Source organism: Antechinus flavipes, chromosome 2 (genome assembly GCF_016432865.1).
Source record: "Antechinus flavipes isolate AdamAnt ecotype Samford, QLD, Australia chromosome 2, AdamAnt_v2, whole genome shotgun sequence".
In the NCBI taxonomy this organism is placed as follows: domain Eukaryota; kingdom Metazoa; phylum Chordata; class Mammalia; order Dasyuromorphia; family Dasyuridae; genus Antechinus; species Antechinus flavipes.
The window spans coordinates 650,086,284-650,158,372 of record NC_067399.1 but is presented as its reverse complement, the minus strand read 5'-3'; the positions used below and the strand labels follow the sequence as shown (position 1 = coordinate 650,158,372).

The 72,089-nt window shown below is 41.5% G+C and overlaps 1 protein-coding gene and 1 long non-coding RNA gene across 2 annotated transcripts; both read right to left on the bottom strand.

The window, feature by feature from the left end:
* Positions 1-15,250: 15,250 nt before the first annotated feature.
* LOC127552028 (uncharacterized) lies at positions 15,251-23,017 on the bottom strand. Its single transcript, XR_007951226.1, has 2 exons — positions 22,980-23,017; positions 15,251-16,656 (listed from the first exon to the last, which is right to left on the bottom strand). It is a non-coding gene; the product is annotated as an uncharacterized LOC127552028 (long non-coding RNA).
* Positions 23,018-24,251: 1,234 nt separating this feature from the next.
* Positions 24,252-50,464, bottom strand: OPN4 (opsin 4). The gene is made up of 9 exons (XM_051973858.1): positions 50,321-50,464; positions 44,013-44,158; positions 33,702-33,835; positions 33,201-33,404; positions 32,632-32,803; positions 31,771-31,932; positions 29,302-29,409; positions 27,861-28,041; positions 24,252-24,503 (listed from the first exon to the last, which is right to left on the bottom strand). The coding sequence occupies exons 1-9, from the start codon at positions 50,462-50,464 to the stop codon at positions 24,252-24,254; spliced, it is 1,503 nt and encodes a 500-aa protein (XP_051829818.1).
* Between the last annotated feature and the right edge of the window lie 21,625 nt (positions 50,465-72,089).

Genomic DNA, 72,089 nt, shown 5'->3' with positions numbered 1-72,089 from the left:
GAGCTTTCAGTCCTTGGGGGAGAACAACATATACCTTGATAAGAGCATACAGAATAGATCCCCAAACCCAAAGTAATTGGGGCTGGAGAAAACATCAGGGGAGGGGCCAGGTTGAGAAGGTCTTAATGTAGAGGGGATGCTTGGGCTGAGCCTACGTGCAAATGAGCAGTAGGACCATGACTAGACCCTGAGCAGAGACCCTGTAGGTAGGTAACTAGGTAACATTCTCTACCTAGAACCTCAGTTCTAATGGTCTGTCACAAGAGCTAATCTACCAGCCTCTCCTGATTGCCTGCACCTTGAGCCCTGGGCCATTCCCCTTTAACTGCCCCCTCCCCCTTGCCCTATATCTGTACAGCCTTTCCTTGGTCACCTGCCTCAGCAGTTGGATGCTGACCTCCATCCCCTGGCCTCCTGAGCTTTCCCAAGAGAAAAGGCCTCTGACAAGGGCGACTCCCGTCACTGGAACCTGCCACAGTCAAGACCCCCCGCCCCAGAAATAGTTCCAAGGGGAGGATAAGAGCTGATCCCTGCATCTCCTTGTTGCGTTCTTAAAGATGATTAGGGAGATATAAGTCCCCTGTGAAAGGGAGGAGATGATTCCAGGAGGTAGAAAAGGGAGTAGATGGAGAGACTCATGTGGATGAGAAGATCTGAGAGGATGCGTGTGGAGGGGGAACAAGGGCACAAAATAATGCCAAAGCACGGCATGGTCTGGCCAGAACTGGGCCAATGTTTGGAGCCTTGAAACAGCCTCTTCCCAATTCTGTCAGCAGAGAGTATGTGGCTGAGAGGGATGTGGTAAGAGGAGGCAAGAAGAGAGAGGAGGAGGAAGGCAGGAGGAAGGCAGGAAGGAAGGAGGTAGAAGGAGAGAAGAGAGGAGAGAGATAGGGGAAGAAAAGGGAGGAAAAAAACAAGAGGAAGCAGGAGGGAGGAGGCAGGAGGAAACAGGAAGGAAGGAGCAGACAGGAAGAGAGAAGAGAAGGGCTAGAGGAGAGAGAAGGAAGGAAGAGGAGAAGGCAGGAGAAAACAAGAAGAGGGAGGAGGAATTAGGAAGGGGAAAAAAGAGGAGAGGAAAGAGGAGAGACAGAGGAGGCAAAAAGAGAAAGGAGGAGGCAGGAGGCAGGAGGAAAACCAAACTCACTGGTTTATGGTTTGTAGATTCTTTTCTCGCGTCTCTCACTTTTTCTCTCTGTTTCTTTCCCCTTTTTCTTTTCTCCTTTCTTTTCCTCTTTTCCTCTCTTTTCTTTCTCTCTCCAAAATATTAGGCACTCATCTTCCTCCAATACTGGAGCCACCTCTCCAACTCTCCATAATCTTCATTTTCCATTGCATCACTGACAGTGGGAAAACAAATTGTTAATCTCCAAACCAGACTACATTTATCAAGCACCTACTATATGCTAAACATTGTACTAAGAGCTGGCTTCAAGGAGTTTTCATTCCAGTGGAGTGGGGAGATGATAGAGAAGAGGGGAGAAAAGAGAAAGAGGAAAGGGGAAGGAGAGACAGAGAGAGAAAAAGAGAGAGAGAGAGAGACGAGAGAAGAATCTGCAAGCCATAAACCAGTGAGTTTGATTTTCTCCCTGCTTCCTGCCTCCTCCTCTCTCCTCCTTGCTCTTCCCTCCTCCGCCTTCCTTTTCTCTCCTCCTTTCCTTCTCCTTCCTCCTCCTTTCTCTTCCCCTTCCTATTTCCTCCTTCCCCTCCTGTTTCCTCCTGCCTCTTCCCCCTTTCTACCTTCTCTTGCCCCCTCCTGCCTCCTCCCTCCTCTTCCCTCCTTCTCTCTCTTCCTGCCTTCTTTTTCTTGCTTCCTCCTGCCCCCTCCTGCCTTCCTTCCTCCTCCCTCCTCCTTCCTCCTTTTGTCTCCTCTGCCTCCTCCTCAGTTCAAGGAACTAACTACTAGTGCCAGCATTTGGGAGCTTCCCACAGTAGAAAGAATACCTCAAATCCCTTCTCTACCATACATCACTTGGGTGGCCTTGGGCAAGTGATTTCATGTCTCTGGGTCTCAGTCTATGCATCTGTAAAATAATTGGGCAAAATATCTTTAAGGTCCTTTCCAACTCAAAATCCTGTGATCCTAAGAGATTGTGGTATCCTGTTCAAGGTCTTCCAAGATGTAAAACTGGAAGAATGATCTGCAGGAAACAGAGATATTCCTGGTCATTTTTGGCCCCTTCTTTTCACAGACTTGGGGGGGAAGGCAGCTTCACCAGTCTGTCACAACCCCCAAAAGATACTCCCAGGAAGAAAAGGGACCAGATCTAAGCCGGACATTGAGCCTCCCCTCGAGGGACTCTCTGAGAGCTGGAAGCAGCACTGGGTGGTACGCAGCTGGCCCTCTGAAAGGGGAGGGGACCATTTGATCCGAGAGCCATCACTGGCTGGTACCCAACCATACCCTACTTTACCCTCCCCTCGGGCCAGACAAGAAAAACAAGTGATAATCGGAAAGCTTTAGACTCATTCAGGGAAAAAAGAACCTTCAAAAGGAGGTGGAAGATGTGGAGCCCCACGATGTCTATCAAAAACCCAGCCCAGGGCATGTGTACCTGAACTCTCCGGGCGCTCTTCTCCGGTGCTCCCAGGATGAGGCTATAAAGCGCCAGTGATTCTATGTGATCGCCAGTCCTGGCAATGTCACTCCCTGGACAATGGGCATGACTGGATGACGGTTCTTAAGGTGGTCCTTTTTATTTTATTTTTTATTTTTTTTATTTTTCCACAGTTTTTTTTAAATAAAGCTTTTTATTTTCAAAACATATGCATGGATAATTTGGCAATATTGCCCTTGCATAGCCTTGTGTTTCAGATTTTTCTCCTCCTTTTCCCCACTCCCTCCCTCCCCTAGATGGCAAGCAATTCAATATATAAATATGTTAAAATACATATTAAATCCAATATGTATAAGCATATTTATACAATTCTCTTGCTGCACAGGAAACATCAGATCAAAAAAAAGAAAATAAATGAGTAAGAAAATAAAATGCAAGCGAACAACAACAAAAAGTGAAAATGTTATGTTGCGATGTTGGTCCTTTTTAAAGACAGAGGACGAATTATTCTTTTAAATTTTCTTTTTTTGATTAACTAACAATTATTTTCTTTGCCTCTCCCTCCACCCACCATATACTAGGAGCGGGGAGAGAGGGAAAAAACCCTATTAATATATATATGTTTAGTCAAACAAAAACTAACCCCAGCATTGGCCATATCCAAACATTTCTAACTGCACTCAGGTTCAGCTTCTCTGTCTCCTGGTAGCTCCAGAGCCATAGGCTGAAGGGAGCTGCCAGATCAATCAGAAGCTTTCAGGGGTCGAAGATCAGGGTGGATAAAGAAAGGACTTCCTTCCATTTGAGTGCTCCACCAATATCATTCAATCAACCAACCAAATATTTATTAATGACCTTCTATATGCTAGGCATTGAGGATGTAAATAAAAAGAATAAAATAATCCCTACCCCCAAGGAGTGTTTAATGTAATAACTCAAAATCTTTGGTGGGGTCTTCGGGGGTGGGGGGGTGGGGGTTGCTTTTGAGAGTTTGTTCATATTTGCATTTTTGTTTTTCTTCCCGGGTTATTTTTACCTTCTGAAGCCAATTCTCCCTGTGCAACAAGAGAACTGTTCGGTTCTGCAAACATATATTGTATCTAGGATATACTGCAACATATCTAACATATATAGGACTGCTTGCCATCTAGGGGAGGGGGTGAAGGGAGGGAGGGGAAAAATCGGAACAGAAGTGAATGCAAGGGATAATGTTGTAAAAAATTACCCTGGCATGGATTCTGTCAATATATAGTATTATAAAATAAAATAAAATATTTTTTAAAAGAGAGAGAGAGTTTGTTCAGTTGGGCTGAAACGTGTCCCTCACTAATTCTTTTTCTCTTTTTAGATGGATGGAGAGACAAAGGGGAAAGGGGAGGAGGAGATAGGAGAGGAAGGGAGAGGAAGGGAGATGACTGGAGGAGAGGGAGGGAAGAGAGGGGAGGGGGAATGTGGATAGGGGAGGGAAAAAGAAAGGAGAGAAAAAGAGAAGAGGAGGAGAGGGGAGAAGAGAAGAGGCTGGGCTCCACTGTGGTTGGGACTTCCTTGAAAGTTGGTCCTTTAAGATCTGAGGAAATATGCAATGTGGTTGAAAGAATCCCGGATGAGTTTGAGACTTGCCTATCTGTGTGGTAGTCATATAACCTCTCTGTTAAAAGAAGAATAGGGTGATCTCCTAAATGTCTTCTGGCTCGGATATTCTGTGACTTGAAGATGGAAGGCTCTTCTTTAGAGTCTCCCTGCTTTCCCTTAAAAATATTCATGATTTTTTATTGCTGTGCAAGACCAAGTCCAAAGTCTCTGACGTTTGAGCCCATCTGCAGCCTTTTGCTCCCCTCTCAATCTCATCTCGAATTACTCCCTCTGCTCTTTGCCCCTCCTGTGCTCCCTGAGCACCCCATCTCTGCGCTCATACTGTTCCCTATGCCCGGAATGTTCTCTCTCTCCCCTTCACCTGCTGGGTTCCCACCCAAGTCAGACATCACCTGCTCCTTCAGGCCTTCCTGTTCTGCCAGTGATCAGGGACTCAGGATGAACTGTATTCTGCATTTAATCAGTGTGGGGATCAACATTTGTGTCTCCTGAACTCGGCATCAGGAGATGGAACCCCCCTCTGGCTAGCTGTGTGATCCTGAGGAAATCACTAAATTTCCCTGAGCCCCCTCAAAGTTACCTTGGATTTATCTTGGCTCTTGTTTGTAACTATATAATACAGTACAAGGTATCTCCACTGATTGACTGTAAGCTCCACTAAGGCAAAGGATGTTTCACTGGATGTCAGGACAATGTAGCTCTTAAGATGGCCACAAAACTGTAGTCTTTGCATCCCCATTACTCAGCACAGTTCTGCTATATAGCAGATGTCTAGTAAATTCTTGTCAATTGACTGAGCCCAAGTTTCCTCATTTTAAAAATGGGGATGATAATAGTTGCAGTAATTCTCCTCTTTCCTCTCCTCTCTTTTCTCCCTTCCCTTCCTCTCCTCTTCTTTCCTCTCTTCTCCTGTCCTTTCCTTTCCTCTCATCTCCTCTTCTCTCCTTTCTTTTCCTTTCCCTTCCCCTCCTCTCCCTTCTCCTTTTTCCTCCTTCTCCTCTCCTTTTCTCTTCTCTCCTGTCCTCTCTTTTCCTCTTGTTTCTTCTCTTCTTCCCTTCCCTCTCCTTTCCCCCTCTCACTTCCCCTCCTTAACCTCTATTTTTGCTTCCCTTACTTTCCATCCCTCTTTATCTCTCACTATAAATGAAAAAAATTTTTCATTTTAATATTCTTATTTCTTGCTATGTGGAAAGTTGCACAATCTTTATTCTTGTCCCTTTAATATGTCTATTCAGAATGTCAATTAGAAAATACTTGTCATCTAAGTGACAATTTGAAAAAACAACCTACGTGACTTCTCTAGCACTTGAAGAATTTAAAATAATGGAAGGAAATTATCTCACAGGAGCAGGTATTGTTTAGAAGCAGGGTTCTAAATAGCAACTCTCAGAGCAAATAGAGATCCATTTAGGGGATCCATCCAGAGATCCACACCTTTCATCAGGGTTCCAATTACAAGTGAAAAGAGAGAATGACTACCCTCAAAAAACTTCCATTCTAATGAAGACACAAAAAGGGTAACTGGAAGGGATTGGGGTGGGACAGGGAACCTGGTGGAGGAAAGCTGTTGGAGTCTAGAAAGTTAGAAGCACAGTCAGGAGGGAACAGTAGGCTGGTCTGGGCCCCTTCTCAAAATGGAGACCCTGGGAGGGATCCACCAATGGAAAGACAGACATTTCTAAAGCTCCTACTTGTTCGGGGTGCTGCACTGACCCTGGAGATACACACACAAAGAAGGAATATGGCTCCTGCTCTCAGGGACTTCCCATTCTACTGGGAGCCAAGTAAAAACAAGCTTGCTTGATAAGGATGGAGAAATAACAAGTAGAGAGCTGGGAAAAACTTTCTGTAAAAAGCGGCCAGAAACTATCTTTCTCCCAAAATTTTATCTCCCTAGATCTGTCACTGGACTTTGAGCAGAATAGGTACTCAGTTAGCACTTATTACATTTCTTGAATGAATTAATGAATCCCAAGTCAGATTCTATGTCCCATAGGGATCAACACCCAGAATCCATTTTATTTAGGCATCTAGATGGTATTATAAATTGAGCACTGGGTCTGAAGTCAGAATTCATATTCAGCCTCCCTAGCTCTGTGACCATGGGCAAACTGTTTAGTTTCCCATCTGTAAAATGGGCATGATAAAAGCACCTACTCCCAGGGCTACTGTGAGGATCAAAAAAAAAAAAAAAAAAGACAATAAATGTAATTATGGTGCCTGCCACATAGTAGATGCTATATAAATGTTAGTTATTACTAGTCCTCTTTGAGTTAAACTGGGGAGTCATCTCCACTTCTTCCTATCTGAGAAGGGAAGAAATTGAGACCCAGAGATGTTATTCAGGGTCATAGAATTGGAATCAGAACTCAGTAGCTACATCTGGGACTTAAGCCTAGCTCTCCCAATCCCTTAAATAGGTTGGACACCCTCCCACCTCCCCCATCTGAATCGCTGCTGAAATCTTTTCTGTGGGCTGTCTTCTCTGTTAGAAAGAGGGCTCCTTGAGGGCAGGGACCATCCTACTTTTCTGTGTGTATCCCCAGCTCTTGGCATATAATACTTGAGAAATGATCTTTTCATCCATTCTTTCATTCGTTCATTTAGAAGACATAGGCGGCTCTCAAGAGTCACTCATTAAGATGAGGAAGATTCCCGACAGACTTGGGAAAGAGAGAGGGACACAGTCAGCAGTAAACAAATAGACTAATAGTTTTAATACAAAGGGACTAGTTCTATGGTCCAGAAAACTTTATCTAGGAGAAATAGTTTGAACATTCAAGATAATGAAATTCAGCATGGGTTAAAGGGAAGAGTAGAAAGCTAGAACAAGGCAAGAGTGACTTTACCTGTGGGAGGCATCCAGCATTGAATGGGTTAAGTCAGCTGTATCCTTTGGGGCAGTCTCATTGGCTCCATCAGCACCAGGGACAGGCTCCAGCCCTCTAAGGCCTTCTAAGGTCTTCTGCTTTAGGGTTTGATGGGACAGCTGCCCAAGCAGCTCTAAGAGGGGAGGGGAGGGCAGGGGGTGGAGTGGACATTAGGGGCAGGGGCCTCTGTACAACTGAGCTAAAACAAGGTCACAGAATGTCAGAGGGGAGTTGAGTGGGATGATGTCAGTCTGGCACTATTCTCCTAGCAGGAGCCAAGGGGCTCGGGCCCCACTGAGAGAAAGCAGGGGACACTACCCAAACTCATGGGTCTTATTTATTTCTTAAGACCATTAATGTCTAGTCACTCAAATGGGATCTGTGTGTTCAGATTCAGCTTTAATGTGAGAAGGTAATAATAATCACAATAATTCCTATGTAAATGTTGACATCTATGTATGAATATACAAATGTATGTATGTGTGTGTATATAATATATTGGAGAAATGGAAGAGAAAAAGAGAGAGGGAGAGGGAAAGAAAGAAATAAGGAGGAAGGGAGAGAGAGAGGAGGGAGGAGAAAGACAGAAAAATGGAGGGGGGGGGAAGAGAGAGACAGAGAGATAGAGAAAGACAGAGACAGAAACAGAGACAGAGAGAATTTCATATGTATTAAGTATTTTCCTAAAAAGAACTTTACCAAGATTAGGAATCTCAATGTGGTAAATCACTTAACTATGCCTATTTCTCCTGGGGATGGCATGGGAAGGAGATTCTCTGTCCTTTTATCCCTTAAAACCAAATGTAAGTGCACCTGAAGGGTGGAAGCCTTTTGAGATTTTTATTTAAAAAAACAAAACAAAACAAACCAGTTACTCAGGAAACCAATAAGGTCTGACCATCTGAAATTTATGAGACTAAATTCTGGGCAATGTTTTGATCCACTTGGCTGTGAAAATGTACTTTCTTTCAAATGTTAAGGATCTGTGATTCATCTGCACGGGAAACTCCGCGTTCTCCTTCTACCAAGACAGATTCCTACCTGGTTAAATACTTGGCAATTGCACGAGGCACACAGAGATTAAATGGCTTGTTCAAGGTCACATAGAGTATAAGTGGCAGTGGCAGGCCTTAAACCCAAGATTTCCTGACCTCAAAGCCAGGACCCTATTCACTATGCTAAGCTGCCTCTAAAAGGAGAGCCCCAGAGGAGTTAATTCATTCAATTTGGGAACTCCATCCTGGGACTGAGCTGTACTGATTGATGAGTAAATGAGTGTAGGCTACCTAACCCACCTATCAGGCCATCTCCAGACCATGCTGCCCATTTGATCCAGCCCTCCACCTGGATCTCTTGCCCCCTGCCCTTCCGTCCCCACATGGAGCAGTCCTCTCCCGACCCTTACCGCTTCCAACCTTAAGCTCTGGGAACAATCATTAAATCAGCACTATAGTGCTCTTGGGATGAACACATTAGACTCCTGCCCTGTGGCTCTACCCGTGACTCCCCCAAACCCCAGACTCCCTTCTTTGGCCATGACCCCTCTTGTGTGTTGTATAGTTTCTTTAGAATGGAATAGGAAAGAGGGACTGTTTCAAATGTTAATAATTGAGGGGAGGAGTTGTTCAAATGAGAGAACTGTGTGCCTGGCACACAGTAGGTACTTGTTGGAATCTTTACAAACTGCTAACTAATTAGAGTTGATCTAATCTTACAAGAAGATGTTTTGGGCCAGTTTGTAAAGATTCCAACAGGTACTTTATAAATACTAGCTGCTATTGCTACTGCTGCTCCTACTACTACCACCATGACAATCACCATCACTACTACTACTATTACTCCCACTACCGCCACCAATACTCCTACTCATACCTCTACTCCTACTCTATCTCAAAGCCTAATACACTAGTCTGACCCTTCTTTTGCATTCATTCATTCTTTCATTCATTCAATTCCCTTTCATCTTATTTTCTTCCCTGATTTAGTAGAAAAGGCACTGAACATGAAATGAGATGATCAGGGACCCTGCCTTATGTACCTGTGTAACCTCGAGAAAAATCACTTAACCTCCTGGACTCAGTTTCCCCATCTAGAAAAGTACCGAATGAGACTTAGATGGGTCTTGGGGCCCCCTCCAGCCCTAGGTCTAAAATCCTATGAATTGTTAAATAGAAATTGGGGGGCCACCATCTGGGATCTAAGCCTGGAGTGTACCACATTGAGATGTGCCGTGAATGGATGCACTTCCATGATCTAGGAATTAGTTCCTTGCATTGAATGCCAGGATTCTCATTGCTTTAATCTACATTGATTCATGATTGGCTGTAGGCCTAAAAATGCATCCTTTTTTAAGCAATGAAGTTAGGCTGTATTTTTTGACAAATCTTGTGTTACTTCTTAAAATTCATGCTTTTGAAGAGCTAGCAGACTGTACTTTATAATTGCGAAAATTCATGCATAAGACACAGCTTTCTGTTCATGTGGCCCATAATTGAAAAGACTCAGATGGCCTTGACTTAGATATTATGAAGTAAATTCTGTATGGCATTCAAGGCCTCATCCTTCCTCTCCAACTTCTGTCATTCCCTTTATACACATTATATTTATTTCCATCTGTATTTCTTCACTCCAGCTACTCCTCTAGTTTTAAATGCTCTCTTAAAAAAAAAAAAACCTCTTATTCTGAATATAAAACATTATCATTCTCACATACAAAGAATAAAAAAGATTATATGTGAAGCCATAACTCTCCAATATCTACAGCTTAGTTTTTTTTTTAATTACATAAGAAATTCAGCACATTCATTCCAAAACCTTCCTGCTTATCTGTATTTCCTGCTGAACCACCTTCTGTTCTATGCATTTTAAGAAGTGTTTCACTGAATCTTTACTTTCTTTTATATTCTTTTTTGCCATTTCTATTGTTAGTCTTTTCCAATCTTCCCTTGTAACAAATAGGCAAAATCAAGTGCTCACACACACACACACACACACACACACGGTCTAATTCTGCACCTCTAGTCTATAACTTCCAACCCACAAAGTGGGATAATTCCCTATCACTCTGCTGATGTTATACTTTGTTTTGATTAGAATTCCTAAGTTTTCAGAATTGTTTTTCTTTATAACATTGTAATCACTATCTACATTGTTCTCTTGGTTCTGCTCACTTTCCCCTTCATCAGTTAATACAAGTTATTGAAGTTTTTTTTTTGAATCTGTCCTTTTCATCTATTTCTTGTAGTGAAATAAAATTCCATTACATATACTATGATTTATTCAGTCATTCCCAAATTGATGGACACCCTCTGGTTTCCTAAAATTACTTTCTGTGTTATAACAAAAAGTACTACTAGAAATGTTTTGATGGCCTTTCCTGCTTTGATTTCTTTGGGGGTTTGCATGGGAGTGATATTATGGAGTCAAAAGATGTGCATAGTTTAATAATTTTTTTGGGTATAGTTCTGAATTGTTCTCCAGAACAATCAGACCAATTCACCACTTTTCTAGTATGTCTAGTGCATTAATGTATCTCCTGTCATATTCCCCTTTAATTGTCTTTTTTTATAGTCATCTCTATGAATATGGTGAGTGTAAGATGGAACCTCAGAGTTATTTTAATTTATGATTCTTTCTATATCAGTGATTTTTATCATCTTTTTTTATGGTTGGTCATAGCTTCTTCCTTTGAGAACCTCCTGTTCATATCATTTGACCATTTATCCCTTGGGGAATAATTCTTGTTCTTATATATTTGAGTCAGTTCCCTCTATATCTTGTATATCAGAATTGTATCAGAGAAACCTGACAGAAAACATTTTTAAACCAGTTAACTGTTTCTCTTGTCATTTTAATTATATTGATTTTGTTTGAACAAAAGCTTTTCAATTTTATATGATCAAAGTTGTTACTCTTCTATGAGTTTCTTGATCTTTTGTTTGGTCCTTATCCATAGTTGCAAAAACCATTTCTTTCCTTGCTCCTCTGATTTGCTTATGATATTACCATTTATATCTAAGTCATGTATCTATTTGGAGCTTCTTGTAGTCTATAGTACGAGATTTTGGTACAAATCTGTTTTCTGCCAGACTACTTTTAAGCTTTCATAGTAATTTTTCCTGGGTGAGAGAGTTGAAGGAGAAATCAAGCAATCAATATTTATTAAGTATCTTCTATGTGTAAGATACAGGGAGATACAGATATAGGATTTTAAAAGACTTTGAGCTGAAGGAGCTTACATTCACAGGGAGGAAGATTCAGTATATACATATATATATTTACATGCAAAATAGATGTAAAAGAAAAGTAAAGTAATTAGTAGCATGGATGGAACTAATAGCTGAGGTAGAATGAAAAAAGACTTTCTTTAGAAGATGGCGTTTGAAGTGAACTTGAAAAGAAACTAGAGATTCAAAGAGATGGAGGTAAGGAGGGAGTACATTCCAGGCAGAGGGGACTGCCAGTCCAAAGATCAGAGATAGAGTGTTGTGGGTGAGAATTTTGTCTAGAGATCATAGAGATCATGGAGATAAGTAATGTACAATAATCTTGGAAAGTTGGGCCGGGACCAGGTTGGGAAAGATTTACATATTGAGCACAAGAATTTGTATCTGATCCTAGAAGTAATAGGGAGTTATTGGTACATATCAAGTCAGGGAGTGACTTGATCAGACTTGCACTTTCTTAAAAGTATTGGCAAATGGGTGGAGGTTATATTGGAATGAGGAGAAATTTGAAGCCGAGAAGCCAATTGGGAGTTATTGCAATAGTCCAGGTGAGAGAGAGGTCATGGGAACCTGAACTCAGGTAGCAGTTGAGAAGGGGGTGGATTTGAGAAATGTCGAGCAGGTAGAAGCAGCAAGGTTTGGCAATCGATTGGGGCAAAGATGGTGGGATCCTCAACAGAAATAAGGAAAGTCAGTAAAGAAGTAATTAGGAGGGGTAGCTAATGAGTTATGTTTTACATATGTTTGAGATATGAAATGGGACAGGATACTCAGGAGAGTCTGGGGTTGAGTATGGAGATCTGGGAAGCATATGCTAAATTGTTTGATCCAGGATGCAGGGGAGAGATCACAATTAGACAATGTCTGATACTTCTTGTGTGTTTTGAACAGTCGCAGGAACTCACTGGTGCTGAGGTTACTGTAGCCTTTGTAGAATGCTATAAGCATATATCTGGAAGGCAGATCCCCCAAAAGGCAGCCAACTGGGGGCACTCATCAAAGCTCAAGCAGTTCCAAGTCAGGCACTCGTTTCTGTCTCCCATGAGCTGCTCATCCCATGGACAGCTGAGTCTTCCTGTCATCTCCTGATCTACTAAAGATGTGAATGTCCTATCATCTGGAAGAGATGCAGGAACTACACAGACAAGGGATGTGCAGGGGTGGAAGAAAAGGGAAATAGACATTTATAGAGCACCTGCAAAATGCAAGCACAAATACGATCTTATTTGATCCTCACAACAAGCCTGAGAAGTAACTCCTATTATTATCCCTATTTTATAGTCGAGGAAACTGAGACAGACTTAAGAAGCTTTCTCACAGTCATACTTAGAGTAAGAGGCAGAGGTAAGAGTAAATCCCAGCTTTGGACGACATTATACCGGCTATGCTCAGAGTCTATCACTGAGGAGGTATAAGATCCATCTTCAGAGATACCAGTTATTAATGATCATGGAGTCTCTGATTTGCAAACTCCCCAATAATTACTATTCATATTTACATAGAACCTTCAGAGTTACATGCCACTTCCCCCATAATGCCTTAGTGTGGTGCAAGAGTGATTTTATCCTTTTTACATTTGAAGAAACTGAGGCTCAAAGAGATAAGTAATTTGTCCTTGATCACAGAGCTGGACTTTTCCATAGACCTCCTGCCTTTTCTCTCTACTCACTTCTATCATGTAGAATGCTGGGCTTCCTGTATGTCACTTTTTCCAGGAGATCTTTCCTAATGTCACCTACTAGTACCATCTTTGTCACTAACCTCTCCCGGTGATTGTAAGGACTGAATGAAATAATATTTGTAAAGGGCTTAGCACAATGTCTGGTATACAGGAGGTGCTTGATAAATACCTATATCTTCCTTCCTTCCTTCCTTCTTTTCTTCCCTTTTCCTGCCCCTCAATTTCCAGTCTAGTTGATTTCCATCATCCATCTCTACTTCTACAGGGAAGTCTTGTTTGACTGGATCCATCCCAAGTATGCCCAGAGCTAACTGAGTGATGGACCCACCATCCTCTGTTCTAGCCAGATCCCATCAGGATTGCTGTGGTCTGGTAACAACAAGACTATGATCAGTTCTGATGGACGTGGCTCTCTTCAACAATGAGGTGATTCAAACCAGTTCCAATTGTTCAGTGATGAAGAGAACCATGTACACCCAGAGAGGGGACGTTGGGAGCTGAATGTGGACCATAATATTGCATTTTCACTCTTTGTTGTTTGCTTGCATTTTGTTTTCTTTCTCAATTTTTTAAACTTTTTGACCTGAGTTTTCTTGTGCAGCAAGATAATTGTATAAATGTGTATACATATATTGGATTTACATATACTCTTAACCATATTTAACACACATTGGATTACATGCCATTTAGGGAAGAAGGTGGGGAGAATGGGGGGAACTGGAACACAAGGTTTTTCAAGGGTCAATGTTGAAAAATTATCCTTGCATATGTTTTGAAAATAAAAAATAAAAAAGTTCAATAAAAATAAAATAAAATTTGTTAAAAAAAAAAAAAGAAAAAGAAAAAGAAAAAGAAAAAGAAAAAGAAAAAAAGGATTACTACGGTCAGGAGAGGACATTGATATGTTAAGAGAGTTATCATGCAATAGTGGTCTGGAAGGCAAGAAGCCTTAAGCTAAAGTCTAGCCTCTGAGTGACCTTGGGCAAGCCATTTGCCAGCCCAGTACCCAGGTAATTTTCCAGGACTGTGGGTTGTAGAGAAGATGCTTATCTGCATTGGTAGGGGGAATTTCCTCACCTGAGAGTTGATAGTACCAGTCTAACCCCTATTCCCTATCAATAAATCAATAAATCCCAAGAGGAGACTTGAACGCAGAGGGATAGGAAATAATGCCTTAGGAGAAAGGTTGGAGGCTCAGGCAGTATTCGAAGGCTAGGAGTCAGAATCAAGAACAATGTGTAGAAATGGCCAGGATTGACTTGACACAGGCAAAAATCCTTAACAATTAGGACTCTCCTGAAGTGGAACAGGCTTCCTCCCAAGGGAGGGAGGCTCCTTCACTGGGAGCAAAGGCTTCATTTCAAAAGCTGAGTTTTGGGATGTCTTGTAGGTGAGCTTGGTGGTTCCTTTCCAATGTGAGCCTGAGCACCTTTTGACTCTCATCTCCCATCTAGGCTTCCTTGGCAATCCTCCCCCCAACAGAAGAAAAAGCATTGGCTGTACAGGGAGAGGACCTAGGTCCAAAACTAAGCTCTGATGACCATTGTGATCTGTGTGACCTTGGGTGACTGACTGCAGCACCCTTAGCTTCAGTGTCTTTATGTCTGCAAGTTACATATAATTATTATCTATTAACTATATATCTGTATCTATAAATTGGGATTAGACAGACTTTGAGATCCTTTTCTGGCTTTAGAGCTGTAATTCTATCAGTCCTGGGGCCACTGCCAGTAGGTATGACTAGACCCTCTCCAACAAACCACAGGATTTCTTCTGGTTTGAGGACATCCAAGTGTCTTGTTCTTTCTGTACCGGAAAGTGTTGGACAATAGAATACCTTTAATGCCATATGTGTCAGGGAGAGGGAATAAAATGGGCTTGAATTTGACCCGGTGTCAGGTCTCTGTGGTCCAAAGAAGCAGGGAAGTTCCAAAGGGAGCTAGCATCATCTTGTGGGATTTGCATCTGTCTATGAACAAGCATTTATTAAGCACCTGCTGTGTTCTGGCACCATGCTAACAAGAAAGGTAAAAACAGTTACTGCCCTTGGTCGAATGGGAGAGAAAACAGGCAAAATGGCAGCAGTCTCAGAGGGCAGGCACTCCCATTAATGAGGAGAAACACTGTCTCACACTTTCTTCTTGTTCTCAATGTACCTGTCAGTGTAATCAAGGAAAGGATTTTCCTCTCACTAAAATCAATTCAGCTGAACTCAGAATCCCCTGATAGAATAAATGACTCCAAATGCCCACTCAGGCAGGAATCGAAACGGGCAAGACAAAGGAAAACATTGGGCCGAGAGTAAAGATAGCGCTTGATACTCAGTTATGTGGGGGGTTAAGTTTTATTGATGTTTTTGATTCTCTATATTAGTTATTTCCTGATATTCCCTCCCACCCCTCCATTTAACCCTCCCTTATAACATAAATAACATACACACACGCAGAATTAAACAAAATCAATTGACAAAAAAAAGACCACATCTGACAATGAATGTCATATTCTGCTTTTGTAGTTCCCCACCTCTCAGAAAGAACAAAGAAGCAGGAATGAATTCTATTGTTTATTTTCCCAAATCAAGATTGAGGATTACAATGACTCTGACTTTGGCTATCTTCCTATTATTTCTACATTTTCCTCCCGGCAATGAGAGACAGCATGACTTAGAGACTAGGGAGCTGGCCTGGGGAGCCTGACTTGAAATCCTATAGAAACATCTTTGCAAGCTGCATACTGACTTTGAAATTCTCTTATTCACATTATCTACATTCTTTTGTATTTTTGTTGTTTTTTTTTAGATTGCCCAATTATATTTTAATTTGGTTCTGATTTCACTTGGGAGTTTTGCAAGCTGTGTGGGACACCTCTGTTCTAGCAAACTCTAAGACTATAGGTCCCACAGGAGATGCCACGTGCTTTGGGAGAAGAAATTTCCTCACCTGGGAGTTCTCTATGACAATGAAATCCCACTCCTCCATCCAATACCATCCCACAGGCGACAGAATAATGGAGAACGATTGCATTTTACTTTGGGGGACTTTTTTCCACGAAACTTGCATTAGAACCAGAGAGACCTCAGGTAAACTTAAAGAGATTAGAATGAAAGCCAACTATAAGCACATAGGATTTGTGCAAGCATGTTATACATTTTTTAAAATGAGGTTAACCCTGTCATCTGTGAGCCCTGTTTAGTCATGGAGGGAGAAATGGAGAGAAAACAAGATTACAGTATTTCAAATAATCTTGTGTGACTCAAATACCCCAGGCCAAATCTCTATGCTTTTATTGCTAGGCAGTCACCAATTTTTTTAACAGCTTATTTTCAAAAGAATACAAAACAACAGCAAACTACCAATGAGTAGTAAAACAAAGAAACTGCCCTTGGGAGCCACGGGCCAAATCATGTCCCAGGTTTTCTGTCACAGAGAGGGACTATTGCTTGGGAGAGAAGGGTTTGAGAATCACGTTCTAGTGAGGAAAGGAGGGGTCCCTGTCCCGGCTGGTAGAGGGCTCATAATCACAACAGGGCACCAGACACGTGGCAACATTAAAAGTGTTTTGATTTCCGTTTTCATGGTATCAGTGCATAAGTGTGCAATATATCCACAGATTGGTAGTTTTCCAGAGGAAGTCGTCACGTGGCTAAAAACACGGAGTAATGAGCAGCCTCTGGGCAGAGGGAAGAATTGAATTTATATTTGAAGATCCAGGCTGGAGAGCAGGGTCCCTGCCTGTGAAAATAAACAACACAGACATATCAGGAAGGGAGAACCACATGAAGGCTGGCTCCTTGCCTTAACGGGAAGCACCCGGGGTCTTCTCAGGCAGATCTGCAAGGACTCTGTGGGTGAAGGGTAAAGTTAAAAAAGCCTGGCTCCTTTAACCACCTCTGACACCAAGCTGGCCTTAGTTGGGTAACCTCTCTTGATCTCCTTTCCTTTATCTGAGAAATGGGAATAATAATCCATGTAATACCTACCTTGCAAGGTCATAAGTGTAAGGAATCTTCCAATCTAAAAAGTGATGGCTATTATTTAGATGATCGAGTGATGAGTGTATGCTGTCTGCCAAAAAGCTGATCGGAACTTTGGATTGCATCTGCAAAAATATAAAGTCTACAACTTCTAAGCATTCTTAACCCGAGCTCTGGTTTTTTGGTTTTAAAAAGTATTTATCATAATAACGATAGTTCAACATAACTGACTTCCTTTGTAATCCCACAGTTTATTTTGTGCATTCAAAAATAGCATTTCGAGAAAGGATCTATAGACCTTATCACTCTGCCACTGGATTCTATGACACAGAGAAGGTTTGGCTCTGGAAAAAGGAGGCAGTGGCCCCCCTCTCCTGGAATCCTGTGCAAGGTCCTGAGCACCCCATTTTAGGAAGGATATGGACAAACAGGAATGTGTCCCGAGGAGGATGGCCAGGATTCTAAGGGGCCTAAAAACCAAGCCAAGGACAGGATCAGTTGAAAAAGCCGGGCTTCTTTAGCTTGAATTAAAGAAGTCCTCGAGGGAACATGATGGCTGCCTTCAAATATGAGAAGGGCCGTCATGGAAAAGGGGATTAGGATCTGTTTTGCTTGGCCTCTGAGGGCAGGACAAGGACCACTTGGGGATAAGTTACAGAGAGGCTGATTTTGGCTCAAATGGAAGGAAACCTTCCTAATCACTGATGCCGTCCAGGGGAGGATGGGTGGGCTTGGAAAATACTGGAGCAGTGGGGGGAGGCGGAGGAAATTATCCTTGTTCCAAGTCAGGATGCCCATCAGATGGATGACCCTTTAACACTTGGGAGCTTTACTTTTACCTTTACACTCCTCCTCTTTCACCTGAATCACAGAGGTAGAAGCGACTGATGGGGAGAAAAACAGGCATGTGTCCTGGAAAGGGATCATGGTCCACAGACATATCTGGAAGCACCAAAGGGGAAACTTATTCCCACCCTCTTGTTTAACAAATGAGGCAACTGAGGTCCAGAGTGGTCAAGGATCTTCCTTAGGAACTAGATGGCAAGAAGGATAGGGCACTGGACTCAGAATCAGGAGTCTGAATCCGCCCTCAGACACTTACCAGCTATAAACAACATCTACCAACAGACTGTGCAACCCAAGCAATCTCAGTTTCCCTTAATTTCCTTATCTCTAAAATGGGGATAACAACAACAGTACTGATGAACAGGTCAAATGAGCTAGCATATGAAGTGCTTGACAAACTTTAATATTAGCAATTAGCTGCTGTTATTATTATTATTATTATTGCCCAAGCCCACACGGACAGCAAGTAGTAAAGTCAGAATTGGAACCCGTGGCCTTTGGAATCATTCCCAGGGGACTTACTAGGGAGAGTCCTTCAGATCACTGAGCCTTAGCCCAAAGGTGATCAGAAGGGGAGGAGGGGCATATACCTCTAAGGAATGGCGCCTAATGTCAGAAGATCTGTGTACAAGACCTTTCAAGAGGCCCAGAATATATTCTTCTCTAGCTCTGATCTATGTTCCATTCTCTCACTGGGCAGATGAAGGTTGACAGCTGCCGTTCTTTTTATAGGGGCCAAGTATTTTCTGTGACATGCTGAACACCAGGCGAGTGAGATTCACACATGCAGGCGCCCAATCAGTCTACAATCTTCCACAGTGAGGACATTGGCAAAGACCCCTCCCCCAGTCTAACTAACACACACCCTTAGAGATGGTCACCTCATGTGTGCTGCATCCGTACTCAGAGAAACCCGGGCACTGAGCATTTGTAGCTGCAGAGTGCTGTAAAGGGCACCTCATGGAACCCCCGGCTCGTCAAAGCTGGACTTCTTAAACTTTTTCTATCCTTTTCACCCAAGAAACTTTTATGCCACTTTGGGCATACATGTAAATATATATATATAATAGGTATACAATAAAACAGATATAAAATATATATTGTATAAAATAAATATGCAAATCAAACACTTGTTGATAAGAAATCATAATCTTATGACCCCCACATTCAGTTATGAGACTGTCGCCCACAGTTTTAAGAAGCTTTGCTGTGAAATATACAATTTATACTTATTTTTTTCTTTATTGCCCTTACCTCCAAAATATATTTGTATACCTGAGCTGGTCTGACCCTCACAAACTGGTAAGGTAGGAGGTTTAGGTATTATTAACCCCATTTTACACTTGAGGAAACTGAGTCACAAAGGAATTAAAGAGACTTGCTGAAAAAGTACATAGCAAATATCAGTGTTAACTTGTGCTTTGAAATAGGTCTTCCCTGTGCTTGAAGAGTTTTTTGTGGTTATTGTTTGTATGTTTGTTTTTGACTTTATAAGACAATGAGATACACACCCAACCTAAATCCACTTACATTTATGTTCAGACAGACTTCACACAGCAATATAACCTGTGTGCTCACTGTCTGTCTGTACAGACAAGCCGGGAAATGGCTTGATGGAGACCCCAGTCCAGCTAAGAAGCTGGGCTCCCCTAAGACACAAGGCAGAATAACAACAGAAAAGAACTGGAGAACTGGAGAGAGAAGGAGTGGGGCTGGCCCTTCCCCCTTGGCCAGGCTGACCTAGCTAGTGATAGGGGAACTGAGAAGGTCTCCCTGCTCACAACGGCCCCCTGCCTGCCTGCCCGCCACCTGTTGTGGGGCTGGAAATCCCACTCTTGGAGTCCCTCTTGGAGTGTCTCCAGCCCCAGCCTTTCTCCCTTTTATGCCTATTAAAATGTAAATAGGTTGGCCTACTACCCAGTGAACCAAAGGTGCTTTTTAAATTTTGTTTTGTTTTTTATTTTTGTTTTTAAACTCTGAGATGGAGACTAAGAAGGTTTGGTGGGGAAAAGGTATTAAGAGAGACAGGGAGTCTTTCCTGTCCAGGGAGTGAATAAAACTGGGCAATAGGAGGGCATTTGGACCCCTGAAAGGGAGGAGATGGGGTAAAACTAAGTATTAGGAAGATATTGTTCTGCTGGGGAAGGAAAGTCCAGAAAGGAAAGAAATGAAAATCCACTTGGGTAATTTATATGGAAAGGAATACCTGCTTTTAATTTGGGGTGACCTGTAGAGGGAAAAATTATTCTGTTTTGGAAATGACCTGGAAAGTTGTATGGAATTGTTCATTCCCCTTTTAGGACAGAGGAAGGAGATATCTACTTAACTAAGTGATTAGCTACCAGGAATATGGCAGAACACTCACCACCTACATCCAATTAATAAGCTTCCTGAGCCTGGGAGAGATGTTGGCCTATGGGTTCTGCCCAGAGAATACAAATGGGTGAATCCCCAAACTGGGAGGCTATAGTAGAAAGCACTATGCTCAGATGGCATCAGGAGGGCACCAGCCATTGGGGTTCCAGGACTGATAAGGATTGTGAGCCTCACTGAGCTTAGGTAACTATAGGCAAGGATTAAATTAGCAAGTATAGGTGCCACTCGGTCTGGAACGGGGCAGTTCCCTTTCATGCCCCTTTCTGATGATCTTAGCCTGGTATTGTATTTCTGAATTTGTATATTCTCTTTTTTCTTGTAAATAAACCCAAGAGAATGTACTCTTGTGGTCTAGAGGGGGGTGAAGGCAGGTGATAGAATGAGGAAAAAGGACAGTGAATGTTCCTAGCCAAAAACGTGGCTGGGGTGGAGAATGGGGAGTGGATACCTGGGAAATGGGTATGGTGGATCTCTGACCCTGCCCCAAGCTGGGCTGGCTCAGGGCTCTAGGTTGGGGATTAGTGAGTACGGGAATTCACAAAGTAGCAAAATGGGAAAAAACCAACTTTGGATCAGAAAGCAAAAGCCCCCTAAAGCAGGGCTTCTTCAGCTTTTCCCACTTGCCACTCCTTTTCACTCCAGAAATTTTTTGTGGCCCCACGTATTACAGGTTTACAAAATAGACATATGAATCAAAATTTTACTCATAATAAATAATAATTTCACGAGTCTCACATTCAGTTACAAGGGGTCACGAACCACAGTTTAAGAAACTAGGTCCTACATGTATACATAGATTGTATTTAACTTATACTCTAACATATTTAACTTGTATTAGTCAACCTGCCATCTGGGGGAGGGGTGGGGGGAAGGAGGGGAAAAATTGGAACAAAAGGTTTGGTAATTGTCAATGCTGAAAAATTACCCATGCATATAACTTGTAAATAAAAGGCTATAATAAAAAACAAAGAAATAAAATAAAATGTTAAGCAACTTAAAAAAAGAAAGAAAGAAAGAAAAAGAAGGAAACTAGGTCCTATATTCATTCCAGGAGCACAAACAGGGACCCCAAGATACCAGTTTATTTTAGCAGAACATACTGGCTCTGGAGTCCAAAGGTCCTGGGTTCTAATCCTGCCTCTGGTGCTTATCACCTATGTAGCCTTGGGTCTCTCTGAGCCTCGATTTCCTTACCCTTAAAATGAGGGGAATTAAGAGTAGAGCACTTCTAAGTTTCCTTCTGCCTGAAGAGTGAGAGCTCTCTATGTCCTAGACGCCCCCCACCCTGAGCAAGTTGGTGAAGTCTAGGAACCCCTCTGCAGAATCAGGATTTGAAATGAATCAAATAAAATACATAAGATTAGAAAAGAAACCAATTCTATTGAAATATTGTTTTAAAATACTTTTTAAAACCTGGTTAAGAACCTCTACTCTTAATCAGACCTAAAGCCCAGGGTTGGACCCATGGTATTCTAGGCTGATGGGGGTGAGGGAAAAAGCTTCTATCTTTAAATAAACCCTCCAGACTCCTCAGGGGCAGTCACCCTCCAGAGAGCTTCTCGACCCAGACCTTTCATGGCCATGAGGCCTTCAGCTGCACTGTTGGGCGCAAGCCAGCTGGGCAGTTAGGGCCTTCTCCACAATCCCAGCCCTTTCCTGGGGCCATACTGCTATGGTGACTATTTACCCCCTCAGTCTTTTCCCTATTGAAAATGTGACCAAGAGCATGAAGCCTGCCTGGCATTCCTTCCTAAACTCGGGACTGGATGTTCCAGTTCCTCTGCGCTGTTACAGGAACATTTTTCTGGTTGTCCTGTGCAAATTCATGCAGATTAACAGTCGTGTCTGTCTAAATCCATAGCTTCGTGGGTGCCCGAGTCAGAGGCGGGTATAGGAAGTTCTCTGGCTCCCCTTTTATTGACATGTCAGAACAAGATAAGGCTTAAGGGAGGCAGACAAGTCTTACTGTCCCATAAATGATCGTTTCATCCCCATCCACAGGAGCCCCCTCATGCTTCCAAGTGGCTCTCCTTGGCTTGAAACCTGTATTTCAGCCCGGGTTTCAGCCTTGCCCCTGGCACCTGAGCCTTCTGGAGAAAAATCTGGATTCTAGCTTGACTTGCTTCTGCTTGGCCCTTTTGCCTGGATCTCAATATTGTCCCTTTCCCCTCAGGAAGGAAGGAATTCCTCAGGCTCCGGGTTCCCGGGGTCATTTATGTAAAACAAGACAGGAGAATCCCCTGAACTCAGTAAGAGGAGAGATGATGTTGGTAAAGGGAAGATTTCTGGGTCGGCAATGAGGGGCTACTAGTCGGATCACTCCCCCTTCTCGTAGCACTACTCCACCTACACAACAGTCTAGACTCCCTTCACATACTAACCGTATCACTAGTCTCACCAACCCTGGACATAGCAACTTCTCTCCTCTGATACGCCAGCATAACAGCATTCATAGTCAAAATACCACTATACGGCCTTCACCTCTGACTGCCAAAGGCACACGTGGAGGCCCCTATTGCGGGGGCCATAGTGTTAGCCGCCATTCTACTAAAACTAGGAGGGTACGGCATCATGTGAATCGCAGCTTTTACTGAACCAGTAACAATAACCCTATGCTACCCAGCTCAGACTGGCCAAGGGACCAGGAGGTTTCCTGGTTGGAGGTTTGTCGGCCAATTTATCCCCAAGAGACGGAATTTGAGCCACTGCAGCTTAGCCTAGAATGGGTCAGGAAGGGGGAAGTAGCCCCAATGACTTCAAGTTTCTTGTCCCTGAACTAGAGGGCCAACCTTGGTGCTGGATGGAGTTTGGGCAGAGTGGGCCATATTTCAGGCTCAGGGTTTGGGCCCCCATACTCACCTCCAGGAGGGAGAAGTCATCCATCTCTTCCAATGTCTAAAGGCAAAAAAGCAAAAGTCACAAGCCCTAGTAGCTGACATGCTTCCGGAGTCACTCTAGGGATGTTGCCTAGAAAAAGGACAGGACCATCTGGATCCATGGGGACAGGGTGGAGCTGTGAACTCAGGGCCCATTGCTTGGAAACTGCCAATTGAGCATCAGAAAAGGCACTTGGTCCCTAAGCTTCCTCCACAGTGACTGACACATAGTAAACATTGAATAAATGTTTGTTGACTGATTGACTGATTAGAGTTAAAAGAGCAAAAAGTCCCAGTTCTATAATTTCCTTCTCTATAAAATTAGAAATTAATAGCAATGGGGCAGCTAGATGGTACAGTGAATAGAGCATCAGCCCTGAAGTCAGGAAGCCCTGAGTTCAAATCTAGGCTTAGACACTTAACACTCCCTAGCTTTGTGTGCCCTTGCACAAGTCACTTAACTCCAATTGCCTCAGCAAGAAAGAAAGAAGGAAGGAAGGAAAGAAGGAAGGAAGGAAGGAAGGAAGGAAGGAAGGAAGGAAGGAAGGAAGGAAGGAAGGAAGGAAGGAAGGAAGGAAGGAAGGAAAGAAGAGCAATAAGGCATTCTCTATCAATTTCAGGGAATCATAAAGAACAGTAAGATATTATAGGAGAATTGTTTGTAAAAAGTTAACATTTGATTTAAAGTCAGCTATTTTTATTATGATGATTAATGGACTTGGTGGGAATTCACAGTTATACTGAGGAGAACTTGAGCATCTATTCTTTCATAGCCCTCCTAATTAGCCTTTACTTTAGCCTAAGACATCTTGACTTTTAGACAGGATCTTGACCTTGGCGCCTGCCTAGGGTACCACCTGAAAGCAACTTGGACCTTCTTCTCCTCCATAAATAACGCTCCCATCTCTCATCTTCCCTTCCTCTCCTGCTGCTGCCCCACTTAACTTTCTCTGCCTTCATATCTAATAGGGTCAAGCCCATAGGTTCTGAGGGGTAGTTGGTAACTGGAATTAGGGAATTCAATGGAGTCAGCCCCCTCGCCAGCCTATGGACCACCCAGCAGCATCCTGGCCCTGCTCAGCTCAACATCTTCCCTTTCCCCTTCTTCTGGCCCTGTACAGACCATTGTAGGTCTTAGATTGAGATCTGGAAGGGTCCTTCAAAGCCATTCAGCCCAATTCCCTTGTTTTTTATAAAAGAAAAATGAGGTTTAGAGAGACTGAGAGGTCATTCACAGTCATACAGCTAATAAATGTCAGAGGGGGGATTTCCACCCAGCTCTGGCACCCTTGCTGTCACTCACACTGTCTCTACCCTTCAGTTTGGGGATGACCTCAGGGCCACCATCCTGCCCAGTCACCTTCGCCAGAGTCTCCCAGCTCTGACCCTTGGCCTTGGCGCTGGCCGACGGCTCTCGTGTTTCCATGGTCTCTTCGTCCATCCCGCAGGATCCCTCTAGGCTCCTCAAGGTCAGGCCTTCGATACCTGCCTCAATGTTGTTCCAGCCCTGCAAGGAACCCGTGAGGAGAAAACTCATCATTCTGGGCTCTCTGCCACCTTATTTCTTTCACGGAGGAGGGAATTGTGCACCCTTGAAGAGCCAAAAGGACACCTTTCCCTCTCTCTGAGCCCAGCCCTTCTTGGCTCCCGTATCTTCTGGTGTGATTCTCCACACCCAAGACTGCTCTCCCCTCCACTTTGCTTTCTGAATTACTCACCAGGTTTTCCTGGAAAGATTTTGGAATCCAAGCCTTATAACTTCAGAATCAATTAGATAAGATATGTTTGTGTGTGTTTATATGTGTGTAAAACTGTGTGTCTATCAATTTATTAAGTATATATATTCTGATTTATTGAGTTTATGTAAGGCTAAGTCTGTGTGTGTGCTTGTATCTGTAAAATTGTTGTATGGATGTTGCATGGAGCCCATCCTGGAGGATCTGGGACAGGAGGCAGCAGAGGGAGTTTGCTGTCTCACGGGGGCTAACATCTGCAGATCCCCTGCCTTGGACCATGATTAAAGCTGATAGGGACTATCACCTTACCTAGTTCACGTGCCTAGGACCTTGGTCCAGTGGACAGACTGGAGGCCAGTGCTAGTATCCCTCAGATACAGGGGGTACCAATGGCTTGCTGCCTACTGACTTTTGGTGAGTCCCCATAATGTTTGAGGGTGCCTGGGGGTGATATACATACTGCAGGAGGCACAGTCCCTTACCTTGAGGAAGCTCACGCTCCAATGGGGGAGAATGAAAGGATAAATCCACATGAAAGAAACTGACAGTGCAATTTAGCAACAAATGGAAGCCAAGAAGAGACTGGATTCCAAGAAGGAAGGAAGACTGAAGGCAGCTGGGTGGGTAAGGGAGCCGAATGCAGGCAATTCTTAGCTGGATCTTGTTCCCTCCTTTTAAAAGGCAGTTATGGGTCAGTATCTGTCCCTGCATACCACTTGTTTTTGAACCCCAAAGCTCCAAGTTCATCTGCTTACTGATCCTGTGCCAGCTGAGTGCTTATTCTGCCGTCAGTGAGCTGTGACCATGGCCAAATCACCCTCCTCTGGGACTTGGTTTCCTTTTCTCTAAAATGATGGGACTGGACTACACGATCTCTCCCATTCTGTGATGCAAGGAGCTATTTCAGAGGCCAGGTGGTCCAGTGAGAAGAACACTAGCCCAGGCAACAGAGGGCCCGGGATCTGATTCTGACTTTGCTGTGTAACTTTGGAAGGTCAGCTCACTCCTCTGAGCTTTTTCCCTTCCTTTGTCAGAGGAGGAGATAATATCTGGCTAGGCCTGGAGAAGAAATTTTGGGAGAGTTTCTGCAATTTGAAGTGATTTGGAGAAAATAAGCTAGTAATATGAATGCAAAGTGACATTTCTCCTATTGTAGTCATGCAACAACATACCACTCACATGCCCCAAAATGGCCCTGAAGGCCGGAGCCTCACCTGTACCTGAGCAGGTATCTTCTGAACAGCATCTCCAACAAGTGAGCGCCTAGTCTTCGTATGAGGATCTCTAGTGATGGGAACTCACTACCTACTTTTTGAATAGTTTTCATTAAGAATTTTTCCTTCATGTGTACATATATTGTATGTGACTTATACTTTAACATGTATTGATCAACCTGCCATCTGGGGGAGGGGTGGGGGGAAGGAGGGGAAAAGTTGGAACAAAAGGTTTTGCAACAGTCAATGCTGAAAAATTACCCATGCATATATCTTGTAAATTAAAAGCTATATAATAAAAAAAAATTTTTAAAGAATTTTTCCTTATACTGAGCCTCAACCAACCTCCCTGTTAATTTTAGTAGTTACTATTAGTTCCTTGGTCCTAGAAGACAAAAATCCAAGCCCTATTTTCTGGGATAGCCCTTCAAATATCTGACAGTGGTCATATCCACTCTGCCTTTTGCTTTCTAAGTTAAACATCCCTTATTCCTGAACTCAATTCTCAGATGGTGAAGTCTCAAGATATCTCACTCTTCTTTGGATGCTCTTATTATGAATGTCCCTAATAATAAAAGGGGGCACCTAGAACTAGATACAAGACTCCAGGTATTTTCTGATCAGAGAGGAACATAATAGGTCATTCTGGTCCCTATGTATCCTAAAATCACTTTTTAAAATGTCAAACATAGTCTCAAAGCTGACATGGGTAAATATTTAAATACTTATCTAGGTTTCTATTTTCCAGCTCCTGAGGCTGCTTCTGTTTGGACCATTTCTTTTTTTAAAAAGAAGATATTTCCATATTAGTCATATTGTAAAGAAAAATTAAAACAAAAGAGGAAAACCATGAGATAAAAAAAACAAACAATCAAAAAGATGTAAAATTAGTATGCTTTGAATCCGATGGAGATTCAGTCTCCATAGTTCTCTCTCTGGATATAAATGGCATTTCTCTCCCAAGTCTATCGGAATTGTTTTGAATCACTATTGTGATTCATTGTTGGGAAGAGCTAAATATATCATAGCCGATCATTGTACAGCATTACCGTTACAATGTTCTCTTGGCTCTGCTCACTTCACTCAGTATTAGTTCCTGTAAGTCTCTCCAGGCTTCTCTAAAACCAGCCTGCTCATCATTTCTTATGGAACAATAATATTCCATTACATTCATATACTTGTTCAACCACTCCCCAGCTGATAGATATCCAATTCCTTGGCCCATTTCTAAGTGTGGGCCTGGAACGGGGTGGCAAGGAGAGAAAGACTACTGTCCAAGGGGCTCAGCCTTATATACATTCCTACTTCTTCAGTCTGGGGGAACAAAATTTCCTTATTCTAAAATTTAATGTGTAAGGCCTTCCATATTCCAGCCCTGACCTAACTCTCCCACCTTAACTTTTGCTTCTTCCTTATTTCTATTCTAAGAAGCCAAACCATCTCTCACGACTGTCTCAAATACCCCCATGTTTATTTCCATCCCCTGCCCTTTGCTGCTCCCCTCTACCTATCCGAATTCTAAATACCCTTCAAGGCCAGTTGAGATTTAGGACCATGAGCCTCCTCCTCCTAAGAGTATGTGAGAATACTTAATACCAGAATCAAACAATCTAATCTTTAATAATCTGACTTGTACTATTGCTGGTTCATTGTTTTATGGGTGAGACTCATCTCCCCTACTGTATATGAGCTTCTAGGTCTCTCTTTATCCCATCTGTCCCACATCTAGCACACCTGGGAGGGCTAAAGCCATTGAGTGACTCAGACCATCTGCTGGGCAGACTTAGGGTCCCAAGTCACCCTGCTGCCAGAGGTAGAAGGTGAAGACCTCTGCATGGAGCCCTCCTGGAGACCTTGGAGAGAGCAGGCCCAGGGCCCGCATAGGGAGCTTCAGGGAGCATGAGAAATACTTACGGCTTCACTATCAGAACCCAAGGACAGCTGACGTCTCCCTCGAGACTGCCAGCTGATATCGGACTCTTGGCTGGCTGTAGTGGAGCGGTGGGTGAAGCGGTAACTGCTGAAAGATTGAGTGCGCGGGTGCCTTATACCAAGCACGGCCCTAAGGCATGGGAAGTTCTGAGCGATGGCCATTCTGGGGATGAAGAAACCCAATTGGTTATGCCCTACATCTTCCTGTCACCAAAGACACTGAAGGGGTGAATCTTTCCTCCCAACCCTCTGTAAGACTGTGAAGGGATCATGGTATACATAGGGTAGGAAAAGAAAAAAAGAGCCATGGCTCTGGGTTCAAATCCTGCCACCAATGTGATTACACTGTCCAGATCTTATCTATAAAAGAAGGACCTAGACTAGGTGATCTCTAAGGTCTCTTATGGCTCTAAATCCCATAATAGCTATGATCCTGAAAGCCCCCTCAGCATCCAGACCTCCTCTATAACATCCCATCCCATCCAGGATAAAAGCAGGGATCCCAGTAAGTGTCAGACACTGTTTGAGCTGAAAGGGACCTCGGAGATCTCTTTGACCAGCCCCTTGTTTACTAATCACAGAATCATACAGAGAGTAAGTGTCTGGTCTCAAACCCAGATTGAGTGCTTTTTCCTCAGTGTTGTAGGAGCATCCCTAGAAGAAAAGAATGGGCCAAAGTCTGTATAAAAAACCAAATAACCTATGTCTCTGGGATGGGGCCGTCATCTCCTAGACCTGGAAGACTCATGTTTCCAAGTTGGCCTTGTAATGACTGGAAATAATTGTGGTTCTGGGAGCATCATGTTGGGACTGAGTCTAACATGGAAAGAAGCAATTCTAATGCAGCAGTGGGGATGGGGAGAACATAATAAGTAGATGGATTTTTGGTTGCCTCAGCAAACCTTGACCTTGACATTGACAAATGGGTCCACACTCCAGGGACATAGTTATAAAGGTGATTTTAAAAATAACATGGATGCAGAAAAGATGGTTCCTCCTTATCAATATCCCAGGCTACCCCTGTCCCTCATCTATTAGGAGCATTCTCTCTGCAGATGTTTATCCAGAGTGTCAGGGTCCGAGACCTCCTGTCTACAAGAGTTCCACATCCTCTTCCATAAGCATCCGGGAGAGCAGAGGAGGGTTCCAGGAGATGCTCCTAAGGATGGAGCTATGGCTGAGCCTGTGGTAAAGACTCCCTTTGGGAGAAGGACCTCTAAAAGCCTACACTATGGCCTGATGCCTAAGATTCTCTGAAGGACACAGAAGGCAAGATAGACATGTACAAGGAAAGCTGCCATGTGGACAAACTTCCCAGGGGTTTGAATGGGAGGAAACTGCACAGGGTCCGACATGGGGGACTCTGGGACTCTGAAAGGAAGGCATGAAAAATGGGACATATGTGAGGCCGGTGGGGGCTTACCTGTACTTGGGGTGGCTGATGGCATAAATGATTGGATTGTGGATGGCAGAGGCTTTGGCAATGATGGCCGGCACCGAGTTCATATAGGGAGTCAGGACATGGGAATACCTAGAGGGGGGAGGGAACCAGAACTAAGACTGATGCTATTGGCAGAAAAATATCTGCTCCAACTCTCTCCTCCAGGCTCTGAGGCATGACCCTAGCAAAGGCCTGGACAGAACTATTTGTTCAGATGTAGCCATCTACACCCCCTTGAAACTCAACTTTCTGGTTTGTCTTATTGAAAATGCAGGAGAGCTGGAGGTCCGAACAAGAGGAAGCGTATCTGGATTGGGAAAGTGAAGGAGGAGGTCATCAATAAGCAAGGCAGGAGGAATGCCAGCAGAAAATAGGCCCCTTTTCTTCTGGACACCATTAGTAGCTTCTAATGCACACTCATCTGAAACCTGGTTTTGTGCTAGAGTCTTAGAAGGTCAAGCAGTTCACACTCATGCATTTAGGGAGGATTATACTCATCATCACCAGGCAGAGGAGACTATCCTCTTCATAAAACATTCTGGACAGAGAAGTTCTTTCTTTGTCTTTGGTGACCCATTTCATTGATTAATAACCCTTATTATGTGAATAGTGTATTGCTGGGTGGTGCAATGGATAGAGCTCTGGGCTTGGAATCAGGAAGATTCATCTTACTGAATTCAAATCCAGTCTCGGACAATTACTATGTGACTCTGGGAAAATCACTTCACTCTGCCTCAGTTTCCTCATCTATAAAATGAGCTGAAGAAGGAAATGGCAAACTATTCAAGTAGCTTTACTAAGAAAACCCCAAATAGGGTCACAGAGAATTGGATATGACTAAAAAAATGACTGAACAACAAAAAAAGTGAATAGTATTTGCCCTTTGCAATTGCTTTCTTGCTATGCATTCTTATTTTACTCTGACCATCCTCAGACAAGAGAAACAGCAGCAAGAATCTAAGTAATAACAGTGATAACACTTTCTAACATTTGTCTAAGAATTTGTTGAACAAAATAACTATATGGATATGTATACTTACATTGCATTTAACATATACTTTAACATATTTAACATGTATTGGTCAACCTGCCATCTGGGGGAGGAGTGAGGGAAAGGAGGGGAAAATTGGGACAAAAGGTTTTGCAAGGGTCAGTGCTGAAAAATTACCCATGTATGTATCTTGTAAATAAAAAGCTATAATAAAAAAAAAGAAAAGAAAAGAAAATGAATTTGCTGGAGCGGGCACTCCTACTGCCCCATTGTTCCATACCTAAATGCCCGGTCTTCATGAATTGCTGGTAGCCAGAAAAACCCATCACCTGATGGCAATGAGTCTCTCAGGGCTCAGCAACCCTGGTCCTCAAGCAAGAAAGTCAATCTGTTATTAGGTCTATAAGCAAAACTTTTTCAGATTGGTTGGAGCTGCTAGTGATAGCTTGGTATAACCTTTGAAACTCAGGACTCCTCCATGCTAGGAAAAGCATTGGGAAAGGATTTTAGTGGAGGAATAATGATAATTGGGATGATGGGGATGGTGGCAGTCTTCTTAGGGAATGTGTTGGCCTCCAGCTGGGCTAATAATTGCTAATGGCTACTTGTCATATAATATTTATATATTTATTTTTGTATTAAATCATATTTATACAGTACATTAAAGTTGAGAAGCACTCTATAAATATAATCTCAGTTTATCTTTGCAGCAACCCTGGAAGTAGATGTTATTATTATCCCTATTTTCTGGGAAACTGAGGCAAGCTGAATGGTAAAAGTGACTTGCCTAGGAATATATAACTAGTAGCTATCAGAGGTTTGATTTGAATTCAAGTCTTTATTACTCATACTCAGTGCTCTATCCATCTAGCTTTTGCTAATCCAGTTGTTCCACTGAGTTCTCTGCTCATTGCAATAGGCCCAAATGTCCTGCTGCCTACTGGTTCCTGAAAAGGGCTTGGGGAAAGAGACACAGCCCCATATTAGCCTCAGAATCCCAACCATAGACCTCAAAATCTTTTTATTATGTTATAGGATCATATATAATAGAACTGGAAAGAACCAAAGGGAGATCATCAGATCCAACTCCCTCATTTTAGAGATGAGGACATTATCAGACAGAGAACTCAATACTTGCCCGGGGTCACACAGCTTATTTTTGTGTCAGAGGGTTTTGAATTCAGGCCTTCCTAATGCAAGGCTAGCACTCTACGGGTTACCCCATGGTTAACATCCTACTAACGCTCCTTGCTTAGTAAATTCACTTTCTAGAAGAAGTATCAGGAGAGTGTAGTGTACCAGGACAGTGGTAGAAAACTCAGAATCCTATCATTTCTTAGAATGATACCCTAGAGAACCCAGCATTTAGTGGTGCAAGAAGGGACTCCTGCTGAGATGACTTAAGCTCTCTGTAAGGGTGGCGAGGCTGACTCTAGGGAATATTCTGGCTAGATAATTACCCAGCAAAGGCCACAAGGGCCACCGTTGAATAAGGGGCCCAGGACAACACAAAGAGTAGGATGACCACCAGGGCAATCTTTGCCATCTTCCATTCATTCTTCATCCTTTGAAAATGCCTCAGGGATGGAGTACTCGCACTAGATCCAATGTTCTGAACAGCCCTAGGGAAACAAGCATGGGAACATGGTGGTTTATCCCAGAACTACTCAACCAGCCCAAAGGCCATTGGGGGCCTAGTGAGGAATGGAGAGGTGGGTAAGGATGAGAATGGCCAACTCTGTATGGAAAAAAAAAAATCCTATTCATTAGAACAGGAATAGATGACTATGAGCATCAGAAAGAAGGCAACTGTCCCCAATAGCCACAAAATGGTTGAGTTGTTACTCATCTGGCTTAATCAGTAAAGGTCAGCTTAAAACTCAAGGCAGACACCATTGCCCCAGGCAGCCTTTTCATTCCTGGAATATATCCACTTCTCTGGCTTTATTTGTCTTCACAACATCCCCGTGAAATAGATGAGAGTTGGTCTGTTTTTTCAGTTTTATACATTAAAAAAACAGGGCCAGAAAGGAGCAAAGAATGAATGACTCAATGAATGATGGCCTAGATCTTTGGCCTTCTTTCTGATTACTAATAAAGTCATACTATATAAAGTTTGAAGGGATGATATATAGCACCCAATGCAAATTTCCCATCTTACAGAAGAAACAGAGGTAAAAATAATTTCTTCAAAGTCACATAGGTAGGAAGGGACAGGTCTGGGCTTTGTTCTTTGACTCCAAATCCAGCATCCTTGCCACCCATCCCTCCTCCCCTTCTCCCCAGCAGCTAAGAAGGAAGGGCTGCCCCAGGAGACTCACTTGTTGGTGTCTTTAATGGCCCTGAAGATGAAGATGTAGCAATAGATGATCACAGTCAGTGGGATGAAGAAGACGAAGCAGAAGAGCAGGATGGTATAAGCACGGACAGATGGTGTGAAGGTTGTGTAATCCCAGGAACAAGACGTGAGCAGCCCTTCCGGGACGTAGGCACCTTGAGAGGTGTGTTTCAAAGAGAGAGTGTGTTTCAAAATCTCCTGTTACCTCAAGAACAGGACACCAATCTTGGAGCCTTCCTCCAACGGCTTTCTCTGGCTACCCTTTTATCCTTGCACCTTCTCACCTGCCTTCTTCTAGACTCATCCCTTTCCAAACCCCGGTCCAATTTTAGACAAAGCCAAAGAGATTCTTCTCTTTACTAGGGGCCTGCTAATCTTATCTACTGGCTACATCTTTAAAGTTCCTTAATGGACATGTTGCCACTTTCCCATCACCTAGCTCAGCTGGCTACTCTGCTCATCTTTTTCTTGTTCCTCTCCTACCATCCCTTACTTTCACATCCCATCAGCATACACCATTGAGAAGGAAAGGCTCAGGAAAACACACTCAACTCCATCCAAAGAAAGGTGGAAGGCTCCAGGCCAGAGAGTACAACCAGACTCCCAGGAGGATGAGTCCGGTCTTCTTCTTGGAGATCATCCCAATGGAGGCCAGAGGGCGGGTGATCACAAAGTACCGGTCCAGGGCTATCACCATCAGCGTTATCATGGAGGTAATGCCAAAGAGAGCCCCACAGAAGGCATAAAATTCACATCCTACGGGTAAATGCATGGAGAAAACCCATTCCCAAGTCATCGACAACATTAATTAAGCATCTGTTATTACACAGCTCTTGCTAGACTGTAAGGGGGGACAAGGAAAATCATAAGCTTAAAGGATCATATATTTAGAACTGGAAGAGAGGCTATGAAGGATCCTTTCCTAAGGCAAACACAACAATACCACCCACTCCCCAGGCCAGCTGATGGTGCTAATTAGCACTTGTACCTGACTCATCCAGGCAAAGGATTCATGAAAAGCCCACCCGCCTGCTGGCTGCCGATCCCTCCTACCTTTCTCTCCAAAGATCCAGCGTTTGTACAAGCTGCTGGCGAAAAACACTGGGGCTTGGGTGAAGGACATGAAGAAGTCACTGATGGCGAGGTTGATGATGAACATATTAGCGGGTGTGCGAAGACTGCGGCTCCTGTAGAGACCGGATTATTGACAGGCAGGTTATTGGAGACCTTTGTGGAAAACTGCCCTTCTACCTTTCACTAGGCCAAGATTCTTCATTTTTTGGGGGAGGTCAAAGGCCCTTCTGTCTGGGGACCTCTTCTCAGAATGACATTTTTAAATGCATAACATAAAAACACATAGAATTTACAAAGGAAACTGATGGCACTGGGATATAATTTTTAAAAATCAAAATTTTTTTAAAATTCAAGTTTATGGACCCTAGGTTAATAGACCTTAGAGGTAAGAAAAAAGGAAACTCATCATTCAAGGTATATGTACCATTATATTAATTACTTAGGGAAGCAGAGGCAGCTGGGTAAAAAAGTGAACAGAGAGCTAGATCTGGACTCAGGAAGACTTAAATTTAACTTCAGACACCTGTTTTCACTGTGTGACCCTAGACAAGTCACTTAGCCTTGATCTTTCTCAATTTCTTCATCTGTAAAGTGGAGATTTAAAAAATTCCTGTCTCACAGGATTATTGTGAAGATCAAATGAGATCATATATGTAAGCCCTGAAGTGCCAAATAAATGCTATTATTGTCACTCTAATTATTACTAAATGAGAAGACCTTTCTCTCTCCCCAGGGGTGGCAGTGACCCACTAACTACCTATCCCCCTTCTGGGAAGATGAATGAGATTCCCTGGAAGAATCATTAACAGTTGGTAAAGTCTAGGATTACAATGTGAGGATTTTTGATCACATCTCCCTCAATATTATCAGTTGACTCAATTATGTATTAGGTTCTCCTTACGTTACTGTTTCATTTATATCTTTGTATCCCCAGCACCCGGCACATAGTGGATGATTATTAAATGTTTGCTAGATTAAGATAAGAAACCTGTATTCTTGGAAACAAAGTAACAGCCCATAAACTGGGCAAAGGCTAAATAAATTGTGAACCTAAGGAAATTTTATTGCATGGGAAGAAACAGTGACTGTACTGAATACAAAATAGCATTGCGAGACCCACATAAACTGACACAAAGGGAAAAAGGGAGAATTAGGAAAACAATATGCACAATAACTACAAAAGTAGAAGAAACTAAAAAAGAAAAGAAGCAAAACTGAATTCCGGGAAGTTATAATAACCCACCTTGCCCTCAAAGATGAGATAGGAGATGACTCTTCCATTTCTTCACAAAGATGGGAGACCATAGGTAGGGAACACTGCATGCATCAGATTTTTCTGATATATTGGTTAGTTTTATTGAACCTTTTTCTCCTTTATGATAAGAGACAGCTCTGTGGGCATACTAGGTGCTTAATAAATGCTTATTGATTGATTCTTTGGTTGGACAAGGGGTCAGAGGAGGACAACAGTGGGAAATGTAGGTAAAGTTTAAAAAAAACGAATATAGTAATAAAAACTTTTTTTCAAAAAGAGAAGTGCATTTTGTAAATTTGTCATTTCCATGTTTTAAAGTTTGGTTTTCCCTACTCCCCACCTTAGGTTTCTTGGTAAAAATTTCAACCTTGAATTGGTAAGACGGGCATCAGGAGGTATTGCATCAGGAGGTGGAAATATGATTCTTCTGCTGTCCTTCTTGCTTTGGGGTTATCAGATTTGAATAACCATTCACTACATTGGCCTTGTACCTGAGTACTAGACAGGGCCAGATGTTCAGAAGCATATTCTTGATTATACCAATGGTTTAGTGGCAGAGAGTGTGGTTTTTTGTTTTGTTTTATTTTGTTTTTTGGCTGAGGCAAACTTGCCCAGGATCACGCAACTAGGAAATGATTTGAACTCAGGTCCTCCTGACTTCAGGGCTGGTGCTCTATCCACTGAGTTTGTATTTTTAATCTACTAATACATATTCATGTTGTCTTTTCCAATGGAATGTGCCAGGTCTACTCAGGGACCAACTTCTCTGCTAATTATTGGGGATTCAAAGAAGAAAAAGATCAAGTTCCTGCCCTCAATGAGCTTATATTCTATAGGAAGAGACATCATGTTCAACATAGACTCTTATAAGTCAATACATGGCATATGCAACTCAGCAAATGCATGGGCAGTTGGAGAATGGATCATCTCCTCCTCCTCCATGCTGAAGGTTGGGCCAGAATGGAACAAAACTTTGGAAAGTGATTTCAGAAGGCATGAAGATGGTTGGGGCTTAGCCTTGTATCAATTATACTGATTGTCTCATCTTCCACCAGCTGCTGAACAGGACCTAGCAATGATCTTCCTGCCATTTTTGAGGTTCAGCAGGCAATGTGAGACTTTCCTAAAAAGTGTCAAGCCAACAATTTCTCAGATCATTAGACACCATTGAACTTGATTTAGGGGAGGTTGAGAGGAACTGTCCTTGATGGGTAGTGACTTTGATAGAGAAGGAAATAACAGTAACAATGATGACACCAGCATTTTTATAGTGTCTTAAGGTTAGTAAATCATTTTTTATATATTTTCTTATTTGATCCTCACAATAGCCCTACAAAGTAGGTACTATTGTGATCCCTCTTTTACCAGGAAGAGTACAAAGGAGCATCTGAGTTGCACAATGGAAAGCATGTTGGACGTGGGTTTGGGAAGACCTGAGGAGTTCAAAGACAGCCTCAGACACTTATTAGCTATATGATTCTGGGCAAGTCATTATCTTTTTTCAGTCTAAATTTTCCTCATCCACATAATGGGATCATATCATAGTACCTACTTCCCAGAATTATTGTGAGGATCAAATAAGATAACACATGCAAAGTCCCTTGCAAACCATAAAGCCTTATTTAAATGCTTTTACAGGTGAGGAAATTGAGGCATATAGAGTTTAAGTGATTTTCATGGGTCAAAAGATAGAAGTTAAACCTGAAATCCTCTGGATTTCAGTGTGATTATTTCTGGGAGACTTCAGAGTTTTGAGATAGAGGGGAGAGTGATGTTTTAGTCAGCCATAGACATAGTATAGGTACTAGTTTCAACATTAAGCACGAACAAATTAAGAAATTACTGGTTGTAAGCAGAAAGGAATCCTGCCAACTAGCAGGAAGAGGTGATAATGGAAATGTTTAAGCAAGGCTTAACTAAAGAGCTTCAAGTTCCCGATCCTGATAAGCTGGCAAGATTGATGGGCATTCTCACCAGGCTTACTGATGAACTGACACATAGAAAGAGGGAATGGGCAAGACACCAAGAGGAGTATCAATGGATAGGTGAGAGAGACCTTGCTACATGTTTGGGAGCCAGCTGGCCATAGTAGGTATCACTGGCATCCCATCCATGTGTGTCAATCAATCAACAAGCATTTATTGGGTGATTGTCATATGCCAAGCACTAAGCTAAATGCTGGGGACACAAAGACAAACGTAAACCAGTCCCTGACTTCAAGGAATTTCCATTTCATCAAGGAAGACAACAAATATACATATGTTGTTGTTCAGTCAGTTTTTAGTTATGTCCAACTCAGAGACTCCATTCTTGGCAAAGACACTGCACTTGTTGGCTCTTTTCTTCTCCAGCTCATTTTACAGATGAGAAAATTGAGGCAAATAGATTTAAGTGACTTGCCCAGGGTCACATAGCTAAGGAACCGTTTGAGGTCAGATTTGAACCCATAAACATGAGTGTTCCTGATTCCAGGCCCAGCACTGCAGCCACCAAATTGATAGGAAGTGACTCTGTAATTACTGAATAGGGAAGTCCTAAATGAGGAAAATCCCTCTACCAATGCAGATCAACTTTTTCTTTGCATTATTTTATCAGAGAATTGTCTAGAGTACAGAAAGATTAAGTGATTTACCCAGTGTCACTCGGTCAGCATGGGTCAAGTCCAACTTGAACCAAGTCAAAATCACAGAAATGAACTCTTTCAGAGGGAAAGAAAAAGTTCAAAGAGAAATTTTAAAGAAAGGATACATCAGTCAATTGTGACTCTAATCTCCATCCCTGTCACTTCTCTGTAATGGATGCTATTCTGTAAAGGACACCACTTCTTGGTCACCTCTCCTTTCCCCTCTATGTTTCCCCTATTAGAATGTAAACTCCTTGAGGGCAGGGACTTGTTATTTGTTTATATTTGTATCCCTAGAATTTAGTTCTGTACTCGGTACACATGAAATAGTCAATTAATATTTTTTCATTAATTCCTTCATTTTTCATCTTCAAATCCAACTCTCAATCCATTCTGCAATAGTGTTTCTTAAAAGGGAACTTCTTTGCTTCAGGATCAAGAAGAAGGACTGAGAGAGTGCTAGATATTCTTGCCTCTAGAAATGGTTTCAGAGGCAGATGGAAATAGGGCACAAAGAAAGCATGAAGAAAGAAATAAGGAGAGCACAGGACGTGTATGCCTCCTTCTCTCCTCATAGACTCTCAATAGCAGAGAGAAAGAACAGTAATAATACACAACTACCTTGAATTCCACCTCAGCCAGCTTTGATCTATGGTAGGACTCTTGACTGGTTGGGGTTTTGAAGGCTTGCTCAGTTAAAGATTAATTCTCTCTGCTTTATGTCCAAGGGACCAAGGAATCCAAGGTGATTTGTCCTGTGGATTTCCTGAATGTGAGTCAGGCTTATCTGGGGGACTTTTCTATTCCCTATTGGATAATTTATAGGGCTAGTTTTCTGCTCCTTTAGGCACAGTCTACCTGCAACAGACAATGACCTATTAAAACTGTTGGGGAGGAACCTTGATGCCTAACAGACTCTACCCAAATATTTGAAATCAGTATTGGGAGTCAGCTGGCCAAAGACTGGTAGACCTTAGGTAGAGAAGAAATAGCTTCCTTTTTGCCTACGAGTTTGTCTTCTTCTCATCTCCTTGGGGAGGGGTAGCTAAATTGTTCATCTGTTTGTCGCAAGCAACAAAGCGAACTTTCCATTTGGGCATTGGAACACCTCAAGCTCCAAAGCTAAGTCACCTCAGCTGGAGGTAACCACAACCTGGTCTCAGAATTATCTCTGACATTTAGTCCATGTGGGTGAGGAGTGAGACTCATTTGTCAATGAGGCCTGTTCTTGGGCAAACACTGAACAATTAGATCATGGGTTTGCAAATTTAGGAGCCAAGATGGTAGATTAGAAGCAATCCACCTGAAGTCTTTCGACATTCCCCTCCAAACAATTTCAAAATAATGCATTAAATCAAATTTTGGATAAGTAGAACCAACAAAAGGCCAAGATGAGACATTTTTTCAGCCCAAGAAAACACAGGAAGCCAGCAGGAAAAATCTGTGTCACTGGGGTGGAAGTCTGTCTAGAGCCCACGCTCAGCTGTGACAGTATTAGCAGCAGAAATGAGAGAGTGATGCAAGAAAATTATGAAAAAAGTAGTATGCTTCGTTCTTGAAGAGAACCAAAATGATATTACTGTGTTAGAATCAAGGTACAATGTGTCTTGCTATAAATCAGGCACGAATAGTCCATATGAACATTTGTAGTGGAGTTGTGAGTATAGTCCTTCAACAAGGGTACTCAGACACCTGGGGCTGCTGAATCCCACTGCTCCTTCAGCAATGAGAAGTGAGTGACAAGCTCAGGCCATGTGTATGCAGGATTGTGACTACAACTCCCAGTATATCAAGACCTAGTGCACCATCACTTCCTTGTCACCATAGAACTTTGAGGCAGGAGATATGATAAACTGGTATGGGACAGGGAGGAGATATCTTTTGATTCATGTATCAGCTGGATTTAAATGACACAGAATTGCATGAAGTAATCAGTCTTATTCTCTCTTTCAGAATCATCAAAGTGTATCGGTAAGACAAAAATCAAGATGACCGGATGTAAAAGGCTGAGTGATGCACTGAGGTCAGACAACCGAGCACTTAAGGCTAACTACCGATTGGACAATACTCTATTAGCATATGCTTGGAAAATGGCCCACCTCACTATTCTGTGCTGGTTCGATTTGTTGGTGTATACAGAGAATTGGAGGAGAGATTAGAGGGTGGAGTAAGACAAGCCAGAGTGACTTCTGGCTAGGAGAGGAAGAGGAGAAGTGTGGGGATTCCACCTTCAGCCACTTTCATGGCCTTTGGAACAAATTGTTCTCATTTGCCTATTCTACTAGGGGAAGTCCTTAAAAATCTGAATTAGGGACAGTTAGGTGGTGCAGTGGATAGAGCACTAGCCCTGAAGTCAGGAGGACCTGAGTTCAAATTTCAACTCAGAGACATAACACTTCCTAGCTGTATGACCCTGGAATGATCACTTAACCCCAATTGCCTCAGCAGAGAGAGAGACAGAGACAGAGACAGAGACAGACAGACAGAGAGAGAGGAGAGGAGAGGAGAGGAGAGGAAAGGAGAGGAGAGGAGAGGAGAGGAGAGGAGAGGAGAGGAGAGGAGAGGAGAGAGAGGAGAGAGAGAGGAGACAGAGAGGAGACAGAGAAAGAGAAAGAGAGAGAGAAATTATCAAGGAAGACTACCCTATTCTCTCAGATTCAGGGGATAAAATAGAAATTGAAAGAATCCACTGATCACTTCCTAAAAGAGATCCCAAAATGAAAACTCCCAGTAATATTGTAGCCAAATTTTAGAGTTGCCAGGTCAAGGAAAAAATATTACAAGCAGCCAGAAAGAAACAATATCATGGAGCCACAGTCAGGATTACATAATATTTAGCAGCTTCAATGTTAAAGGATTGAAGGGCTTGGAATTTGATATTCCAGAAGGCAAAGGAGCAAAGATTACAACCAAGAATAACCTACACAGAGAAACTGAGCATAATTCTTAATGGGCAAAAATGGATTTTAATGATATAGAAGATTTCCAAGCATTCCTGGTGAAAAGAGCAGAGTTGAATAAAAAATTTGCCTTCAAACACAAGACCCAAAAGAAACATAAAAAGATATATATGAAAGAGTAATCATAAAGGTCTCAATAAAATTAAATTGTTTGCATTCCTAGTTAGAAAGATGAGACATTTGACATCTAATAAACTATCATTATTAAGGCAGTTAAAAGAAATCTACATTGATAGAGGGCATGGATATGAGAATTATGTTATAATGATCTCCAAAAAAATGAAGGGGTCAAAAAAGAATGTACTGGAAAAATAGGGGAGGGAGAGAGAGATGGGGAAATTTTTCTCACCTAAAAGACATGCAAGGAAGTTTTGTTTTTGTTTTTTACAATGGAAAGGAAAATGGGGGTGGGGTGAACAATAATTGAATCTCACTCTCATCAAAATTGATTCAAAGAAGAAACAATATCTATACACACTCAATTGGATATAGAAATCTAGCTTACCCAATAGGGAAATAGGAAGCAAAGAGGAGAAAAGAAAGAGGGGACAGATTTTAAAAGGGAGGCCAGATGAAGGAAGCAGTGTTTAGAAGCAAAATAGACTTTTGAGGAGGGACAGGTAAAAAGAGAAAGAAGATGAAACAGAAGAAAATGGGATAGAGGAAAATGCACTGTTAGTAATCTTAACTATGAGTGGGATGAGCTAATCCCTAAAACAAAAGCAGATAGCAGCATGATCTAAAACCAGATTCCAATGATATGTTATTTGCAGGAGAAACACTAGAAACAGAAAATACACATAGAGTTAAAATAAAAGACTGGAGCAGAATCTAATATGCTTCAACTGAACAACAAAAAATGCAGGAGTAGCACACTGATCTCAGTCAAAGCAAAAGCAAAAGCAAAAATAGATCTAATTGAAAGGAATAATCAACAGCTAGGTGGTGCAGAAAATAAAACACCAGGTTTGGAATCATGAAAACTCATTTTTCTGGCCTCAGACAATTACTAGCTGTGTGACCCTGGACAAGTCACTTAACTCTGTTTGCCTCAATTCCTCATCTATAGAATAGTAAGCTGGAAAAGGAAATGGCAATTCACTCCAGTATCTTTTCCAAGAAAATTCCAAATGGGATCATAAAGGTTCAGACACAACTGACATGAGTGAACAACAACAACAAAAAGGGTTAATCAGGAAAACTACATTTTTCTAAAAGGTACCATAGACAATGAAGTAATGTAAAAAAAAAAAAAATTATAGCAAGTTTATCTGATAAAGATCTCATTTCTCAGATATATGTATAGAATTGAGTCAAGTTTATAAAAATAAGAGCAATTCCCCCAATTGATCAGTTATCAAAGAATATAAACAGGCAGTTTTCAGAAGAAAAAATCCAGGTTCTCTCTCTAGTCATGTGAAAAAAATACTCTAAATCATAATTGATAAAAGAAAGGCAAGTTAAAATGATAACTATCAGAAACAAATGCTGGAGGGGATACTCTGATGAACTGTTGGTGGAATAATAATTTGATCTAACTATTCTGGAGAACAATTTGGAACTAGGCCCAAAGAGATATATAAACTGCATAACCTTTGATCCAGAAATACCACTACTAGGTCTGTATCCCAAAGAGATCAAAGGAAAATGACCCATATGTACAAAAATACTTATAGCAGCTCTTTTTGTGGTGACAAAGAATTGGAAATCAAGGAGTTGTTCATCAGTTGGGAAATGGATGAACAACTGTGGTATATGATGGTAATGGAGTACTATTGTGCTATAAGAAATGACAAAGGAAAAAATACGGCAAGGCATATGAATTGATGCAAAGTGAAGTGAGAATTGGGAGATCTTTGTGCACAGTAACGGTAAAGTAGTAATGATGATCAACTATGGAAAACTGCTCAATACAATGAGCCAAGAAAATTCCAAAGGATTTATGATGAAAAAATGCTATCTACCTCCAGGGAGAGAACTGATGAACTCAGTGCAAATTAAAGTATAAGTTTCTCGCTTTTTTAATTTTTCTTGCTTTTTTAAAAAAATTGGCTAATATGGAAGTGGTTTGCATGATTTCACATATATAATTGATATCATATTGCTTGCCTTCTTGGTGGATGAGGGATAGTGGGAGGGAGGAAAAGAATTTGGAACTCAAAATTTTAAAAAGAATGTTAAAATGAATAGATGATAAGTTAAAATGATTGCTGATTTAGAACTAGAAGAAATTTAGACATCATCTATTTTAATCTCATTTACAGATGAGAAAACCAAGGAGGTATGACCAAAGTTTACATAGGAAACAAGCAAAAGATGTGGGATTCAAACTTGGCTCCTGGGACTCCAAATTTATCCCTTTTTTCCCTGTGCCACAAGCTATTACTTTCATTTCTATATCAATGATTCCATTTCCTCACTCCCTTCTCCAGAGACCTGATGTTTCAAACCAGTCAGTGTAGGAATGGATTCCCGAGAGAAGGGAGCGTGGCAGGTCTTGGCTCCAACAGTTTATACAGAAAATGGAGGCCCTCAAAGGCCAAACAGAACAGTGAGTTCCAAGAACTCAGCTCACGGAGATATCACTAGCACAGCTGTCCGACCTTGGAAGGGGATCAGTTTAAAGTCCTTTCTTAGAATACTTGGGTCTGACCTTGGAATAATTTCGTTTAAAGGCCTTTGATTCAGTCACCAATGGGATAGGCCTGGAAAGAATCCCTTTCATTCTCAAATTCAGGCCAGGGCTGGCCTTCAGCAGCATTAGGAGGCACAGAATTGTCTTTGGTCCTTTCTGTAGTCCCATTTCTGGCCTCTTGCTTCATCCAATGTGCCCTCCTTAGGACCCTTCCAGTTCCTTAATGCTTCTCTGTCCCTCAAGTGTGGAGCAAAGAGGCTGAGAAACTCATTCCTCACAGGGGGATGAGGGGATGACTGAAAGGGCTGTGCAGGATGTGTGTGTGTGTGTGTGTGTGTAGTAAATTTTAGTGTAAGAGAAAAGCTGAGAAGGACAAATAAAGATGCCCCTGTTACCCGGAGGAACAAACACAGCTTCTCCTGCTACAGGCCAGAGGCATCCAAGTATCACCCCAAATCATAGAATTTCCAAATTGGAAAGGATCCCAGTGGCCCCATCTAATCATATCTGGAAAAGAATTTCTATTATAATCAATCCAATGAGTGGCCATTCGCCCTTTGTTGGAAGACATCTGTCCCTCTGCTAGTCATCCCACCTCTGCTAGGATGTTTCTCCTGGTATCAAGCCTGAATTTGTCTCTTTAAAACTTTTCCTGAGCTCTCTGCCCAACAGCCCTGTTCAGCCATTCCTATAGCCTGGCCAGCCTCATTCACTGCTCTTAACGAGTCTTCCTCCTATTCTGGCTGATTTGAGAGTTCTCTGTTCACGCTCCCTGCTGAGTGTAAACCCCACTCCCTGTGTGCCCACTGCCAAATACCTGCAGAAGGTGTAGATGACCAGCAGGTTCCCCAGCACTCCTGTGAACCCCACAACCAAGATGGTAGCACCAATGGTATAGTGAGCATAGTCCGGGACATCTGCTGTGGGGAAGACATTCTGGGAGTAGGGTGGCAATACCACTGCCTATGAAGAGAGAAAAAAAGGAGAGAAGTTCTTAGATGCAGAGCTGAGAGAGACCTTGGAGTTCATCTTCTCTAACCCCCTCATTTTACAGACAAGAAAACTGAGGCATGGTGAGATTAAACTGAGTGTGTGATGAGACTTGCCCAGGGAGAGTAGATGATCTAATTTTCTGGGAGTGGGGGCTCTGTGGAAGGGAGAAAAAGAAAGACGTTCTTTCTGTACATTTCTGCCAGCTGTGCCCCAGTAACTCCTGTTGGAAGCAAAGATTACCCTATGGTTTCATGCTTTAATTAGACTAGAAAGTGATGCAGGCTAAGGTGGAGAGACACATTATACAAGGAGACCTGTTTCCTGCAAGGGACTATTTCTTTAAATTAAATTTTCTTTTCAGATTTGCATTTTCTCCCTCCCACCTCTCATTCTCTCTTCCTCCTCCTTCTCTTCCCATTGAGAAAGCAACCAACCACTTACTTCTAATTAAGTCCCTGGGACTTCCATTGCAAAGACTCCAGAACCAGTAACCATGGAAAACCACTGGCTCACAAGGAAGTCTTGAGTATCCTGGGCAAACAGGTCTTACTGATCTCAGATTCCTTACCTAGGGCTTTGCAGGAAAAATTCTCATAGGCCGACCCAAAATGAGAAAGACACCTCAAGAAGCTAAGCCTCTTGGAAATCTCATGTTAGGGAAGACCCGGGGCTAGTCTTGAATAATTGGATCTCTAAGGAGGAAAGATAATCTCCAATTTGCAAGTAGAAAAATAATTCAGCCCTCCCAAGATTTTCTAAAACCCAAGAAAACATCCTACTTACCTTCTTTAATAATAACTCACATTCCAATGAGGCTTTAAGGTTAAGAGACCATCATCTGCCAACAAACCAGGGAGGAGGGGCAGGTGGACTTCTTAAAATTATTTCTTGACTGTACTTTTGATTTCATCAGGAGGCAGTGTGGTATAATGGGTAGAAAGCCGGCCTCAGAGTCGGGATGACACATACTGACTGGGTGACCCTGGGCAAATCACCTAATGCGTCAGACACATCTCGTGAATTGCAAAGCAGATGCCCATCTGTTTTGATGGAGGGTTTTTCACTTGGAGGTCTCCATTGGCAGATGGATATCACAGTGCAAGCATAATTCTGATTTTGGAATTACGTGTCTTGCCCAGGATCACGTAGTTAGAGCTAGGATTGAATCCATGTTGTTCTTTTTAATAATTAACTTTTGTTTCCAAGTGAAGCTCCACCTTCTTTCTCTCCTCTCTTCTGGCTCCTGTGAATCCAGATTGTTCTGGCTGGAGATCTAATCCTTGATGCTAAATTCAGTCCTTATTCCCATCCCATCCTATCCCATCCCAAATGAGGAGGTAAGTTACATCAAGGTCATTCTAAAAATTGGGCAAGGTGTGTAAATATAAAAGACCTATAAAAGAATTCAAAATAATCCCCAGACCTCCTCCATTTCCCTCTAGCATTACCCAAATAATACATCCCCAAATTAGCTTCTTTTTTAAAGTTGGGAATAGGAGGGAGGAAGGCAAATTTAAGTCAAACTAAGAGCTGGCGATATAAAGAAAGGCAAAGTTAGATCCTGCTCTCAAAGGGCTTCCAGTCTAAGGGAAGAAACATATAGAGAGCTGGGTCTCTCCAAGATGCAAGAACTATCCAGAATAGAGAGAAGGTCCTCTGAGAGGGGAAAGCTTTGGACAGACAGGGGAAAACTACTGGTTTTGGTGTCAGAGGAGCCTGGTTCCAATGTCACCATAGACGAAATTCTATGACCTGATCAGCCAACCTGGGCCTGTGCCTGAGGACAAAGTCGGCCTTTTCCTTCTCCTGGGGAAGCAAACACAACCCATCTCACCTTTTTTCCTTCACTAGTGATAATCCTTTATACCTAGATGCCAGTTTGTATATTCCAAAGTCCATTCTCTCTTATGCCATTTGATTCCAACCCACTTCCCCAAGGGTGCTACAGAGCAGGGACTCTTCCTTTGAATGGATAAATGGGGAAATAGGGTAGGCAGGTCAATGAGTTGCCTATAGCCCTGGCATATTATGGATTCATAATGGAGCTGAGATAGGGCCCCTCTGAGCCCTGCTTTCTAGTTTTAGGATCATAGAACAATGGAGGGTAATGACCTTAGGAAAGGAGGGAGATCTTCTCCTGGCAGAGGTTTATGGTCCCCATCATCTGGCTTGAAGCCAAAGTACTGGGAAGTGATTGGATTTAAATAAACGAACAAGAACAAAAGAAACAAACAAAACAACATCACTATCCGGTTCTCATCCCAACAGAGAAAAGCTGGAGAGAGATTAAGAGCTTTCATCAGCCAGATCTATAAAGAATCAGAATTTAGGGCAACCCTTTTCTCATGATTATTTGGGTAACCTGACCTCGTGCATATTTTCTTATCTAGTACTTAAACTCTATGCCTTGCACATAGTAGGCCTTCAATTAATGTTAAAATAAATTTAATTTCCTGAATTAGCCAGACAATCAACTGTGTAGCCCGGTCCGGGGCCTCTGGGAATAGAGGGAAGCTCAGTGAGAGGGCATGACAGCATGAAGCAAAGGGAACACCACTGAGAGCTTGTGAAGATCGAATGATACCATGTCGGTTAGGTATTTGGCAACCCTTAAAGTGCTACATAAATGTCAGTTATTATTGTCATCATTTCTTTTTTGCTGGGAACATTCCTGCAGGAGGAGACTGTATGTACATACAGAGCTTCCTTTTTGCCATCCCAAGGAGTCCTCCCTGCCCCCAAAGCAAGGAGAGGGACACTCTGAATCATTCCCTCTATCCTTTTTAGGGGGTGACCTTAGTTTTGCCTACTACGTGTACACTCTCCTTAAAAATTAGTGCATAGCATGTATTGGTCTACCTGCCATCTAGGGAGGGGGTGGGGGGAAGGAGGAGAAAAGTTGCAACAGAAGGTTTTGCAAGTGTCAAAGCTGAAAAAGTACCCAATCCTGTATCTTGTAAATAAAAAGCTATAATTTTTTTTAAAAAGAAAAAAAATAGTTCATAGGATTGTAGATTTAAAAGAGACCATCTTGTACAACTCCATTATCTTACAGATCTGGAAACTGAGACCTGAAATGAGGTTAAGTAGTTGGCCTAAAAGTCAGGGAAGTAGTAAGTAGCAAAACCAGAATGTGTCATTGTTTTTTGTTGTTTTATTGTTCTATGTGTGTGTGTTGTTGTTTTTTTTTAACCTTTCTTTGAATTTTTAGCTCTTAACACAAAGCCTGACACATTGTAAGGATTGGGAAAAGGCTTGTTGACTGACTGAAAGATATCACCCATGTGATCCAGTTATTAAATGTCTTAGCAGAGACTTGAGGGCAGATCCTCTGGACTCCAAAGCCAGTCCTCTGTCTGCCACACTGCTCTACCTGTACTTGTCCTTGCTATCATCATCTTCCTTCCAGCTTCTTACCCTACTCATGATGTGGGTCCTCAATCTCCCTAAAGTCTTCTCTTTGCTCTCCTACCTCCCCTTCCATTTCTCGGTGGGAAAGACTAGCTGAGTCCCAGAAGCACTCACCGGCTACTCCTCCCTCCCTCCGCCTTTCTCTCCTTATCTTCCAAGCCCTCCAAAAAGGAGAATTGCTTCCGAAAATATCTCCTCTTTTCATAGTAAGTTCTATGACAATCTGATCATGTAGCATGGAAAGCTTGACTCAGCCTTTCAAGGATGATTTTATATTGCTCCGACCCCAGCGAAGATGGGCATTTCTCCTCGTTCCCCACCACAAACAAACAATCACAACACGCCTCAATAAGCTCTGGTGGCTCTGTTACCTCCGGGAAATGGGAAATCTGTTATTTGGTTTTAAAATTCCTGTACAACCTGGTCCCTCCTCCCTTCCCAGGCTCTCTCATTTTACTCTCCTCCACATACTTTACATTCCAGTTCTACTGGCTATTCCTAGACCAGGACACTTCATCTCCCAAGTCTGTCCATGCCTTTTCACTGACTGTCCCTCATGCCTGGAACGTTCTCCCTCCTCCCCTCTACTTCCTGGCTGTGTGTGTGTGTGTGTGTGTGTGTGTGTGTGTGTGTGTGTGTCTGTCTGTCTGTCTGTCTTTCTCTGTCTCTGTCTCTGTCTCTGTCTCTGTCTTTGTCTCTCTTTCCCTCTCACTTTGTCTGTCTCTCCCTCCCTCCTTGTCTGTCTGTTTCTCCCTCCTTCCTTATCTCCCTCCTTCCCTATCTGTCTGCCTCTAGCTCTCTTTTCCCTCTTTCCCCCCTCCTCCTCTCTCTTCTTGTGTGTCTTTCTTTCTCTCTCTCCTCTTCCTCCTTTTTTTCTCCTTTGCTCTTTCTTTCTCTTTCTCTTCGTTTCTCCCTCCCCACATCTCTCATTCTCTCTGTCTCTCTTCATCTTTCTATCTCGCCTTATTTCTCTGTCTGTCTGTCTCTCTTATTCTTTTTCTTTCTTTTCCCCCCTCCTTGCCTGTGTATCTCCCTCCCTCCTTCACTCTCTCCCTTTTTGTCTCCCTCTCTCCCTGCCTCCTTTCCTTCTTTCTTGTCTATGTGCCTCTGTCTCTCTTTGTCTCCCCCTTCCCCATCCTTTCCTCCCTTCTTGTCTCTCTTCCTTCCTTCTTTCTTTTCTTCTTTCCTTCCTTCCTTCCTTCCTCTCTCTCTCTTTCTCTCTCTCTCCTCCTCCTTTTTCTTTTCCTCTGCACTCTCTCTCTTCCTTCATCTCCCTTTCTCCCCCCCCCCCATATCTTCTGTCTCTCCTTATTTTTCTCTGTGTGTCTCTTGTCTTTCATCATCTAGCTGTCTTGGATTATCTCTATCTATAACTTTCTCTGAGTCTCCCTATCTCTGTCTCTTTGTCCTGATCTCTTCCCATCTCTTTGTCTGTCTTATTGTCTGGCCGGTTCTTTGATTCTGTCTTTCTCTGTTTCTCCTCATCTCTCTCTGACTCTGATTGTCTCTCTCTCTCCTCCTTACCCACCTCTCTAGCTGCTAGTGCTTTACCCTCTGCAATCATCTCCCCCTTGTACATATCTGACCCTATCTTGTATATTCAGTTATTTGCATGTTGTCTTCCTCATTAGAACATAGTCTCTCAAGATCAGGGACCGTATCTTTACCTTTCTCTGCACTCCTGGCACTTAGCAGAGTGTCTGACGCAGAGTAAGTAAGCACTTGATAAATGCTGCAATGAGGGTCTTTGATGATAAATGTGCTTTCCTGCCTTTGCCTTTGTTCACATTCTTCCTTTACCTTTACCAATTTCCTACCTCCCCCTGTTCCTTTATTGAGGAGTGGGAAAAGTTCTGCATCTGGAGTTGGGGGATCTGGTTCAAATCCTGGCTTTGCCCCTGACTACTATATGGCCTTAGAGAGGTTACTCGAACCTTTGGACCTCAATTACCTCATCTGAAAAGTGTAAGGGTTGAATTAGATGATCTCTAAAGTTCTTTCCAAGAACTTTCCAAAGTTCTAAATCTATGGTTCTATGAGCAGAGATGACAGGCCTAGACAGCAATAGAATTGTAGGTGAAGTCAAATGATGTGCTTAGTATAATAGAGGAGCTGGGGCTGAAGCCCTTGTCCATGGTGTCCCAAAAGTTTTGGTGCAGTCCAATACGCTTCCAACCTCGCCATGACTTTTGGGCCATTAGCACTTATTTATTTCCCGCTGTTTGAAGTCAAATAGAGATGGTCATCTTGACCTCTTTCCTTTAATAAGGTGTTAAAAGATGCTGGGAAAGGACTCTAACACACCAATAAAGCTCAATGATAGCTTAAGAGAAGAACTGGGGTTCTAGTTCTGGGTCTAGCAAACAGTACAGAGTTTGGGCTCTTGGATACTTGGGCTCTCCTTTCATCAAAAATCTCACAATCTTCTTCTCTCAAAGATGCCATGGGGGAATTCCCATTCACCATTTTCATGCTGGGCCCTGGGGATTCTCTGCTCTTTTCTGAAATGGCTGATTTGACAAAGAAGAGTTCTCTTAATGCATCATCGAACTTTAATGCCCATCTCTTCTCACCCTCTGATCTATCTGTTCATGAAACTGCTTTCCTGGAAGGCTAAGATATAGAACGGGGGTGGGGGGTGTGGAAGATGCAAGTCCTGTCTGCCTCCCAGATATAGCTTGGACTAATGGATCCAAAAAGTAATTCCGTGCCCTGACTTACCGTAGGGGTGATGGGAGGAAGGTCGACCAGGTGGTAGGCTTCTACTTCTGTGTTGTTCCATTCACTGATGGAGGCCATAATCTTGGTGCAGTTGGTGTCCTGAGCTGGGCAGGAGGGATGCCTTAGCATGGGAGAAGGATTCATGTTGAGAGAGTAAAGTTCATTGCTGAGGCCCTGTGGGAAGATATATTGGCTTGTCTTAAAGCATCCACATTCAGTCCCGCTTCATTCGCTGGCCCCTGGCTTCTCTTCCCTTCATCCACAATAGATTTCAGGGCTTTTTCTTCCTGGAAAGTGAGTGAAATTGTCTTGGACTTCTCAGTGGAGTTTTGTTACTGTGTCACATCATCAGTCCAGAAGATACAGCAGCCAGGGTCTGCCCCTTTAAATATCAAAGCCTGAGGGACTGGCACATGCCCAGTCAGGGCTTTGGTCAACTGCATCAAAACCGCTAATGTTATTCTTAACTAACAGCTTGGTTTGTGCTCACATCCGATGAAGGAAGGTGTGTGTGCTTTGTGAACAGGCAGAGAAGGAGCCGAGATGGGGGAACTCCATAACTGATCCAAGAATGAGTCCTTGATGGTCCATTTGTAGCTTCTGGGTGACATCATGCCCCTTAAACTGCAGGGAAAGGGGGGCAACTCAGGCTTAGAGACATGGGGGAAATTCCTTCAGGGCACCTCAATATCTATGCTAGAATCCAATGAGACCATTTAGTCGGGAATTAATGGAAGGGGCAATGATGGTGAACACAGATCCATAAAAAGTCAACTAGTTCTCCATGAAGAAAATGAGGGGTCACCAGAAAACCAGGTAAATTCCTAAGCATGTTCCCCAAAGCCTGGAACTACTGTTTCCTTTTATTTGGGAAGTTTATACCAGAACCACATCTTCAACTCCCCAGGTTTCCCTAGGATGGTAATTGTTGCTAGCCATTGCGAGCGTTCCAATTCAATGCCCAATTCATTCAGTCGTGTTTAAAGGAAATTCTTGCTTTGTTCAGGTCGATCTTCTCATGTCACTGGACAGATTAATTTTTTATAATAGCTCTGGGAATCAAGGCCTGAATGGCCATACTCAAGCATAAGTGAGACGACAAGGTTCCCATCCAACAGATCAGAGCTTGGATTTGTAGAACAGATCAGTTGCATAATTGTTTCTTACTAGAGATCTTTGAATGAAAGATCAATCATAGATCTCAAGCTGGAAAGTGTTCCATCTCATTCAAATGCCTTGATTTACAGATGGAGCTATTAATGATCAGTCAGGATTTGAACCCAAGTTCTCAGATCATTGCTGTTTCTTTCCACTGTGCCTTTTGGTTGACCAATGGATAGAGATTTAATAGAGAGAAATGGATTTAGATTAAGGATCTCCTGAGTGTTTGATTCTGGGATGTGTTCTGCTCTGCCACAGCCTTCCCCGAAATGATCAACTCTTCCTTGGCTTCTGTAGACCTAAGGAAGGTCCCTAATCTGGTCTGCCCTCCCTGCTATGGATGCCCTGTGGGATGTAGGAATGGGATAGACAGTTGTCCCCCCTCAATCTTTTCCATTCATTCTGATCATCTCATTCTCCCTTAATTCCCCATTGTGGATTCTTCTCTTGTCCATATCTTCCTTCAGCAGTTTTTTGTACAAGCCATTTTATATAAATCATTTATATTTAATATTATTCCCCATATTTTCAGGAGAAGAAAAGAGGAAACACATGGCAAAAGTAAAATGCTGGAGGAACAGGAAAGCCACTCCCTTGCATCCTGTGGTCGGGTGAGCTCGGGACCCTCTGCTTCTCCAAGGGAGATGATGAAGGGAGGAAAAAGCAAGGACTTAGCCCACAGCTTAGGCCATTGCGGAGTGGCTGAACCTGGAAATCTTCTGGAACTGAATATGGGATCATGGGAAGGCCCCTGAGAAAACTGTGGGGGAAAGAAAGGGAAGGCAAGAAGCATCATAAACTGGAACTGTGCACCTCAATAAAACCAAAAAAAAAAAAATAGCAGAATTAGGTGGGACAGTAAAGGGCAGATTTTACTAAGTTAGAAAAAATAAGCAAAGCCTCCCTCACAGACAGAACTCCTGTGTTGTGCAATAGACTGTCCTGAGAGGGACAAATCTGTTTGTAGGGGAAGGGATTTCCCCTCAGTAGAGATCTTCAAAGCAGATTGGAAAGAAATGTTATAGAAGGGATTTTATTCAATTACATGTTGGATTATGTGATCTCTAAGGTTCTACTCATCTGATATTTTGTTATTTTAAAAAAGGATCAAAAATACATTATCTTGTAAAAATTCTAAATAAATTTGGAGAGACAGATGTAGATAAATTAAGGAAGTCATCTGATTTTCTTATCACTGACAAATATCTGTGATCTGGGCAATGTCCTGGCTTTTTCACACAGTTCACACCTACCCAGCCCACTAGCAGGTATATGATTATTGTTTTGCCTCCACACCTATGGCGAGGGGAGGGGATCAGTAAAGATTAATGGACCATTAACAGATGGGAGAGAGTCAACAAACCCACATACATGGGGGTAAGTGTGCTCAGTTTCAGAAGCAAATAAAAACCAGTCCAAAGGTCAAAATTAGAAAACCTAGGGATAACTCTGAAAAAAAAAAAAAAAAGCAGGCTCTGAGTTTGAGAACATCAAGTCTGAAGTCAGCAGCAGGGTTATTGCAAATGGTATTAGATTTTGGAGAGAACAATCCCAGAATCTCAGGATTTCAAAGAATAAACTTTAGAAGCAGTTTAGTCCCCAGTTTTTTAAATTGTGGTTCATGACCCCATATGTAATTTCAAACTGAATGTGGAGGTTATAAAATTATGACTTATTATCAGTAAATTTTTGATTTGTGTATCTATTGTATATCTCTACATACCCAGGATTGTATAAAAATTTCTTGGTGAAAAGGAATTGTAAGTGGAAAAGTCTAAGAATCTGTGGTCTAGTCCAAGCCATACCTGGCCACAGATGGTTTTCTGGATTAAAATCACACAAAGAACCTACCATTTGGCATTTACCTTATATGTATTCTCAATCTCTGTTCTTCATATGTGTGTGTGTATTTCTATAACATACACATGTGTGTGTGTATATATATACACAATATGTACACAAATTATATATAAATGTGTATGTTTACATATAAAATTTTATGTGTTTATTTTTACATAAAACACACTTTGGATACAAATAAATATATATTTACTTAGTTGTGTATGTGTTGTTTCACCCCAAAAGATATAATAGAGACAAGAAAGAGACAGAGATAGACAGGCAGATGGGTAGATAGATGGAGGGATACAAAGATAGAATGAAACATATAATAGATATAGACATGATAGAGATAAAAACTAGATATGATGGATAGAGATAGATACCTATGGTAGAAAGATATGATAGATGGATGTCATAGGTTGAGATAAAAGAGAGACAGAGAACATTTATCAAGTGATCATAGTGCGCTAAGCACTGTGCTAAATACAGGTGAGACAGCCCCACTCCCTACTCCCAAAGAGCATCTCTTCTAATGGAGGCAGTTAAAACATGGAAGAGGAGGAGTATGGTGTGGGGTGACCCAGAAGGGGATTGGTGTCCTGGTTCTGGGTGAGACAAAAAGACAAAAGATCCTTCCTAATAGGAGGCCAAAGTTGAGACTTCAAGTTAAGGGAAGAAGATGAAGATAGGAATGATGGCAAAAATTGAGTGTGGAGATAGCCAATTGTAGGGGTTTGTGCTCCAGGCAAGGTGAGGTGAAAACTTACCTATCAGGTCCTGGTGTAAGCTTCTTGAGAGCAAGGATGGATTCAGGTTATTATTTGTTTTGTCTTTATAGTCTTGGGGTTTAGCACAGTGTCTGACACAAAATAAGTACCTAATAGGTGCATGGTGAATAGAGGACTGGACTGGGAATCAGGAAGTCCTGAATTTAAATGTATCCTCAGATACATGTTGTATCTGGGGATATCTGCCTCAGTTTTCTTATCTGTAAAATCAGGAATAATAGCACTTACTTCTCATGGTGGTTGGGATCAAATGAGATCTGTAAAATTCTTTGTATTCCTTGGAATATCATATAAATATTAGCTTTATTATTATTTTTAATGTTATTATGACTGATCAGCTAATGCAAAGTTGATGAAATGCTAAGGAGATTTTTTAAAATCATAATGTAAGATACTCAAAATTATCCCATTCACTCTCACCTGACTTCCTAAAGCTTTTGCTGTCACCATAGTTTATATAGAAGGGCACTTTCTAGGTTCAGGAGTAGCCTAAGCTGTAGTAGAATTCTCTGGTTGGCAATCGAGCAGGCAGCCTAGCCATCCTGATGGTAGAAGGTGCTGCACTGGAGATACTATTTTTCATATCTCTTCTGTGGAGCCAAGCTTGGCCATTATAATTTCTCAGCACTCCATTCTGCTTGTTTCTTGTGGTGATCTTTTCACTTTATGTTGTAGTCATTGTGCAAATTATTTTCCAGATTCTGCTGAGACTACTGTGTCTCAGCTGCTGCAAGGCTTCCCATCTTTCCCATAGTCATAATTGCTTATAGCACAGTAATGAGGAAGAAGCTCATTTTTAGGACCAGGGCATGTTTACATAAAAACATGGAGGCAGATGATGGAATATCAAGTTCAGGGAAGGGTAATTATTCCAGTTGAGCTTAAATTTAGCATGCATAAGTCAATCATTCAATCAACATTTATTAAGCAACCACTGTGTACCAGATTCTGTGTTAGGTACTGAAAGACACTAAAACAAAAATGGAAGTCCCTACTTTTAAGGACCTTCTACTCTATTAGTAGAAACAATGAAAATAAAAAGTACATTCGAGTCCTTTGTAGGTTGTGTGTTTGTCCAAATGGGTTTTATCTACATGTGGTCTGAAGAAAAGGGTAAATCAATATCTCCCAGACTCTTCTCCACTCATTCTTCTCCAAAGGAAACTTTGATTCCTGGCTGGAGGGAAGCAAGAAATTCAGGCCATAAGATTAGCTCATTCTTCTAGAGAGAAGATACTAGACTAAAATTATATCTATCTATCCCCCTTAAATATTGTTAGCCTGGGGAAAATAATTTTTAGGTTCAAACTGTGCTATTGTCATTATCGCTTAACAGGAAAGTAGTGCCCCATCCTATTTCAGAAGACTTAAATTTCCTTCTCACCAAATTACAAAAAGACTGTCACACACAATGAATAAACCCATTTATTCAAGCTAATAGCAGATAGAAATCAGAAAGGTATACATATTATAACTTACCAAACAATATAGAGAATAAACAAAATCTCCTGGGAGAATGAGATAGAGAAATAGACAGAAACACAGAAAACTGGGAATAGGGACATGGTTAGACATTGAAACCTTTCCATTTCTGCTTTTTCCCAGGTGCTCTCCCAGCAAGGAGTCTAGAACCTCATATGTTCTATTAAAAGTATAAACCAGAAGACCAAGATTTCTCCTCTGCCAGGGTTTTATGAATTTTACACTTACCCTTCACACAGACACAGAACACTAAGAATTGTACTATTCATTGCTTAGGCAAATGTGTAGCTTGAGTACTGAGTTTTTATATATATACACATATATATAAATTACATGTATATGATACATAATTACATATACGTAATTTTATGCAAAATATACAAAAAGTAAATTTCAATATACAAGGTAATTGCAAGATGTAGGAAGCATTAGCTTGTTGGCCATGTTGGGAAATGTTGGCGATGCTATTTGGACTGAGCCATTAAAGAAGTTAGGTAGTCTGAATTAAGCTAGCGTAAGGGGAAAAAGGCTGCCAAGGTAGGTGAGAGCCATATTATTGAGGGCCTTCAGTGTTGGCTGAAGAATCTATGTTTTATCCTGGATGCTTATTTCCTCCCTTCTCTCAAAATCAGAACAGCATTTTCACGTCTCCAGTCTTCTAACACCTTTCTCATTTTCCCTGCATGCTTAAAGATCACAAGTAGCAGCTAGGTTAGCACATCTCCTAGATCTTTGGAACCTGAAATATAATTCACCTGGGAAAGGAGACAAACTTATTTAAAGTTATTCCAAGTCTTCCCCACCGCTTCATCCTGTGCTGTATATATTGTCACAGGAATTTCTTTGTAAAATATCGATAGATACTCTATTTGTCTTAAGCTTCATTTCCTTCTCAATCAAGCTTGATCAGTCTTTTCCAACTTGAGGATAATTGTCCTGGACTGAAGAGATTTATGTTTTGCTTTTTTATATGCTACCTAAGTAATGGATCTTTCCTTTTCTTATTTTTCTTTCCCTAAAATGGAACTTTTTAAAAAAAGATTTTTGTTGTCCTTAGAAGCTTTTATAAGCCTCAACTCATTCTGGCCTTTGAGCTTTCTGAACATCACTCTCACAGTTCCAAACCACCCTCACATTTTTATCCTTGTTAAATATCTTTCCTTTTATCTTTCATCATGGTCCATTTAAAATATGAGCTCACTGGAGAGCTCCCTGTGCTGTCACATCAGTCTCCTTAGTTATGGCCTCCTTTTCAATTCATGATGATCCCATTCCCCTTTCTTTCTTGAATTTTGTTCTTCATCTTCAAAAGAGTAATTTTTAAAAACCGACAACTTTCCTTTTGGAATCTTAGGTCACTGGGCTATACATATCCAGTTTCTGGATATTTTCTGATTGCCAGCAGGTTTGAATAGTTTCTGGATTACAGCCATCCTTCTAATTCTGTTGTGACCTCTATTCTCCAGTGGCCATCCTAGGGGAAATGGCACCTCAAAGCTGCTAATTAGTATGCATGCTTTTAATTACCTTTGTTTGATTTTCAGTGGATGTTTTCATTTTAACTTGTATCCTGAGGCATCCAAATGATCAAAAATGTGGTATTGTGAATTTAAAAAAATAAAAGAAAATAAGCACATCACTTTCATGATTTTTTCTAAGAACCTTTTATACTCATTGTATGTGTATTGGGGATGGAGTGGGGTAGTGACAGTGGAAGGAAAAATATATTCTTTTCATGGAAGGAATTTTCCAGAGTCTCTTTATTCCAACTGTTCCTGAATTGTTCCCAACTTCCCTAAAGTGCTATGTATTACTCATACACAAGCCTGCAAGAATGCCAGAGGTCAAACTTCCTAAAGATTTGCCAAGGTATAAGCACTGTATATTTCTTGTGCCTAGAAATTTCTCTTTGAAAATTGAACACCTTTTTCTTAGTTCTGGACACCGAGAAGAAGGGAAGTTTCTTTGTTTTATGGCCAGAAAACTTCACCCTAGATCTCAGTTCTACAAATGAGAGTAGCTACATTTCTCCAGCCTTCCCAGGCTTGTTTTTCCAGGTCCTTGAAAGTTTCTTCTTGAATAGTCACCATTTGGTTTTATTTCCTGTATATCTCAGAGCACCTCTTCCCACGGGCTGGCCAAAAGGAAATCTCTGATCTTTTAGGGCTCTGGAACTTTACACTGGATTGTGTACTCTTTATGTCGGTCTCCTGAAACAATTAAAAAACACTAATTCACTGCTAATGACTACTTGTCTTCAACAAACAAGCAAGTAAGCAACAAACACTTATTATGCATCTACTGTGGGTTATATACTGTATCCTTGGGAACAAAGATATAAATAATAAAACAATCCCAGCTCACAAGAAGTTTACTTCTAATGAAGGAAATAACAAGAACATATGTAAGTATATTCAGAATGGATATAAAGAAAATAAATGCAAAGTAGTTAAATATTATTTAGTTTGAGGGGAGAGAAGTAGCAGTCAGGAAATCAGGAAAGGCTACACATTGGAGGAAAAGAAGAATTTTATAAAGAAGTAAGAATGTATGGTATTCTAGACATTCACAAGCAGGGAAGTACAAGATGAGCTCAGGAAAAGAGAAAAGCCCATGGATTACAGAGTATGAGCGGAATAATTTCCAATAAGGTTAGAAAGACATCTTGGAGCAATGTTGCGAAGAAGTTTAAAAGCTAAATAGGAGAATTTATATTTTAACCTGTAGACCACAGAGAGCCACTGGAGTTTGTTGAGTAGGGAAGTGATATGGTCATATCTGGCCATATAAGGAAAATCTAAGCTAAGGAAGATTCTAAGCTAAAGAGTTGTGACTTTTTCCCAAGAGCAACTGGGAAATACTGAAGGCTGCTAAGCAGAGAAAATGGCAGGATCAAATCTGTGCAGGAGAAAGATGATGCCGACAGTTATATTGGAGGAAGAGCATCAGATACTAAAGTCCCTGCCATGTAGTTAAGCTAGATTTCTTTTTTAAAAGGCAACAAAACTCTGTATGACCCTGGGCAAGTTACTTAACCCTAATTGCTGTACCAAAGGAAGGAAGGAAGGAAGGAAGGAAGGAAGGAAGGAAGGAAGGAAGGAAGGAAGAAATTAAGAAAGAAGGAAGGAAGGAAGGAAGGAAGGAAGGAAGAAGGAAGGAAGGAAGAAGGAAGGAAGGAACAAGAAAGAAAGAAAGAAAGAAAGAAAGAAAGAAAGAAAGAAAGAAAGAAAGAAAGAAAGAAAGAAAGAAAGAAAGGAAAGAAAAGGCAACAAAACTATCCTGAAATGAAATCCAGGAGACTATGGATGAAATCAATAACACAGCTTCCTGGATGCCTAAGACATCAGTGTGAGGGAATCCGGGTTCTTCTGTCTCAACTCACCCTTCTGCAAAGGCAAGAGAAATATAACCACTTGAATCAATACTCTATCCATGCAGTGGAATGTATTGGACACAGTAATAGGCCCATTCAGAGGAAGAAAGGATTTGAATCTAGCCTAAGATACTTAGCTGTGTGATCCTGGGCAAATCTTAGTCAAATAATTTCTGTGTGGCTCAATTTTGAAATCTATAAAATGAGAATTTTGAAGACCTCTAAGATCTGTCATTCCAAGAATATTCTTTTCATGTGATTAAGTCTTTTTTGTTAAATGTTATATGGTCTAATACTATGTCATTTCATTCTGCTTCCAAGTCTAAACCATTGGACCAGCCTGAGGTTAACAACATGTGCAATTTGAAGGGAACAGAGACAAAAAATAATTAAGAAATGCTAAGGAACTAGAGTAGGATTGTGACAGTGAGATTTAGACAGGAAGGGATCCAGCTCTTCTCAGCAATACAGTGATCCAAAACAATTCCAATAAACTTGGGATGGAAAATGCCATCTGCATCCAGAGAGAGAACTATGGAGACTGAATGCAGATTGAAGCATACTATTTCATCTATTTTTGTTTATTTACTTTTCTTTCTTGTGGTTTTTCCCTTTTGTTCTGACTTTTCTTTCACAACTGACTAATATGGAAATATAGTTAAAATGAGATTACTTGCTGTCTTGGGGAGGGGGGAGGGGAGAAAAGAAAATTTGGAACTCAAAATCTTACAAAAATAAATGTTGAAAATTATCTTTAAATGTAATTGGAAAAATAAAATACCATTTGTTTGTTTGTTTTTGAGACAATTGGGATTAAGTGACTTGCCCGGGATCATACAGTTAGGAAACATTAAATGTCTGAAGTCAGCTTTTGAACTCAGTTCCTGAATTCAGTGCTGGCACTCTATGTATTTATACCATCTAGCTATTCTGAAAAATAACATGCCATTAGAAAAAATATAAAATAAAGTTTAAAAAAAAAAAAAAGAAGGGGTCCCATAAGAAAGATTTGCCAAAAACAGGGTCATTTCCATAGGCTAGCATTGGAAAGTCTGTTTTTGTGCCAAGTGATTGTCACTCCTGGCTCCATAGTGAGTTGTGGGGGGTAGGGGTCAAGGTAAATAGAATCATCTCAAAGAATCAGAAAATCTCGGCTTAAGAAGAGACCTCAGAAGCCATCTAACCCAACCTTTCCCTAAGCAGCCTGCTCCTCTCCAGCCTGAATGACACTTGGAACTAGGAAGAAGGGGAAAGCCTTTCTTCAGTCAATGTCTGCTTCTGGACTTGCCCCAGGGCTTGGTGGATTTCCTCTCTGAAACTTCTACAGCTGATCCTAGTTGCCACCAAGCAGAACAAAATACCCTTTCAAATCACTGTCTTTAAGTAGTTAGCCTGAGTTCAACCAGGGCTAATATTTCATTGCCCCCAGCTTGGGCCCTCAAATTGTTTCCAGCATTTTTAAACTTTTTTTCTCCCTAACTAATAATAATAATAGCTCACATTTAAAGAGCAATTTAAGATTTGCCTAGCTCTTCTCATATAGTAACTCACTTGAGCTTTACAACAACTCTATAAAATAGGTGCTTTTATTATCCCCATTTTCTAGATGAGATTGAAAGGGATTCAAGGACTCACACAGCTAGTAACTGAGGCACAATTCAAACTCAAGTCTTGCTGACACCAGATCATGGAGACTTGACTTGCTCCTGATGACACAGATCCCTGGGCTTCCCTTTCCTACGCTATTGACATTGTCACTCCTTGGTTGAAGTGATGGACTTGGAATATTTCTTGTTTTATATGGTCCCTTCCAGGCTCTCCTCTCCCTCTACTACCCTCTACCACCTTTCCTTCTTTGAGATTCATTCAATCTATATGATTAAATGAACTATTCATTCATTCAATTAATGGGTACTACCCAGTTAATACCCAATTAAGATGCCATCCTTTGGGACATTTTTTTTTTCTCATTGAATTCGGTGTCTGGTCCATAATTTTCTCCCCAATTCTTGCTTTCATATTAAAGAACTTAAAAAAAAAATGTGTGACCCTCAAATAGCCATTAGGGGCTTTCCAGGCTCTCAACTTCCTCATTTCCTATGACCTGCTCCTCCAGCCCACCTCAGATACACACAGAAATGATCTTGTCACCACTCACAAATGCTCCATTTGCATGATCATGAACTCAGGAATCCCCTTATCTGATCATAAGCTATTTTCATTTGACCTCTGTTAAACAATTCTCAACTCTGTTCTCCCTCATTGTGACCTCCAAACCCTTGACCTTTTAGTTCTTTCTCAGTTCATGACCACTGGACTGACCACCCTCCTCTCTGTGTCCCCACCTTCACACCTGGATGAACTAGTTCAACTTTACATTGTCCACTTCTCATGAGCTTCATGCCCTCTTAGCCTATTGCTGATTTGGTCCTGTCAAACTTCAGTCTTGGTACATTTCCACAATCTACTGCTTTTATTTCTACTTACTTGCTACTGAATGAAGTTGGAGTAAATCATGAAACTGGGCTGATTGGGTTTGCTACCAGTTTATGTTACATAATTTCAACTGGGTTCTTATGGTGGCAAGGCAATCCTTCAACAACTTTATAATTAACTCACTATCCCACTGACCATCTTTATTTTTTTTCTCTCTTCTTAAAAATATTTATTTATTTACAAAGCATATGCATGGGTAATTTTTCCAACATTGACCCTTGCAAAACTTTTAGTTTCAAATTTTCCCCATCTTCCCCCACCTCCTCTAGCTGGCAGGTAGTCCAAAACATGTTACATATGTTGAAATACATGTTAAATCCAATATATGTTTACATATTTATATAGTTATCTTGTTGCACAACAAAAATCAGCTCAAGAAGGAAGGAAAAGAAAAACTGAGAAAGAAAATAAAATGCAAGCAAATAACAACAGAGAGCCACTGACCATCTTTAAAAGTAAGTGTCCCCCAGGGCTCTGTCTTAGGCTCTTTTCTCCTTCACTTGGTGATCTTATCTCTCATAGATTCAACTTATTCCAAATCTAACTTCTCCCATAACCTCCAGACTCACATCCAACTGCCTTTTGGACACCTTGAACTAAATGTACCCTACACTTTTTAAACTCAATATGTCCAACTCCATGTCTTTCCCTCAAAACTCTACCCTACTCCAAAACTTCCCTATTTTGTCCACGATCCATGTTCTCTGTTACTCAGACTCCCAACTTGGGGGTCATCCTTGAAGCCTCACTGCCTCTCACCAACACCCTACTGCCCAATCTGTAGCCAAAGCTTGCCAAAATTCCCTTTTTAACATGTTAAGCCCCCTTCTCTTTCTGACACTGACCTGGTACAGGTTCATCATTTCACTTCATCACTCATCACTTCATACCTAATTCTTGCAGTAAGTCTCTTGGTCTCAATTTTCTCTCCACTTCAATTATCTCCTACTCAGCTATGAAATCATGTTTGGTATTCAAGGCCCTTTACCACCTGCCCCCTTCTGCTGTGACAGTTATGCCTTAGTTTTTTTGATCCACCGACACTGACTTCTTTGCTGTTCCTCAAACAACAACCAGTGAGGTAGATACTATTATCAATTCCATTTTACAGGTGAGGAAACTGAAGCAGACAGAGGTCAACTGATTTGCTCAGTATCACAGAAGCTAGTGAGGCTAGAGTTAAGCTCTAAATCCTCCTCTCTTTTTACTATGTCATCTTTCTGCCTCTTAATTAGTTAATAAGAACAGCTAACATTTTGTGCTAAATGTTTCACAACTGGTATTTTATTGGATCCTCACAATACTTTGGTGAGATAGGTGCTATTACGATTATCCCCATTTTACAGATGAGGGAACTGAGGCAGGCAATAGTTAATTGACTTTCCCTGAGTCACCCATTTGCCTGAGGTCACATTTTAACTCAGGGCTTCCTGATTCCAGGCCCAGCACTTTATCAACCTAGCCTGCCTAAGTGTAATTAAGAGTGTAAGTTTTTTTAAAATAACTGTTTGTCTTGTCCCTATCAAACCAATGTGTCTAAATCAGGGATGGGATCACAGGAGAAACAGTGTCTGAGATGGGAAAAAAGAAGGAACATTGAGTTGTCTCCCCTCCCTTCCTTTCTCCCTCTCCCTCCCTCTGCTCTTCTCTGTCTCCCTTCCTTTCCTTCTTTCTCTCTTCTTCCCTTTCCCTCCTCTTTCTTCTGCTCTCCGTTTTCCCTCTGACTTTCTCTCTCCCTATTCTGCCTCTCTCTCTCCCTCTCGATCTCTCTTTGTGTGTGTCTCTCCATCCGACTCTATATCCCTCCCTCCCTTTCCTCCTCCTTCTCCTTCTCCCTCCCCCCCCCCCCTTCCCTCTCTCTGTCCCTTTCTCTCTCGGGGAGGTGACAGGAGACCCTCTTTGTCATCTGTGCTCATTAGGGGCAGAGCTCCAGCGGGGTGTCGGGCTGAGCTTGGCCCTCAGGAACTCCGGGACTCCCGGCCCCCCGGGGTCCCGGCCCCCAGCCCAGGTGCCCGTGCAGCCGGAAGCTCTCGGGAAACTCTTGTTAACCGACTGCCCAGCGGGGCGGGAAGTTCCCTGCGCAAGCCTCCTCTTCTGGGCGCGGCGAGCTCCCTCCGCGGCGACTCCCCGGGGTTCCCGGCAGGCTCCTCAGCCCGCGTGCGGCCGGTGACGTGACTTTTCACTTTTTCCCTCTCGGCCCCCAGACGGCGGCCGGCCGCCGGCTGAGCTCTTCGCGTGTTTGTTGTACTTGGCGGGGCACAGGAGACGCTGCCTTTTGTGCTAACTGGCATTTCACCCTTCACTGGCTCGGGCACTTTGCCCGCGACCCCAGGGCTAGAGGTGGGAAAAGCTTTTCCATCAGTGCGCCCAGGAGGACGCCGAAACCTTTCTCCTCTGCCCCCAGAGCCCAGGCCTGGCTGCAAGGAGCTCAGAGTAGGGCCTGGGCCTGGGCAAACAGGGGCCACCGAAAGCCCGCAGCTGACCCCTGATCTAGCCCTCCGAGACTTCACGGATGACCTTGGCTAGCTCCCTCAAGGGCAGAGAACCCTCTCCAGGGTACCTCTACTCAGCTGCCAAAGGGATTTTCCTAAAACCGGGGTCTGTGTTCTCTTCCACTCAATAAACTCCTCAGACTACCTCCTACTGACCTCAGTGTTGCAAATATTCATGTACAGATACCCAACGTACGAGGCAGCAGGGCATTATGGGTAGAGAGCTGATGTTGGAGCCAGTGAGACCCAGGTTCACATCCTGCTTCTGACACCACAGCTGTGTGACCCTACCCAAGTCATTTAACTTCTATAAATTACAAGGTGCCAAACTGCCTTCTTTGGTCATAGGAATTATCATCAAGAAAATCACAGTCTCTATATTACTATTTCATTCTAAGAAATATACATATTTCTTATGTATATCCCCTCCATTTCTGTCTTTTTGTCTTTCTATATTTATATTTATCTCTATTTCATGTATAATTATCTGTGTGTACATGTGTCTCTTCTCATAATACGTATTTTCCTTTCAGTTAGTCAATTAAGAAACATTTTTCAAGCTCCTACTATGCTTAGGTACCTTGTTAAGCTCTGGAGACACAAAAAGGTAAAAAAAAAATCCCAGGGACCAACACAATATCTTACACATTGTGGGCATTTGATGTTTGCTGATTGATTGACTGACTTCTGATCTATCTTCCAAGAAGCCTGAATCATTTTGGCCTCTGATCTAGGACTCAGGAACATTTTTGAGGAGATAACCAGACTATATACAGACTATATGACAGATTACATATATGTATATGTATATATGTATTTGTGTTCATATATGTAAATATATGTAATAGGAGAATATTGATATATAATATGTGTGTATATGTATATGCAATATGTGTATGCATGTATAAGTATATGTAATGTGCGGGTATATATGTGTACACACATGTATTTGTGTACATACAAATGTATATGTATATGTGAATAGATGTAATATTTATGTATATCTGTATATGTAATATGTGTAGGGGTGTGTATGTATATATAAATATGTATAATATGAGTATATTTATGTATATATAATATGTGTGTGGATATAGATGTATATGCAATATGTGTGTATATATGTATAAGCATATGTAATGTGTATAATATATGTGTTTGTGTACATATAAATGTATATGTATATGTGAATAGATGTAATATTTATGTGTAACTATATATGTAATATGTGTAGGTATGTGTATGTATATATAAATATATGTAATATGTACGGGTGTGTACATGTACATATAAGTATGTATATATGTATAATTTGTTTTGTTAAATATTTCCCAAATACATGTAATTTTTTCTATATTCTTTTTTTATTCTGAGTTTCAAATTCTCTCTCTCTCCCTCCTGTCCCTTCCCTATCCCTGGAGAAGGCATGCAATATATGGAATAAATATGTGAAATCATGCAAATGTTATTTTCATTTTAGCCATGTTCCAAAAGAAAACATACATACACATATGAAAAAAAAATTTAATGCTTTTTCAAAAGTGTGCTTCAAAATGCAATCAGAGTTTATCAGTTCTCTCTCTGAAGGTTAATCCTTTGAAATTGTCTTGGAAAATTGTCTTTAAAATCTTTTATATCCAATCATCATTACAATATTGCTGATACTGTGTACAATTTCCCTCTGGCTTTACCCAATTCATTTTGTACAGTTCATACAAGTCTTCCCAGCTTTTTTTCTGAAACCATTTCCTTCATCATTTTCAACAGCATAATAGTATTCTTTCTAACTACTAGCAATATTTTCTCCTTGACCAGGGAGCTCTAAAATGTGGTTATAATATTCCTGGGAGTTTTCATTTAAGGATCTCTTTCAAAAGGTGATCAGTGGATTCTTTCGATTTCTATTTTACCTTCTGGTTCTAGGATATGAGGGTAATTTTTCTTGATATTTGATTGCAAGATAATGTCTAGGCTCTTTTTCTTTTTAAAAAAATCATGGCTTTCAGATAGTCCAATGATTTTTAAATTACCCATCTTCTAATCTATTTTTCAGGTCAGTTGTTTTCCCAATGAGATAGTTTACATTTTGTTCTATTTTTTCTTAATGTCTCATGGAAGTCATCAGTTAGCACTTGCCCAATTCTAACTTTTAAGATATTACTTTTTTTCAGAGAGCCTTTTTATCTCCTTTTCATTTGACCAATTCTGCTTTTTAAGTAGTTGTCTTCAATGATTGTGATTTATATCCCTGGGGTGACCAGCAGGATACAACAGGCACTTAATAAATGCCTCTTGTTATCATTAATGATGAGGAAGATTATAACTCTGAAGGGTTGAAATAGGGAAGTTCTAACAAGGTGTCCACTGGATTATAAACTCCTTGAGGGGAGGGACTGTGTTTGCCTTTCATAAGGATAACCAGCCTGGTATACAGTAAGCATATAAATGAGCATTTATTGACTAACAAAGCAGATATCCAAATCTTTTGTTCTGGGATCTGAGCTGAACTGGATCCAGAGAGAGGTCAGGGCCTGTCAAGCCTCGATTTAGTAGTTTTTATCCCTGTAGGAAAAGAGAAAGCAGGTCTGGCTAATGGCTAATGGACTAGAGCTCTCTCACCTCCATATTTCCACAGAATACAGCCTCTCCACTCCCCTGCTGTGGCCAGAACTGCAGCTTCTCCTGTATTCTCTCCCTGCCTCATCACCTACAGGCTGGAGCATCCCAAGGACAGGATGGGCCGCTGCTGCTCTGCCCGACGCCTCCCGCCCCTTTCCTCTCCCCACCAGGTGAAGCTCAGAAGCCTTTCTCTGATGGAAGGTTGCATGCATGGTGTCTGAGCCCTAGTCCCTGACACCCAGCAGGGAAATTAGCTTCTCCACTGACCCGGGGCTGAGAAAAATGGATCCACATTTTCAAGTGCTGTGGCTGGCTCCTTCATTTTAGCCCCAGGAAGTTGGGAGGATGAGGGCAGGGCTCCTAAACATAAGCTTGTACAGGCAAGGGCTGACTGGAGATGGTGAGAGCTAATAACCAGTACATGAGGTCAATGGCTCTGCTAATGGGACCCGCTCACATGTTGCACGATAAACATAGGGTTTCATCTCCAGACCTAGGAAGGGAACCAATAATCATCTGTGTTGGGCACTGTGCCAGCCGTGAAGACAGAAGTGCGTAAAAGCATCCTCCAAACTCCCCATTTTCCCTGCTCTCCTTCTGAAGTCCAAGCAGGACCAGGGGAATCAGGAAAAAAAATAGAATTAGTGCGCCTGGCTTTATATAGTGGGTCAAGGGCACCCAGGATCATCCCTCCCCTGCCTGACCTTGCCCCAGGGCGCTGACATCTCCCTGACTCTTTCCCATTTTCATGGCAATTCTTACTGCTCACCAGGCTTCCTTCCAGGAAATCCGCTTCCTTATTTCCATGTACACAAATTCCTTGAGGGCAGAGACTGATTTTGCTTTATCTCTATCTTCCATGCCCAGTCACTAAGTGGCGCCACAGTACCTCGAGGAGTCAGGAAGACTCTTCCCGAGTTCAAATCCAGCCTCAGACACTTACTTGTTTGTGACCCTGAATAAGTCATTTAATCCTCAGTTTCCCCATTTGTAAAATGAGCTGCACATGATAAATGTGGAAATGTTTAGGAGAATCGCAAATTTTTAACCTATATTGGATTACTTGTTGTCAGGGGAGATGGGAGGTGGGGAGGGAGGGAGAAAAATTTGGAACACAAGGTCTATATTTTGGAAATAAAAGGGTATTATTAAAAATATATATGCAAAGATAGTTTTCAACATTCACTCTTGCAAAACTGTTCCCTATTTTTCTCCCTTCCTGGCTCCCACCCCTTTCCCTAGACAGCAAATAATACAATATAGGTTAAGCATGTGCAATTCTTCTATACATTCTGCATGTATTTTGAAAAATAAAAAGCCATTATTAAAAAAATAATAATAAACAAAATGATCTGCAGAAGAAAATGGCCAACCACTCCAGTGTCTCTGCCAAGAAAATCCCAAATGAGGGTCACAAAGAGTTGGCTAATGACTGAAATGACTGAAGAACAACAATAATAACAATAGATCACTCAGAAACCAAAGATACAAATTAACAATTTTTTTTTTTATCAGAAGACTTTGTGTTGAGGATGCTTTGTTCTTATTTTGCTATTATGTCCATTTGGCTAGTTTTATTTTATGTCCAAGCTATAGCAATGTCTGATCATTGTTTTGCAAATATGCAAAAGCTCTTGATTAAGTTATAAGTAGACTTATTGATAGTATTACTGTTGCAACTAGCTAGCTTTGTCTTATTTAGCCATACTTTTCTTTGCTTTTTGGTTGATTGCTGTGTGCTGTAGATATCCATATCCTTTTGAAACTGCATCAGTTTTGTCGTTTTATTGTTGTTAAGCATGTGGTCACCTTAGTACTCTGGTGCCTTGTCTACTGCAGTTACTGTTAACATTCATTTGTCTATTTATAGAGGATGCTGGGAAAGTAACCCTTGTTATGTTAAAGCGATGATGTCTGTGTTTGTAACTTTACCTATAGTAGAGTTAAAAGTTTCAAGCCTGCTTTGGCTGATTTTTTTCAAAGAATTGAAAAGTTTTGACTTAGAGGAAGAATGTAATTCAGGACTCTCAAAGGCTTTAGGCTGTTCTAACTGGTAAAGATTGATTGCTCAAACTTTAAAGGAATATCTATTATAATCATTAATAATATTCATGCCTGTGTGAGATACAGAATTGATAGAGCTTGGGACAAGAGACACCTTTTCTAACTTCAAGAGGTGGTGATGCAATCGGACTCTTTGGTCCCCTGATCTTTGTGGAGGGCCTGGGTCAGAAAACCCTGAATCTTGGGATTCAGGCTCATCCCCACCCCTACACTTACCTCACTATGAGATCACTCAGCCTCAGGAAACTCCTAAAATAACCACCACCCTTAATTCATCTGGAAATTACTCCCTAGACCACCACCCCTGTTTCATCTGGAGATTGCTCCCTGGCCCTGGGCTACAGGAGACCAAATACGATTGAACTCTGTCTCTCAAAGCTCTGCTATCTTCCTGATCAGGATCCTAGATCACTGAGAACCTCTCAGGGCGATAAACCCTCCTTTGCCAACCTTAACTTGGAGACTAGGACTGTGAATTCTTCCCCAAAACCTGACACTGGCCTGGGGAACCTCAAATGCTGTTAGGGTGTCTCATCCCTCAACAAAGGGACCTAGGGTTCTTGATTTTCTTCAAAAAGAAGTCTCTAAAGGGAAAGAAAAATTCTGGGAAGAAGCCAATATACAGAAGCAATGGCACCTCTATCATATCCCTATTCCCAGCTCACTATGCTAGAGGCTCTGGGGAATTTCTCCTTGGATGAGACATGGGACTCCCTCCCTTAGTTGATCTGAGAAATATCACTTTGGATAGGAAAGCTTATTAATTCTGTAATATCTGATACAGCTTGATTTATATAATTTCTCTTTGCCACTGGTTTGGATAAATGTGTTTATTTGCTATTTGATGCATGTGATTTTTGTATAACTAGCACATGGTGGAAAGAGAGTCAAGCCTTACATCCATAGCTTGGAGCACTCCTTCCTTATTAAAGGATAGTGATCAGGGGCATAGTTTGAACCTAAAAAAAATTTCCCCTAGATTAACAATTTTTTTTTGGGGGGGGGTAGATAAAAATTCTGTCCCAGTGCCTCCTTCCCTGGTGGTCCCAATCTCCTGTTCCCCTTCTGGGCAGGAATTTAAAATATCCTTTGGTGAAGGTTGAATCAAGGAGATACTAGAGGGCAAATATGTGGAAAAGTGGGTAGAAGACTGGACCCAGGGGCATGAAGATCCAATTTCAATTCTACCTTCTAATACTTATTAGCTGTGTGACTCTGGGCAAGTCACTTAACTATGTGCCTTTTAATTTTAGCAACTATAAAATAGAGAAAATAATAGCACCCAACTTCCAGCTTTGTGGTAAGGAAAAAGAGAATATTTGTAAAGTATTTTACAAATTTTAAAGTGCTATAAAAGTACTAGCCATCATCACCATTGTTGATATCTAATCATGACTTTCTGTGAACCACATCTTTAAAAAAAAAAAAAAAAAAGCTTTTTATTTTCATAACCTATGCATGGATAATTTTTCACCATTGACCCTTGCATAGCCTTGTGTTTCAGATATCCCCCTCCTTCCCCCTACTCCCTCCCCTAAATGGCAAGCAATCCAATATATGTTAAACATGTTCAAATATATGTTGAATTCAGTATGTGTAAACATTTCTACAGTTCTCTTATTGCACAAGAAAAATCAAATCCAAAGGGAAAATAAATGAGTAAGAAAGCAAAATGAAAGGAACAATGACAAAAAGAGTGAGAATGCTATGTTGTGATCCACATTCAGTTCCCACAGTCCTCTCTTGTCATTGGAACTGGCATCAATCATCTCATTGTTGGAAAGAGTCACGTTCTTCAGGATTGATCATTGTATAATACTGATGTTGCCATGTATAATGATCTCCTGGTTCTGCTTCTTTGTGAATCACATCTTGACAGACCCATGTGAACATGCATAACTTACATGAGTACCACCCACACTTTACAGCAAAATATATTCCAATACCCTCAGAAGCAGCTCAGGAGTGCTCTCTCTCTCTCTCTCTCTCTCTCTCTCTCTCTCTCTCTCTCTCTCTCTCTTTTAAAGTCATAGATAACTCATATCTAGAGTGTCAGGAACTACCTACCAAAGTCTTAAAAAATTGTTTTCTCATTCTAATTGCCCAAAGGTCCCACAACTGATAGATCCACCCAAAGACAAAGTTAACTCAGACTGGCCTAGACTGTTCCAACAGCTCTTTGCATATCAGATCATTCTGGTGAAATGGGAATTTGGGCACTTAACTCATCCCTCCTTTACTATGCTGGTATCACAACACCAGCACTTAGCACAGAACCAGATAAAAAGCAAGTAATTAATAAATATTTGTTGAGTGGTTGATTAGAAGCCACATGACTTAGTCTGATGACTTCACGAAAATATTTGCATTTGCTCATGGGCATATGGCTCTTAGACTGGATCTCGGGGACTAGATCCCCAGGGGTGCTTGGTTTGGCAAAGAGAAGGCTTAGGGCTGACATGGCAGCTGTCTTCAAGTATTTGTGAAAAAGAGATTAGATTTGTTCTGCTTGGCCCCAGGAAACAGAGCTGGGATCAGTGGGAGGAAACTGCAGACTCAGATATAGATTGGACACAAGGAAAATCTTCCCAAACTGTTACAGCAAAGCAAAAAGCAAGTCAACGAGTATTTATTCAATGTCTATTAAGTGCCAAGCACTGTGCTAAGGGTCAGGGATACAAGTATAGTCAGTTCTGGATTTTTTTTTATTTTCAAAAAAGCATGGAACTATGTAAAATCACAGGATTTTGATATGGAAAAAATGGGAAAAGGATACAGCACACAAAAATTCATCAGTGACCACCCCTTTCCCCCCAAAATAGGAATCTTATAAGAAATGGATAAGAAATACATAAATACTGCAATAGTGACAGCTTAAGTCTTGGGCTAACGCTCAGCCCATAAGCTAAACTAATAAAGTCTCATAAAAATTGGGCTGGCCACAATTCCCTGAAGGGTTGGAGGCCATGTTGGAAATGGGGTGGGAAGTGGACCAGTCCTTCTCTTTTCTATTCGTAGCTTCTTTTATAGCAGAAGATATAGAATAAAGGACAAATTATCTTGAAAAAGACCTGAAATTTGCTTGTGGGTGTGTTTATGAACGTCCCATTTGGATACTTTTAATTCCTACCAGATGGGAAACCAGATTTGGGGGAGAGGGGATACTCAGATAGAATTGCTTGGAAGGGTAGTTGTTTGTGAGTTATGAAATAAAATAATTTCCTGCATTTCCAATATTTCTTGAGAAAGAAATCATTTATAGACAAGCTTAAAATTTCTAATAGGCTCAAAATTTCCCATATATCAATTATGTCAGAACAAATTCACATTTTTAGAAACAAGTATCATGGATGAACTAAATATATAAGAAGAAAAAAAAAAAGAAAAACAGTTCCTGCCCTCAAGAAACTTATAATCTAATGGGAGAGACAACAGGCAAAAGATGGAATGAG

Bases quoted from the DNA above. Each gene is read 5' to 3' on its own strand.
- OPN4 (XM_051973858.1), bottom strand. From the start codon at position 50,464: ATGAATCCTTCTCCCATGCTAAGGCATCCCTCCTGCCCAGCTCAGGAC. The intron at 44,159-50,320 runs GTAAGTCAGGGC...CTCTCTTCATAG, and splicing joins TTCCTCCCATCACCCCTACG to GCAGTGGTATTGCCACCCTA. The intron at 24,504-27,860 runs GTAAGTATTTCT...GGTTCCTTGCAG, and splicing joins TGGGTTCTGATAGTGAAGCC to GGCTGGAACAACATTGAGGC.